The sequence below is a fragment of the Setaria italica genome, chromosome IX, assembly GCF_000263155.2.
Source record: "Setaria italica strain Yugu1 chromosome IX, Setaria_italica_v2.0, whole genome shotgun sequence".
NCBI lineage: Eukaryota > Viridiplantae > Streptophyta > Magnoliopsida > Poales > Poaceae > Setaria > Setaria italica.
In genome coordinates, this window is record NC_028458.1 from 30,362,355 (window position 1) to 30,434,443 (window position 72,089).

General features: G+C 47.3%; 1 protein-coding gene across 1 annotated transcript; it reads left to right on the forward strand.

Annotated features, from left to right (window-relative positions):
* Positions 1–22,066: 22,066 nt before the first annotated feature.
* LOC101752565 (alanine--tRNA ligase) lies at positions 22,067–35,558 on the forward strand. Its single transcript, XM_004983292.4, has 22 exons — positions 22,067–22,615; positions 23,412–23,552; positions 23,749–23,895; positions 24,026–24,178; positions 24,288–24,423; positions 26,400–26,496; positions 26,917–27,037; positions 27,448–27,516; positions 28,514–28,564; positions 28,658–28,753; positions 28,982–29,083; positions 29,202–29,324; positions 33,090–33,233; positions 33,313–33,384; positions 33,463–33,538; positions 33,614–33,756; positions 33,835–33,943; positions 34,019–34,206; positions 34,478–34,567; positions 34,679–34,861; positions 34,961–35,134; positions 35,236–35,558. Exons 1-22 carry the CDS (start codon positions 22,085–22,087, stop codon positions 35,305–35,307), a joined length of 3,018 nt encoding a protein of 1,005 aa, XP_004983349.1. The 5' UTR covers positions 22,067–22,084; the 3' UTR covers positions 35,308–35,558.
* Positions 35,559–72,089: the final 36,531 nt, after the last annotated feature.

Consider the following 72,089-nt stretch of genomic DNA (forward strand, 5'->3'; position numbering starts at 1 on the left):
ATGCAAGATCGGATCTCCGAGCTGGAAGGAGAAGTTGCCGACCTCGTGGACGGCATGATAGAGCTCTCGGAGAAGATGGAGGTGGAGATGGAGTTGGCAGTCGCCAATGCCCACCTGGAGGAGCACCAAGCTGAGCTTGAAGATATGCATGCCCTCAACATGCAGCTTGAAGCTCAGGAGGACCCTGAGGAAGACGAGGGAGCGTCCAGCATGGACATAGAAGAGGATGGCGCCCCTTCTCCGACTCATAGTGTCCAGTGGTAGCTTAAGGGTTCTCAGGGAACCTTCTTTCTTTGGTTGTACTCCTCGGTAGCCTAGTTTTTGGAAAGCTGTAATAGGTTAGCCTTGAGTTGAGTACTCCCTGTGTTGAAACATCGTTGTGTATAAAGTCAACCGGTGCATAGTTTTATCTTTTCGTATGGTGTGGATGCTAGGGTTGAGTAAGTTGCGCCGTAACCCTATGTTGTTTTCGGGGAGCCTGTTCAGTTGGCCGACCCTAGTTTGCGGGCCAGAGTGCGCCGACCCTTGAGGCAGTTACCGCCTCGTCCGACCCTTTGCGAGTACGGACCGTATCCGACCCCTTGGTTTGAGAGGATCAGATCCTAGGAGCCTGTATGTGGTATGTGTGCCTGAAGTGAAGTGCCAGGGCAAGTAGAGGTTATCTATGCTGAGAATGGGAGGAATGTGCTTCCTCTATAAGGACGTGTGATGCACCATTGGCAAGAGTCGCATTAAAGGATTTAATTCATACGTTCCCATTTGTTGGAGTACACCTGAGGTTATGAAATTGATGGGGTGTTAACTCTTGCAGATGGCGCACCGCACCAGGTCTGGATCTGTGCCCAGTGGTAGCGATCAGCGACAGGATCTCCCCCCACCCCCACCACCATCGCCATTGGAGGCAATCTTAGCAACTCAAACCGAGCTGCTCAGGCATCTGGTGCAAGGACAACAACAGCCGCATGGTGGAAGGGCACAGCCGCCGCCGCCGCATATAGCAAGATATGAGGACTTTCTGGGGACACAGCCCCCGCTGTTCCAAAAGACACAAGAACCGCTCGACGCTGATGCATGGGTTCGTACGATCGAATCCAAGTTCGAGCTCCTCACCGCTCCATGCCCCGACAACAACAAGGCGCGGTTCGCAGCTCAGCAGCTGCGTGGTTCTGCACGGCTTTGGAGGGACCACTACCATGCCATGCTGCCTGCTGGCCACGTGGTCAGCTGGAACGAGTTCAAGACGGCGTTTAAAGTGCATCACATTCCCGAAGGTCTCCTGGAGCGCAAGCTCAACGAGTTTCTGGCCCTCACCCAAGGAACTCGGGATGTGCTGCACTACGCCCACGCGTTCAATGACCTATGCCGTTATGCTGGCTATCATGCGGACACCGATGAGAAGAAGCGGGACAGATTCCGCCGAGGACTGAGCTTGGAGCTCAGGGAAAGGCTGAACCCCATCAGGGTGGACACCTATAACGAGTTGGTCAACCTGGCCATCTCCCAGGAGGACTGCATGCAAGCTCTCAAGGCCGACCAAAAGAGGAAAGCCTCTGTGGCTTTTCCGAGCCCGCCAACCCGAAGGTTCCGGATGATCCCTCCACAAGCCCCTGGCCGACCCCAACAGTCAGGGAAATGGATCGCCCGACCCCCGCCGGCCGCAATGCCTCGTTTCCCAGGCTTCCAACCGCAAGTACCCCGGCCGACCCTGCCAACGCCACCTCGCCCGGCAGCCAGTAACAGATGTTTTACCTGCGGCAATGAGGGGCATTTTGCAAAGCACTGCCCCAGGAACAAGAACCAGCAGCAAGGCCAGAACCCCGTGGCAGCCAGAGGAAGAAGGCCCAAGGTGCAAGTCCGACAAGGCCGACTCAACTACACCAGCTTGACCGAACTTCCCGAAGGTGCGTCAGTAATGATAGGTACTTTCCTTGTTTTAAATCAAGCTGTTGTTGTGTTGTTTGATTCGGGAGCCTCTCATAGCTTTATCGGGAATAAGGCAAGGGAAAGATGTGGGCTAAGTGTCGGTCACACTAAGGAACCCTATGTGATCGCCACTCCTGGAGGAAGGATAACGTCGGATCAGGTCGTTATTCTTGTACCTCTCCAGCTAGGCCCCACCCTCTTCAAGGAAAACCTTATCATCCTTGACCTTGAAGGCCTAGATGTTATCCTTGGCATGGATTGGATGGCCCGACATCATGTTGTTTTAGATACATCAGCCCGATCTCTTTACATCAGCTCGCCCTCTCATGGTAGTTCTACCCTATCTTTAACCCATCCTGAGTCTTCGACTCCTTGTGCTTACCCTCTCTTGGGAGCCCGTTTAGAAGACCTCCCTGTTATCAGTGAGTACCCAGATGTGTTTCCAGAAGATTTGCCGGGTATGCCGCCTGATCGAGAAGTTGAGTTTTCCATAGAGTTGGTTCCTAGCACAGCCTCGATATCTAAGAGACCCTATCGGATGCCACCCGCTGAGTTGGCCGTGTTGAAGACCCAGTTGCATGATCTGTTGGAAAAGGGCTTCATTCGACCCAGTACATCATCTTGGGGTTGCCCCGCCCTGTTTGTGAAGAAGAAAGATGGCAGTTTACGGATGTGTGTGGATTACCGACCCCTCAATGCGGTAACAGTCAAGAACAAGTACCCACTGCCACGCATTGATGTCTTGTTCGATCAGTTAGCCGGAGCAAAAGTGTTCTCCAAGATCGATCTTCGATCTGGTTATCACCAAATCAAGATTCGACCTTGCGACATACCCAAGACAGCTTTCTCTACCAGATATGGACTGTATGAGTACCTAGTCATGTCCTTTGGACTCACCAATGCACCCGCTTACTTCATGTACCTTATGAACTCGGTGTTTATGCCCGAGCTGGACAAGTTTGTAGTGGTGTTCATTGATGATATCCTAGTGTACTCGAAGAATGAGGAGGAGCATGCCAACCATCTTCATATAGTTCTCCAATGGCTGAGAGATCACCAGCTTTATGCAAAGTTCTTCAAGTGTGAGTTTTGGTTAGATAGTGTCAAGTTTTTGGGACACACTATCTCCAGGGACGGTATTGCCGTGGACCCCAGTAAGGTGCAAGAAGTCATGGAATGGAAGTCTCCTACCTCGGTACACCAGATCAGGAGTTTCCTTGGACTGGCAGGTTACTATCGGCGTTTTATACTGGATTTCTCCAAGATAGCTAAGCCGATGACCGAGTTGCTGAAGAAAGAGGTCAAGTTTGTGTGGGACACCAAGTGTGAAGAAGCTTTCAAGACCCTGAAGCACTTTCTAACCACCGCCCCAGTTTTGGCTCAACCCGACCCCTCTAGGCCGTATGACGTATACTGTGACGCCTCTGGCACTGGACTCGGATGTGTTCTTATGCAAGACAGCCGAGTCATTGCCTATGCCTCACGTGCGTTACGACCTCATGAGCTGAACTACCCGACACATGACCTTGAGTTGGCAGCAATGATACATGCCTTGAAGATATGGAGGCACTACTTAATGGGAGCTCACTGCAACATCTACACCGACCACAAGAGCCTCAAGTATATCTTCACTCAAGCCGACCTCAACATGCGTCAGAGAAGATGGCTGGAGTTGATAAAGGATTATGAGTTGGAAGTGCACTATCATCCTGGCAAGGCCAATGTGGTAGCCGATGCCCTCAGTCGCAAACCCCATTTCAACTGCTTGTTGTCACCAGCCTTCACCAACACTCTGTGTCACGAGATGGAAAAAATTAAGTCTGGAGATTGTTCCCCATGGAACCCTTGATCACATCATACTTAACTCAGTTTTGGAGGACCAAATTCGGTCAGCACAAGTGGAGGATAAGGATGTAAAACGGATCAGCAGCAAGATCTCAGCAAAGGAGGAAGGATATAAGCAATTCCGTCAGGACGAAACGGGAGGTGTGTATTATGGAAACCGACTAGTAGTGCCCGCCGACCCCGAGTTGAGGAAGCAGATCTTTCCAAGTTCTCAATCCACCCTGGCAGCAACAAGATGTACCATGATCTCCGTCAGACCTTTTGGTGGAGTGGGATGAAACCGGAGATAGCTCGTTATGTTTCAGAATGTAACACCTGCCAACGTGTCAAGGTCAGTCACTTGAAGGTAGCAGGAACCCTGCAGCCGCTACCTATTCCCTCTTGGAAATGGGAAGACATCAGCATGGACTTCATAGTTGGATTACCCATTACAACTCAACGGTATGATTCCATCTGGGTTATAGTGGACCGTCTGACCAAGACAGCACATTTCTTTCCTGTTCGTACCACCTATACAGTCAAGCAATATGCAGAGTTATACCTCGACCGTATTGTTTCCCTACATGGTGTACCCAAGACTATCATCTCAGATAGAGGAGTTCAGTTTGTGGCACGTTTTTGGGAGCAATTACAAGCATCTATGGGCACCAAGCTCATCCGAAGCTCAACATATCATCCCCAAACCGATGGCCAAACTGAGAGAATAAATCAGATCCTCGAAGACATGCTAAGAGCTTGTGTTATCCACTACGATAAAAGCTGGGACAAGTGCCTGCCCTTAGCAGAGTTCTCCTACAACAACAGCTATCAGGCCAGTTTGAAGATGGCACCGTTTGAGGCCTTGTACGGCCGGAGATGCAGGACACCCTTGAACTGGTCCCAACCAGGAGAGGGACAGGTTTATGGCCCTGACTTAGTGGCAGAAGCCGAAGAACAAGTGAAGGTAATTCAGGCAAATCTCAAAGCTGCCCAATCTCGACAGAAGAGTTACTCCGACCAGCGGAGAAGACCCCTGCAGTTCGACCTTGGTGATCATGTGTACCTTCGAGTCTCCCCGACCAAAGGAGTGCAACGGTTTGGAATAAAAGGCAAGTTAGCTCCACGCTATGTTGGCCCTTATGAGATTTTGGAGAGATGTGGACCCATTGCTTACCGGATCCAACTCCCCTAATAGCTATCAGCCATACATGATGTTTTCCATGTGTCTCAACTGAAGAAATGTGTCCGAGTTCCAGCGGAGATCTTAGAACAAGAACAGCTTCAAGTAGAACCTGACCTGACCTACGCCGAGTACCCAGATCGAGTTCTTGACCAAAAGGAAAGGCACACCCGACGCCAAGTGGTAAAGATGTACAAGATCCTTTGGAGAAACCACACCGAAGATGAAGCAACATGGGAAACGGAAGAGTATCTGAACAAGCGTTTCCCAGGTTTTCTGTCCCATCAAGGAGGTAAGAACAGCACACCCTTGATCCTTGAATCTCAGGACAAGATTCTTTTTAAGGGGGGTAGGCTGTAACGACCGACCCCTAACCTTTCCCAGTTAGGTTTGATCTCAGCCTTAACCTTAGTCAGCTGTTTGGTTGACCGCACCTAAGTGCTCAGTCTTCCGCGAGTCCGACCCCTGGATCCGACCCCTTCCTGCTTCGCTTCTCTCCCGACCCCAGCGAGTTCAACCCGCCATCGGATCCTGCTGATCTTCCTCACCCGTCCGATCTATCCCCCGGTGGACCCGCGAGATCTTCTTCCAAATCCCCCGCGCCAGCCGCACTCGAGTTGCATGGCCGCCTCAGAGTCTTCCTGCCGCGTGGCTCGTCTTCTCCGACGCCATCGCCCAGTTTTGTCTCTGGCAAGCAACAGAGTGGGTTCCCGCGCCCCTTTTCCCCAATGGCAGTGGAAGCCCTCTGCACCCCTTTCTGCAGAGCCTCGCCTCCCGCGCCCATCATCACGATACCAGATCCCGACCCCGGAGATCGATGTCGCCCGTCTTTTCCGTCCTTTCAGCAACAGTTGCGCCGCCCGGTCGTCGCTACACGACGATTCCCCCACCGCCAACCCCGACCGCGGCCGCGACAGTTCCTTTCCCCGCTCTGTCAGAAGCCGCCCGACAATCTGTTGTTCCGCGCTCTACCCCGCGCCCGCGTCCGCCTGTCTTCTCACCTGTGTGCCCTCGATTCTAGCGCCGTTTAACCGGTCGCTTCCATCACCTCTTCCGCACGACGACGCCCGCTTTCCGCCAAATCCCAACCACCGGTCTACCAGCGCCTACGCCGCCCTGACGGTATAGCGCAATGATCGCTGGCGTTACCCCCGGAGTTCTGCAGCACCACCCTGGTTGCTCAATCGCCGCCACGGCAGAGCACTCCATTGCTTCTCCCCGGCCTTCGCGCCGCTCCCCTTCTCTCTCTCCGCGACGTTTCCGTTCCTCTGCTCCAGCAGCTATAAAAGGAATGCCCCCGTCACCGGAGTTCCCTCCGCCTTTGTTGCCTTTAGCCTTCTCTAGCTCCCTGCTCAAGCTCCTAGCGCCACCCACCCAGTTCTTGAGAAGTTCCTCTCCCAGTTCCTTCTCAGTTCCTCCAAGTCACCCAGCAGCTTGCTCCTTTGTGCTGCGTAGAGCTCTCTTGTGATCTGCAAGAAGCAGCGCCGCCACCGGAGCATTGCCGGTCTTAGCCCTTGCTCAAAGCTTTAGTCCCTCCGCCCAAGTCTGCCTCTTCCCGACCCCAAGCTTTCCTTTCAGGAAGAATGTGAGTTGCCGACCCTAAGTCCGCCTCGCCCGACCCCTCCTATCCGCCCGACCCCGGTTCCGTCTCGTCCGACCCTGTCTGTTCCGCCGACCCTTATCCGCCTCGCCCGAGGGCTTGGCTGTGATCTTTTCTTCAACTCGAGGGTGTAAGTGTAAAACTTGGGAACCCTATAGCGCTTGCGTCTAAGGATCCCAGTTATCACATCCTCTAGTTCAAGGATCAGACCACTAGTTCCTTCCTACCCTTACCTCTTGATCATCATCAGCTCTCTCGAACCACCATAACCTCCTGCTCATTGTCGCAAGTTTCTGGCCTCAGGCGAGCCAGTGTTGCTGTTGAAATAAACGTTTAAGCTAACCCTTGCATTGCATTCGTGTAGAGCTGCACCTCGCCGACGGCTTCTACGAGTTGCACCCGGCGCCCGACGAAGAAGCTGTAGCCGAGTTCCTGCCCGCAGAAGCCGAAGTCGCCCCAGAAGTCGAGCAGTTTCCGTCCCCTTTGCTTGCAGGCAAGCCCCGGTTGCATGAGAATCCTACGTGTTTTGCCAAACTTGCGCATGCCTTCCGTATAGCATGTTTGTGCATTTACGTTTAGGAGTTGTGTGAAACCCTAGATGCACGACCTAGTTAACCCTTGATATGAGCACTAGTTGTTGGACCGAGTAGTTGCATTGCTTAAATAGGAGACGGTAAAAGCCGAGTAATCTCCTGTCACTCGCGAGTTGTAGGAGTTGCATGATTTACTCTCCTGTTACAACTATAAGGACGATGGGCGGGGCAGGGTTTGGTAACTTTTTGGTGGTCGGATGGTCGCCCCGTCTGTCTATGAAAACTTGCTAAGGCCCGACAGTGGTGGTGTTCATGATCAAGTGTTTGAAAGTACTAGCCTCATACTTAGTATGGGATGAGGAAGCCTAGTACCTGATTGAACCTAGACGTGAGCGGTCGCCCCATTGTTCTTGGAACGGAGTTTCCCCTGCTGGTTGTCACACGTGGTGGCAAAACGTGGTCACAGGACGGCAGAGGCCGGGTCTGTGGAACCTTGCACCAAAGTAAATGGGCCCGACACGGGTTAGGGGATTGATGGGGAAGGCCGACACAGGAAGCGACCTCCGGGTGCGCGGATGTCGTGAAGCTAGGTTCACCATGCATGGTTAAAGAACTCGAATCGATTCGTCTGCCTCTCACAGTCTGAGATTTCTTGATCGCTATGTCACCCTGAGTAAATGAGGAATCTGATGATGGCAATGTTTGTTGTTATATCTACACATCTTGTTTGGCTCTATGTTTGCTTAGAACAGGTTGCACAACCTAGATAGGTAAATGAACCTAGAACCGGAGCTAAAACTTGAAATTAGGTTACTAGTGCTTTTGGCAAACAAACCCCTCAGCCAAAAAGTTCGCATGTCTAGAAGGAGGAGTAGTCCTTACTCCGGTCGGTTAAGTCTTGTTGAGCTTAGTAGCTCAGCCTTGTTGTGGCTTCTGTTTTCATGTGAAGTTGCCGCGTCCGACCCCTTTTTGGTTGGTGCTTGGCCGCCCCAGCTCCCGCCAGGCTGGACGGTCGAGTGGGACCCTTCCTCGGACGGCGAGGAGAGGACTTAGTGATGTTCTGGCTGGCCCCGCCCAGACATCCGAACCCGACGAAGTCTTCCGCTAGTGTTTTATCTGTTGTTCTTTGTTATAAAACTCTGATGTAAATTTTTATGGCCGAACCAATTGAGTAAGACCTGCTTAACTCAGTGGACTCGTTGTATTCTCTGTAACCGCTCACCTTCGTGTGGGTTTGCTAGACTCGATCCTGTTAAGTGGTTAAATCGGATGAAATCCGACGGCACCCCGTGTTAGCTCGGTTTAAGCAGAAGTGTCGCATGTTAGGCGACTTAACCTTGCTTAATCAAGCTAATCCGAGGTGGTTCCGCCACAAGATGTCTCCGCCAAATAAACCACACTAGCAGCCGTGTCTTTAGCTATCGCGACTACATCATCAGAAGTAGTCTCGACAGCGTCGTACACTGCATCTGCAGCATCCTCAATATCTTCACCCACGTCATCAACAATCTGCAAAAACAAATGTCAAAACAAGTGAATTCGACTACTCAAGGAAGCTATATACTCATACTTCAGCACATTGCTCTTCTGCAAAGGTAATTATCGGTGGTGGAGCTTTGAAAGTCTCCAAGTGCTTGCTGACTGATCGCTTATGCACTACATTCCGTCTTTTCTTGGGCATTGGAGCCTGGATCTCTTCATCACTAACATCCTCTGCTGGACGCTTCAAGGTGTCGGTTGCAAATTTATACCCTTTGAGAACTCGATACTACACAGAAACATGATCAGACAACTCGGAGTCAGATGATGCAATGTCTGAATCACCAAGTGGCTTAGAGTCCCCATCATCCTCCTTCTCCTCTGAGGGATCATCAGGAAAGTGCACATAGTACATAGGTTTAGCATTTTTTGCGCCATCAGCATCAGGGGGAGGAGGAGGAGAAAAGTATAAAAGGACATCTTCCTGCTTAAGGAATTACTAGTTGGCAAACATAACGACTACTAATTCTAGGTACTCAAAAGGAAAGCAAATTACCTCTCTAGGCCTATGCCACTTGTCAAACTCCTGGATGGATTCATCGACTTTGGGCACTCCTTAGAAATTCTTGAAGAATTTGCCCAACAATTCCTCAACCACATCATCAGATATTTCCTCAACTGACATCTGTGACGGATCATAAAAACCTGAGTACTCATAACCCCAAGTCCGGCACAGCTGCAACGGTTGCACTCTCCTCTTCAAGAAACTGGCTGCCACGTTTATCCCAGTCAGCCCTGTCTTCTTCAACGTTGCAATCTTTTGCAACAAATCGGCCACCTAATGACTATCTTCATTGCTGGGCTTTTCAAGCCACTTGCTCGAGTACTTCGGGCGGTACCCGGTGATCACTAGCATTGTAGGCTCATGGTTCTCGATGTGAAACCACTTCTCTTTCCAGGCGTCATGGGATGGCACAGTCTCATACTCCAAATACACAACGGAGTCCCTCAGCTAAAATCCTGCACCTTCGAGTACTGTCATCCTATCTTGACTAGGCTGAGGCTTGCAGCGGAAAAGTTTGCGAAACATTGAAAATGGGGTTGTATCCCCAAATATGCTTCACAGAGATGCACAAAGATTGCAATGTGCAATATCCCCTTGGGATTCAGATGAACAATCTGAATGTTGTAAAAGTTGAGGATACCTCTGAAGAACTTTGATGTAGGAACAACAAGTCCTCTCATCACAAAATGAGCCCAAATCACTGTCTCTTTCAAATGGGCCTCGAAGTTCTAGGCATTGGCATAGACGGACCTCCAATTTACGATGGCCTCCTCCTGCAACAATTTTGCATCCACCAACTCTTGGATTGCTTCTTTCTTCATGGTGGACATCTTCCAAGCGGATGCCTGATTTGGTGGAGCGGTCTAATTAGTAGGCCCACATTTGGGTGGAGGAAGCTGTGGCTCATTCCCCTTCTTGGAATCCTTCATCGATCCTTCCGCGGCCTTTCCCTTGGACTTGTCGGTCTTCTTCCCCATCTTCTTCACACGCATCACCTCGGGATGCATAAGGAGGGAGGAGAAAGCTACTATGACACTTAAGGTTGCTTACTTTGGCTGATGGCGGCGGCGGCGGCGCAAGTGGTGGCGTTAGGGTTATCAAGATGGAGAATAACAGATGCAAAAGGGAGGCGTAACCTATGGAGGTGACCTGCCTTATCTTTTATAACAATGCAATGGATCTAAAACAGCTCTGAGATTCAGGGAACGCAGCCAGTAATTTTGCAACAGTCTGATACTCTCAAGATTTATCGCGAGATTGAAGTCCAACAGTCATATTGATCATGGTTGACCCCTTCATCGCCTAGACGTAGCTGATCAAGTGCTCGGGGACTGCATACACCTCGCCCATTGGATAAATTTTTCTTTTTCTTCAGGGATTAAGGAAATATGAAGCAAATTCAGTTTGACCCTCAGCCTAATTCTTCGATTCAACCTAAGGCTCGGGGGCTACGCCATATGGAGTGTGATTGTGGTGGAACACCTCGGATTAACTTAGCTAAAGCATGGTTAAGTCGCCTAACATGCGAAGCTCATGCTTTAATCAAGTTAACTCGACGGTCCGTCGGATTTCATCCGATTTAACCACTTAAACAGGACTGAGTTAGCATAGCTCACACGAAGGTGAGTGGTTCCAGAGAATACAACAGATCAATTACTTAGTCCAACAATTCATTACACACCGGTTCGAAATAAGAGTTTTACAAGGTTCAAAAATGACAGAAGATAAAGTATAGCGGAAGCTAGCGCCGGGGTTGGATGTCCCTGGTGAGGTCAAACAGGACATCAGTGATCCCGCTCCTCGCCATCCGAGGAGAGATCCCACTCGACCGTCCATCCAGGAGGAAGCTGGGGCGGCCAAGTGCCAACAGCGGCAAACTCAGAAGCTTCAACTTCACTTGAAAAGAGATGCCACAAACAAGGTTGAGCTTCTAAGCTCAACAAGACTTAACCGACCGGTGGGAAAACTACTCCACCACTTCTAGACATGCAAGGCTCTTTGACTGAGGGGTTTTGTTTGCCAAAAGCAACTATGTTAGGTCCTTACTTTCAAAGTTTTAGCTCAAATTCTAAGTTCATTAACCAGTCTATCGTGGCAACTTATACTAAACAAGCATAGTTTCCTACAACAAAGTGTAGAACAAGCATCGGGTTCATCTCATCATCATGTTCCATCTTTACTCAGTGTAGCATAGCGATCAAGCAGTCTCAAACTGTGAGAGGCAGACGAATCGATTCAAGTTCCTTAATCATGCATGGCGAACCTAACCTCACGACATCCGCGCACCACCGAGGGTCGCTTCCTATGTCAGCCGTCCCCATCAATTCCCTGACCCATGTTGGGCCCACCTCTCTTGGTGCAAGGTTCCACAGACCCGGCCTCTGCCGTTTCGTGACCACACTTGCCACCACATGCGGCCGCAGGGGAAACTCTGTTCCAGAGATAGTGGATCGAACCGCTCACATCCAGGTTCAATCAGGTACTAGGCTTCCCCATCCCATAAGGGTATGAGATTAGTACTTTCAAACACTTGATCACGAACACCACCACTGTCGGACCTTAAACAGATTCAAGTAAACAGACGGGGCGATCAACCGACCACCAAAAGAGTACACCAAACCCTGCCCCATCCATCGTCCTTATAGTGGTAACCAGAAGGAGAACAACCAACTCCTGTAACTCGCGAGTGACAGGAAACCACTCGACTTCTGCCGAGCCCTATTAAGCATTGCAACTACTCGGACTCAACAGACTAGTGTTCAGATCAAGGGAACTAAGTCATGCATCTATGGTTTCAAACAACTCCTATAACGTAAATGCACATACATATGAAGGAAGGCATGTGCAAGTTTAGAAAGTTAGGTTCATGCTCCGGGGCTTGCCTTCGAGCGGGGTGGAGGTGAACTGGTCCTCGGCGGGTTCTGCTTCAGCTCCTGCGGTCGGCGGCTCAGTTACTGCTCCGTCTTCTGGCGCCGGATGCAGTTCGTATGTGCCGTCGGCGAGATGTAGCTCTACACGGAAGTGCAAATGCAGGGTTAAAACAATTAGATTGTTATTTCAACAACACTTGCACGTTTTAGCTCAGACACTTGTAGCAAAGCTACAGGAAAGGTGGAGGAGTCCAACTTCAGTTGGTGGGGAACAGGATAGAAGGGTCGGATTGGGAGAAACTTATGATCTGACCCTTAGGACTTTAAGGAATAACTGTGCCAGGGTCCTCAAACTTATCATAGAGAAGTCCCCAAAATTTTACACAGATACCCTCGGGTCAAAGAAAAAGATACAGCCGAGCCCTCGGGCGAGGCGGATAAGGGTCGGCGAAATAGACAGGGTCGGGCGTGACGGAAAAGGGGTTGGGCGAACCGGGAAGGGGTCAGCAGCTTACCTTTAGGCCTACTGGTGAAGTCTTGGGGTCGGGAAGGAACAGACTTAGGCGGAAGGACTAAGGCGCTAAGGCTTGGGCGGCGGCGAGGTTCAACGGTGCTCCGGTGGGGGGGCCTTCTTGTGGACAACAAGCAAGCTCAGCACCGTGCGGAGGAAACAGGCGGCTGGTGGGTTGGGAGAAGTGGGTTTGAGCGGAGAGGGGAACTTTCTCAGGAGCTTAAGCAGCAGTGTTCAAGTGCGAGCAGAGTATGGTGCGGCGAAGCAGCGATGGTGAAGGAAACTCCGGTAGGGGCTCTGGTACTCCATTTTATAGCTGCATGGAAGAGAGAGAGAGAGAGAGAGAGAGAGAGAGAGAGAGAGAGTTTGAGCAGCGCGAAGATCGGGAAGAAAATGATGGAGTGCTCTACCTTAGCGGCGATTGAGCGGCAATGGGCGGCGAAACAGAGCTTTGGGGACAGGGTCTTTGGTCATTGGGCACTGGAGACAAGCCGACGCAGGCGCGGTTTTACCGGGATTAAGAGTTGGCGAAGGCGAGCAGGGTCTGGTCGCATCAAGCAGCGGATTGTGGATAGCGACTTGACTGGCGTGTGGCAGGAAGGAAGGCACTGCAAGCGAGGTCACAGCCGTTGAGGTGACAGGGCGAGCGGCGGCACGAGCGAGCGCAAAATAGCGGCTTGCCGGGGCACATTACTGGCGAGGCGGAAAAAGGAGCTGTCTCTGCCGGAGCTGTGGCTGGCGAGGGCGGCATCGTCGTGGAGCGCGCTCGTGGGCGGCGCGACTGTGGAGAGGCGGAAAAGCCGGAAGACATCGGAGCGCACGGCCGGGGATCCGGGCGAGGTGATGGGTGTGGGATGCGAGGCGGTCTGGCGCGGCAGCGGTAAAACCTCTGCCATGGCAGTGACAGGGCGCATTGGCGCGGCTGGCGAGGGTGCGAGCGAGATGAGGCGAGGCAGAAAGGGTTGCAGGGGCTTCCGCGCGTGATTGGGAGGGAGGCGCGCTGATCTATCTTGTCGCGGCCGGCAACTGGGCGAGGCGGCGTGCGTCGGAGAGATCGAGCCACGCGGTGGGGAAGCTCTGCAGTGGGGCGCACGCTGCTCTGGCGCGTTTGACTCGAGAGAACCGGGGGATCTAGTTGTGGGTCCACCTTCCAGACTCTGGCTCTCCCACAGCTCTAAGATTTGGAGGAACACCGGTTTTTGGGACTTAGAGAAGAGCTGCCGTTTGCCGGTTGGGGGGGGGGGTTTAGGGGTCGGACCGCTGGAAACTGCGATTGGGATTAGTCTTGAGATTAACTCGGCTGGTTAACCAAGGTCGTTACAGTGATTTTCATCACACTTCCATATAAAGACTTGAAGACAAACTACTCAAAAGCAACATCAGAATAGGGTAGGAGTACCTTCCAGCCGCATGTCAATACTTCAGTACTCAAAGGCTAGCCGCGACAAGAGTACTCAACAAGCACCAAAGACTAGTCGAGCAACGCCTGCAAAGTACTCGGGACTACTTCATTCAACTATAAAGTACTCGGGGGCTCGTTGGTCATACATCCCCAGGCCCACGAGGAGCCTTGTATGGACTCACACAAAGGACGTACTCAATCACGTATCAGGACATGAAGACTACTACACAGGGAACGTAGACTACATGGACTCCTGAAGAACTAGTCGGAAGGTAGTAGGACTACTCTGCCGACTTAGAGTAGGACTCTCTAGTCACATCTGACTAGTACTCTTGTACAAAAGACTACCCTATAACCTTGCTCTCTTGATATATAAGGGCGGGCAATGACCCCCTCCAAACAAGTTGAATCGAGTACAATCATACAACACACAGGACGTAGGGTATTACACAATCTAGCGGCCTGAACCTATCTAAATCGTGTTTCATGCATCACCATTGACTCCTTGATTTCGGCGACACCCACTAACCAAAACACTATCTTTTGTACTCCCTTGATAGGTTGCCGGGTTAAAACACCAACACTATCACCCAACTCACGGTTTGTATTCACAAGTCCGCATAATAATCTATCGGGTTATTCAACTCGTTGGATAGCAACAATTTGCACAAAGCAAGCCTGTGCACACAATCTTGAGCTAATCAGCTCCTTGGATAAATCTGTCCATCAATGGCCTTCGCAAAAAGAAGTGACCAAGCAACTTGGGAGTTATCCATTCTACCCAAGACCATAACTAGACAATTCTGTCTAATTGCGGCTTGTAAGAACAAGTTTGCAGTTCCAGTTCTTCGGAGCTCAACACATGAACAACTTAGAGAGGTTGCAAAGGTAGGCTCCCATTTGTGAAGTCTTGAAGAGTACTCGCCTGAAGAGTTCGACAGAAAGGAGTTACATCCTAAAGGTACTCTATATAGTGTATCTGAAGAGGCTCACAGGAGTAGCCTTGTGCGCAGACACTCATGACTACCACACAAGCAAATATTAGGGTAGTTCATGAGATGCACTAAACCGCAAAAAATTCACACAAGTCAACACGCAAGCAAAAATTGTGACAAGACTTCAAAATAATTTACATTTTATACACATAAGTTGTTTATATTACAAAAGTTGTGGTTTGCAGATTACTCAATGTCTATTTGACCGGCTACTTCTTGAGCAATAGGAGCCATCTCCTCTAGATGCTGCTAGAACTACTCATCAGAGCAGTCCTCGGTAATGCCTTTTGCCACAGGAGCCAAGTTAGCTTGTGGGTAGAATGACTTCACCATCGCCAGCAGCTGCTTGGAGACGGACTCCGCCATCTTCTTGACATAGCTGGTGATCTTGTCGGGTACTTCCTTGAGTATTTCTACCAAGGGACGAGGTTCTACACCTTCCTCTGGGGGGCTCCACCATGTTAGCAACGGGCATAGCGGCTTTTGTTAACTCCTTGAGAGCAAGATCTTTGGCCGCCAACTCAACCTCCTGCGCTTGGAGTTTCTTCATCAAATTCAACAAGTTGGAACACCCCATCAACGCACAACTTCTTCTACTTCTCGAGCTTGTGCTCCAGGGTTTCATGGTCAACTTGCCGTACTCATCCGTGACTCGGTAGTATGCATTGTGCCAGTCCATGGTGCGACCCTAGAGATCCGTATTTTCCATGGTGAGCTCTACAAGAATAAAGGCAAAGAACAAGTCAGTATCGCCAAAGGACAAACAAGTACTCGGACACAACAGAGGATAACAACCTACCCTCATTTCGGTTCCTCAATCCTTTGTTGAGCTTCTACCAGTGATCTTTCTTCTCTGTGGCTTTCTGCACAGCATTCTGGTACTAGGTGGCTTGGCCGTCGTACCTCATCAACAACCGGGAGGAGTACTGTTGCTCTTCGGCTAGTTTTTGTTCCAACGACTCGGCCCGCAGGATGGTCTCCCCATACCCTTGGATATACTTCAACTTCTCGCGGGAGCGCTAGATCAGTTTCTACAACACAGAGCAAAGTACTCATACAAGCACCGAGTACCAATTTCAAGACAAAGATCACAACCAAAGTAAAACTTACTTGTGTATACTCGCCTACTTGGCGATACATATCCATCAGCGTGGCCAGGAGGTCAGCTATAAGTTGAACCTTCTCTAGGTCCACCACGAGAGGAAGAAGAGTGTCATCATACTCCATGTGCTCCCCGGTGTCCGGCGCACTAAAAGAGACCAGCACCTGGCTAGTTGATGGATCGGCCTCTGAAGGCAAAGAGGAGGTTGCCGCATGAATCATCGATGGCCCCACCTCGGACGGCGGGACAATTACCGACACGTGCAATGCCCCAACAGCCTCCACATCAGCCTCTAGCTTGGGGGCTACACGTGTAGCCTCAACTTCTCTAGTGGCCGCCACCTCCACCTCAGCCTCGGGCACCAGCTCGGCCTCTGGATATAGCATCAGGGCCACCAACTCTGTTACCACCGTGGAAGCACTCTCCATGATAGGCTCAGCCTTTGGCAGCACGGGGGCTAGCACTGCAGCAACGTTAAGTGATGCCAACACGTCGTGCATAAGAGCTGCGACAAGAGATACCGCACCTGTAATAATTTCGGGCGCGAGCTGCTCCTCCGGTAGTGGAATTGCACGCTCCAAGATGAGCTCGGGGGCTGAGCAGCTACTGCCATCAGCACCAGACTTCGAACTCGAGCCTTCAGCTTCCACACTGGCAGATTTCCTTGGCCGTCTCAAGTCCCTCTGGGTTGGACGGTTGAATGGGACCCATCCTCGGTCGGCCAGGATCGCAGTGCTTGATATCATGGCAGCCTTCACCATGGTATTTGTATCGATGTTAGACTTATCGTTGTTTTTCCGCTGCTTTTGAACTCTGAAACTTTACCTTTATACTTTTGAACTTCTGAGTTGTAATAACTGAATGTGGGACCTGTAACGAAATATCTGGATTGTTGTAATCTTTGGACTCATCTTCGTGCGAGTATGCTTTGTTTCGATCCGAGACAAGTGGTTTTATTGGGTGAAACCTGACGGACTACCATTTTAACTTGATTAAAGTGTCATTTCGCATATGAGGTGACGTTGAGTACACTTTAGCCGGGTTAATCTGGGCGGCTCGGGCGCCACAGCGAGTTGGGTGGTAATACCGGGAGGAGCTGAATAGCTCAACAAACTTGCTTTTGCAAACCACAACCAAGTAGAGACTAGTCATTTTACGACGGCAAATAACTCTGCTTAATTAAATTGTAATTGTACAAATGAGGTTGATGGCCGATTTACATGAATATGTAAACTATGGGTAAAATCGACACAAGTGCTCGATGTTCCACGAGTTGTTGACCTCTTCATCAGAGAGAGTTTGTAGCCTATACGACCTAGGTCCAGTGACCTTAGAGACGATGAAAAGACCCTCCCATGGCGAATTTAGCTAGTGCAGCCCCTTGGTATCTTGAATACGCTTGAGGACCATATCGCATGTGTTGAACGAACATTCTTTGACGTTGCAATCATGATAGTGGCGAATTCCTTCAAGGTATCTTGCTGATAGGATAAGTGTTGCACAGTGAGCTTCTTCGAGGTTGTGTAAGTCTAGACACTTAGTTTCTTCTACCGCACCCTCCTCGTATTGTTCGACTACTAGAGATTTCCACATGACGTCAGCAGGAAGGATGGCTTCTGATCCATAGACCAGGGTGAGAATCCTGTAGGCTTGCACGGCTGGGTGCAAAGCCCCCAGAGGACGTTGGGTAGCTCCTTGAGCCACTTGCCTCCTTTGGCGTTGCCAATGTCATGTAGTCTTTTCTTTAGAGCCTCCAGTATCACCCTGTAACGACCTTGGTCAAATCATCCGAGTTAATCCTAATCCGAGTCCCTAATCCCACTAACTCAGCTTCCCTGAGCTTTAATGCTCAACCCCAGTTTCCAGTCCCGACCCCTGGAAACCCAACTAGAAACACCGGTTCCTTCTAAATCTCAAACGACGGTGTTCCTTTCAATCTTGGAGCTGTGGGACAACCGAGACTGACCGGTGGACCCGCAAATCTTTTCCTCGGATCTCCCGAGGCAGACACACTCGAGCAGCATGCGCTGCTTCAGAGCTTCTCCGCCGCGTGGCTTGAGCTCTTCGACGCCCGCCGCTTCGCCCAGTCGCCGGCCGCGACAGGATGGATTCCCGCGCCCTCCTCCCCAATCGCAGCGGAAGCCCCTCTGCAACCCTTTCTGCAGTGCCTCGTCTCGCTCGCGCCCTCGTCGGCCGCGCCTTGGTGCTCCGTCACCGCTGTGGCAGAGCTTTGCCGCCTGCTGCGTCAAACCGCCTCGCGGCTCGCGCCCATCATCTCGCCGGATCCCCGGCTGCAAGGCTCGATGCCTTCCGGCTTTTCCGCCGCCTCTCCACAGTCGCGCCGCCCACGAACTCGCTATACGACGATTCCTCCATCGCCAACCCCGACTCCGGCCGCGACAGCTCCTTTTCTGCCTTGCCAGAACTGTGCCTCGGCAGACCGCTGTTCCGCGCTCGCCCGCGCAGCCGCAGCTCGCCTGTCTTTTCACCTGTTGAAACCTCGCTTGTAGCACCGTCCTCCCTGTCACACCAATCAGATCCGCTGCTCGACGACGCTTGCCTCCGCCAAATCTCAACCCCGGCAAAACCGCGCCTGCGCCGCCTTGTCTCCAGTGCCCAATGGCCGAAGACTCTATCTCCAAGGTTTTGTTCCGCCGCCCATCGCCGCTCAATCGTCACCATGGCAGCGCACTCCATTCTTTTTTCTTCCGGTCTTCATGCTGCCCGAAATCTCTCTCTTCTGCGCCGCTATAAAAGGGAATGCCAGAGTTCCACCGGAGTTCCTTCGCCTTTGCTGTGTCACCGCCCTACCCTGAGCACACTTGAGCAATCCGACTGAAACTCTTGAGAAGTTCCCTTCTCCGCTCAAACCCGCTTCTCCCCAATCCACCCAGCCGTCTGATCCTCCGCGCTGTGCTAGAGCTTCCTTGTTGCCCACAAGAAGCTCCGCCGCCACCGGAGCACCGTCAACCTCGCCGCCGCCCAAGCCTTAGTGCTTAAGACCTTCCGCCCAAGTCTGTTCCTTCCCGACCCCAAAGTTTCACCTATAAACCGAAGGTAAGCTGCCGACCCCTTTTCGGTTCGCCCGACCCCTTTTCCGTCTCACCCGACCCTGTCTGTCTGCCGACCCTTTTTTCGCCTCGCCCGAGGACTCGGCTGTATCCTTTTCCTTGACCCGAGGGTATCTGTGTAAAAAATCGGGATTCTCTACGTTAAGTCTGAGGGCCCCCAGCACAGCTATTCCTCTAGTTCAAGGGTCAGATCATAAGTTTCTTCCCATCCGACCCGTTTATCTTGCTCTCCACCAGCTAAAGCAAACTTCCCCACCTTTTCTGTAGCCTTGCTACAAGTGTCCGAGCTTAACGGCAAGTGTTGTTGAAATAACCGTCTAAACACTAACTCCTGCATTGCATTCGTGTAGAGCTAAATCTCGCTGACGGCGTCTACGAGCTACACCCGGTGCCAGAAGACGGAGCTGTAGCTGAGCTATCAGTCCCAGAAGCCGAAGCCGTCCCAGCTGAAGACCAGTCCTCCTCCCCTCCGCTTGAAGGCAAGCCCCGGAGCATGAACCCCAAATTTCTAAACTTGCGCATGCCTTCTTTCTCATGTTTGTGCATTTACGTATAGGAGTTGTTTGCAACCTTAGATGCATGACATAGTTCCTTTGATCTGAACACTAGTTTGTTGGGCCGAGTAGTTGCTATACTTAAAAAGGGTATCGGTAAAAGACGAGTGATTTCCTGTCACTCGCGAGTTATAGGAATTGGTTGTTTTCCTTCTGTTACAACTATAAGGACGATGGACGGGGCAGGGTTTTGGTTAACTCTCTGTCTATGGAATCTGTTAAGGCCCGACAGTGTTGGTGTTCGTGATCAAGTGTTTGAAAGTACTAATCTCATACCTAGTATGGGATGGGGAAGTCTAGTACCTGATTGAACTAGGGCGTGGCTTATACCCCTGCTATCCCTGGAACGAGGTTCCCATGGTGCATCATGTGGGTGCAAGTGCGGTCATAGTACGGTAGAGGCCAGGACTGTGGAGCATTGCATGCTAAGGGAAGTTTGGACCTGACACGTGCCTGGGAATCGATGGGGATGGCCGACACAGGAAGCGACCCTTGTGGTACGCGGATGTCGTGAGATTAGGTTCGCCATGCATGGTTAAGAAATTCGAATCGATTCGTCTGCCTCTCACAGTTTGAGACTGCTTGATCGCTATGCTACACTGAGTAATGAAAGAGTCTGATGATGACATGGTCTTGATGAGTAGCTTATATACATAAAGTTGGATCTATTTTTGCTTAGAGTAAGATGCAAATGTAGACTGGTTAATGAACTTAGAATCTGAGCTAAAATATTGAAATTAAAGACCCACTGTAGTCGCTTTTAGTAACAAACCCCTCAGCCAAAGAGCCTTGCATGTCTAGACATTGGTGGAGTAGTTCTCCACCGGTCGGTTAAGTCTTGTTGAGCTTAGCAGCTCAGCCTTGTTTGTGGCTCTCTTTCAGGTGAAGTCGAAGCTCCTGAGTTTGCTCCTGTTGGCTCTTGGCCGCCCCAGCTCCCTCCGGGTTGGACGGTCGAGTGAGATCCCTCCTCGAACGGCGGGGAATGGGATCATTGATGTCCTGGCTGGCCTCACCAGGGACGTCCGACCCCGACGAGTAGCTTCCGCTTGTTTTTACCTTCTGTTTGTTTTTCTTTCGAACTTGTTAAACTCTGATTTACAACCAAGTGTTAACAACTTGTTAATCTAATGGTGGACCGGTTGTATTCTCTGGAACCACTCACCTTTGTGTGAGTTTTGCTAACTCGATCCTGTTAAGTGGTTAAATCGGATGAAATCCGATGGCACTTCGAGTTAACTTGACTAAGGCATGAGTGTCACGTGTCAGGCGACTTAATCATGCCTTAATCAAGATAATCCAAGATGAAACTCTATTAAGAGGACTTGAGTTTCATCTATACACATTCATCAACTCCTATTGATCACTTATATGGAACATTTAAATGAGATGCTAACATCTGAATTCGTGAAGCGGAACTTTGCATTGAGAAACCTAGTTTCATACATCAACTCAATCATCAATACATGACATGGCACTCTTGGAAATCACGCAACGAAACCTTGCATTGAGAACGACCTAAGTTAATTACTCTTATATTACTAATAACTCAACATGTTTATTACTTAGGATAGTGGACAAATCAAACTAATAAAAACAGTTTCATACTTACCGATTAAACTAAACTAACAAATTATGTCCTCTAAATCTAATACTACGTACACATGCTAAATTAACGGGTCATAAGGCCGGTCTCAGTGCACAATTTTATTGCACTGATATCAAGATGGGAATTAGGTAACTGTAGCAGTTGAGTGTCATGGGGATGAAACTCTTCTCACATATGATGAAACTCCCACTTCTCTCTCATCATAAAGATCTTCTCAAGTCAGCAAATTTGCTGATGTGGCATAAAATTTAATGTCCATGAAACTTTTCATGAAACTCCCACTGAGACCGGCCTAACAGTGCACCAAAGCGCGCCATATTTCTAGCAAATTTTTTAGAGTATATATTTCTGGTCTTTACACCAATAAAGATATACATAAAAATATTAAGCTGCACAAATATACTGCTCCATCCATCCCAAATTATAGGTCGTTTGGGTTTTCTAAATCCATATATTTCACTATGCATCTAGACATAATATATATCTAGGTGCATAGCAAACTTATGAATCAAGTCAAAATGATTTATAATTTGGAATGGAGGGAGTATCAAATTCCTTTAAAATAATATAAGTAAATTAAGTTATAAGAATTTTTTCTTAAATAAGAGAGTATAGTTTCGGTTACAAACATTAATAAACTCCACAAACATCTGTACAGCCGTTTGGAGAAAAAGACCATTCCATTTTGCAAATAGGCACTAGGCACTAGGCACTAGTAAAACTTGTGCACATCTATCGGGGATACCCAGCTAGTTGAATCTTGGCTGCCAAGCATTTGTTTAGGAAACACTTGGCCATTCAGTAAAACTGCACAGTTTTATTAATGTAAAATTCTCCGTTATCCTCGTGCCCGGCATGTCGACCGGTAGATGCTGCCCGTGCTAACCCTAACCCTCTCACGCGCGTGCCGCCTGCTCCGCCTCTCCTCCCCCCACCCCGAGGCCAGGGTTTTGCCCGCCGCCGCAATCCGCCTATCCTTCCCCTTCTCCTCCGCATCCACCACCACCGCCCGGATGGCGTCGCCGTCGCCGTCGCCGGAGTGGCCGGCCAATCGGGTCCGCAAGACGTTCGTCGACTACTTCGAGTCTAAGTCGCACACCCGTTGGCCGTCGAGCCCCGTGGTCCCCGTCGACGACCCCACGCTGCTGTTCGCCAACGCCGGGATGAACCAGTTCAAGCCGGTCTTCCTCGGCACGGCTGCCCCGGACTCGCCGCTGGGCCGGCTGCGCCGCGCCTGCAACACCCAGAAGTGCATCCGCGCCGGGGGTAAGCACAACGACCTCGACGATGTGGGGAAGGACACCTACCACCACACCTTCTTTGAGATGCTCGGGAACTGGTCCTTCGGCGACTACTTCAAGGAGGAGGCCATCGGCTGGGCCTGGGAGCTCCTCACCAAGGTACAGAACCATTCTGCTACCCCTGCTCTTCTCTCTTTCCTCTGTATATTCTGCAAATCTGATTGGGGGGGGGGGTTGATTGGATATGCTATTGGGTTGACTTCGCATAAGATTGTTAGAGGTTGCAGATTCACGAGCTGCTTGGTGAGGAAAATTGTGGCTTATGCGCCGATCTGGATCTTTTGGGTTTTTAGATGATTTCCTAGATATTTGTAACATAATGATTATGTGGTGATTGAGTTCTCTAATGGCGAAAGATTCAATTATTTTGGTCGACATGTGAGAAATTTAGCAAGGCAATATATTGATTTACCAATTTCTAGTTTTCCTGTAGGATTCCGTTGTTTCGAGTTTGAGTTCTGTCTCCACCCCTGATTTTTGTAGTGCAGGAAAGATCCTGCATTCAATGATCCTGAGCTAATGACTTCAATTTTGAAATTGGAAGGAAGAGCATGCTCAAAATGTGTTAAACTATTAACGTTTGAGGATTGATTTTATTTCAAAGAAATGACAGTGATGGTCTTGAATACTGATTGGGAAATGAAATGGCAATTCAAATGACTCTCATCCATGGTTATTCTAGACAATCTAGTTACTAGAACACATTTACTCGAACCATTTTTGTCCGAGACCTTTATATTGTGTTTTCTAACGTAGTCTTTTGATTTAAATTAACAAGATAAGAAAAAACGATGAGGAAATTTGTATGTTTATGAATGCCAAGTGGTTTGTGGTTTATAGAAGTATCAGCAACCTTCATGTATTGCCTACTGATTACTATGTCTTGAATTCACAGGTTTACAAATTGCCTACTGACAGAATTTATGCCACATACTTTGGTGGTGATGAGAAATCTGGTCTTGCTGCTGATAATGAGTCGAAGAACATATGGTTGAAATATCTACCGAAAGAAAAGGTTTTGCCTTTTGGGTGCAAGGTATGTGCATTTTCCTGGTTTGTTGGTAAAATCACTTGTTAATGTAAGAGAACTTGTTAGTTTTGTTTTATTTTTCTTTATTTCAAATGGTCCAGTTTTTCCATGTCACCTGTCTATTTGATTACACCTTATGGTCTGCGTATCCTTATTTTCTTATTTGATTGTGATAAACAGTTTACATGCATTTCTTGAACAGGACAACTTTTGGGAGATGGGTGACACTGGTCCTTGTGGACCCTGTACTGAAATTCATTTTGATCGTATTGGCAACCGTGATGCAGCTTCATTAGTGAACAATGATGATCCTACATGTATTGAAATATGGAACCTTGTGTTCATTCAGGTCAATATACTGTTTTTTATACCTTATGTGTACACAGTTAAAATAGTACAGAGACATTTATTATGCTGTTTTTCACATTTCATCTTTCCTTATTTATTCATTATATATATTCACACGGTGCTATTTTCAGTTTAATAGGGAGGCAGATGGTAGTTTAAGAACTTTGCCAGCAAAACATGTGGACACTGGGATGGGCTTTGAGCGATTAACTTCTATCCTTCAGAATAAAATGAGCAACTATGACACAGATGTATTCATGCCATTATTTGATGCTATCCACAAGGTATGTTTGCTACATGAACACTTGCATTTGCTTTTGTGCTTATGCACATCTAAATAGTTAATGACCACATGATATATATTGATAATTTGGTATGCATATAAAAATGCAGTTAGCCGGTGATGGGATTCAACCTTACTCTGGTAAAGTAGGATCTGATGATGTCGGCAAAGTTGATATGGCTTACAGAGTTGTTGCAGATCATATAAGAACTCTTTCTTTCGCTATCACTGATGGTTCTCAACCTGGTAAGTGCATCCTGTTTTTATTGATTCAGCTTTTTGGTTTGTGATAATGAATGAATGATAATTATGCTTGCCATCTGGACTAGTAACATGAAAATTACAAGACTACTGGCTTGAGCTTCCTGCATTGCATTCTTAATCTGCTGCAGCCTGCAGAACCATCGTATGGATTTCTATCTGATACTTGTGCTCAGGGTTCATTATCTTGTGCAGTTCAGTTTAGGTTGGTAAAACTGAAAGTTAATACGTCTCCATGTTTCTGTTGCACCTGTAAGTTGCTTTGAGGCAAAATAAAGGTGTTACAATGGGTTGAAATTCAAGTCTATAAACAGATTTAGCTCGATATGTCTAAAATTAGGAAACCAAAATAAGTAACTGCCTGGTCTTTTTTTGGATGTACCTGTTAATTTTCTGTCTGACGGATAAACAATGTCTTTTGATGGATAAACAATGTCTTTTACAATTGTTTGGGAGATTGACTCGAGATTAAATCTTGCTGATCTGAGAAAAACTTTGTTCATCATGATCAGTTAATTACATCTTTCCTGCTCATATGTTAAGTCATTCTAGCTCAATTCACAGGCTTTGCATCACACTTACTAATTTAACATGGTATATATGTTTTTAAACGAAGGGTAATGTTGGGATGGGTAGATCATATATTCCTGGAAATGTTTGACTGCAAGTGCAAGTACACCGAATTAATATATTGGCTCATATTATGCCTCTGTTTGTGATGGAATTGACCACTTGAAGTTGGACGCACAAATGCAAAGTCTGCACATTGCAAGTGCTTAGGGTGTGTTTGGTTCCAAGGACCATGAGGGATGGGATGGGTCGATCCCTTTTTCTAGCGTGTTTGGTTCCGGGACAAGTGGGACGGGTCTCCCTGAGGGGGAATCCGCGAGAATTGAGCGGACAGACCCGTCCCACTTGGATGGCGTCGCGCTCCGTCTCATGTGCGAGCCAACATAGGCATATTGTAGCGGGAGCAGTCGCCAAGGTGGTGAGCTCCGGCGTCGCGTGCTCCAGCTGGGAGCGAATTGGGGCGCTGAGCTCCGGTGCGCGAGTGGAGGCGCCATGGCCGAGCGAGCCGAGCTTGGATCTCGGCGGCGGCGGAGCGAATCGAGTCGGCGGTGGTGGTGGCCTTGAAAGGTGGAGGCGGCCACAGGCGTGTGTGCGTGGGCAAGCTCCACCAGCCACCGCGGGAGGTGCAAGCTCCGATGAGCTTTGATGTAGATGCTGGAGCAGCAGCAGGGATGGGAGTTGCGTTGGCATGAGACAAGGCAGGCCAAAACTGCTACCTCCTCAATCTCCTTCCTCCTCGATTCAGCCCGTCTCTCCATTGATTCATGAAGGTGAGTAATCAAATTGATTCGCAAGACATCAACGAAGATGTGGTTGTAAGTGATTGAGCTGGGATTCAACAATCATAATGAATTTCATCCAAGGGTGGCCGACAGTTTTCATGGGAGGAAAGAGAAAACAAGAGGGAACGGAGGAAGGAGATGGGAGCAGTGAGGCTGACACTTGGGTCCTGCTGGAAGGGTGGATAACGCTGTTAGAGTTCCATCCATCCTATTCGACCCAGTCCCTTCTACCAAACATAATTCTAGGATCGATCCATCCTCCTCAACCAAACATCAGATGGGACGATTCCATCCCCAAAAAATAGGACGGGATCATCCCATCCCACGTCGTCCCCAAACCAAACACATGCTTAGTTTTCAAGTACACAATACTTGATTTTATGATGAAAGTTTGAGCGTACTCAATATGCTGTGCGATATCTGTTTATTGGTGTTTCTTGTTGGATGTATCCACCGTCTAGGTCAACCTAATTAATACCGAAGATGTTGCACACCTAAAAATGATCTGAATGCAACCTTGTAACTATTTCTCCTTTTCTTATATCTGTTTTGCATCATGGGCCTCATTTTGTACTGCAGAATGGTTCATGATATGACTTTTTTTTTTAGGTAATGAGGGAAGAGAATATGTTCTGAGGCGTATACTCAGACGGGCTGTTCACTTTGGTCACCAGAAGTTGAAGACAAAGCCAAAGTTTTTTAGCTCGTAAGGACAAGCACTTGATTTTGTAAAAGACTTTCCATTGCTATTTAGCGGGCATACTAAGAACATATCGTGTTACACTTGAGAGTTGAGATGAATAGCAAATTAAAGTAAAATGAGTTTGGCATTAATTCTATGATGTTGGCTATATGAGTTCCTCCTTTTTTATATATATGATAGTTAAATACACATTACGTTATACTTCAAATTACAGTGTTGTAGCTATGTTAGCTGTGGTATGTATCATGGTAATGCAACATATCATGGCACAGCTGCTATTTGTTGATCATTTGGATTACAGGCTAAATTATTAATACTAGACCAATAGGCAATAACTCTGCTTAGATTTAAAGAACAAAACATTTGTGTCGATTGCAATTATGACATGTGTTTTATCACTTAAGTCATATTTTTCTTGGACAGCCTTGTTAATGTTTTTGTCCAAGTGATGGGTGATGTGTTTCCTGAGGTAAAAGAGAACGAAAAGAAGATCCAGGATATAATTAGAGATGAAGAAGAAAGCTTTGAGAACACTCTAGCAAAGGTAATTTTTGTTTCCAGAAGGATTTGCTCAACTATAGCATTTGTTTAGTCAAGTTTTCCACATCATTCTTTTGCATTGGATGAATCTTTGCTCGCGGCCGATTAATGGCATCATATTGAGGGTAGTTATATAAGATAAATTCACTTTGTGTGTGTGTGTGTGTGTTTGGGGGGGGGTCTATTTGCGGTTCTATCCTTTTCTTCTTTAATATAATGATAAACAGCTCTCCTACATGTTCGAGAAAAAATATGTTCTATTTGTTTTGTATGTCTGTATAAAAGTAGAGAACAAAAGCTTACAACTAAAAAAAATATCTGGTTTATTATTTCTTTGCAAGTGCCAACTTCTATTCTATTTTAACAACCTTTCCTTGGCCCTGTTAACATTTGTGATGTCGGTTGTGTTCGCAGGGGTATGAGAAATTTAAGAAAGCCGCAGATGCTGTTAAGGAGAATGGGGGGACAGTGCTTAGTGGTCAGGCAAGTGTTTTGAATTTTTGAATTCCATTGCATTACTTAATTATTTTCCCTGGAAGATGTTGGTTTTTGAATTTTGCTGCATTACTTATTTCTGTTTTCTCTGGACTGTAGAAGATATTTGTTTCTTGTTCTTAAGTTATGTGGAAGTTCGGTAAGGATCTGAGGTCAGAGGGTAGGACACTTTTTGCACTATCTTGCTACATTAGATGGTACTAAACTGTTGGGCCAACTAATGCAAAGGTGTTGATAAGTGACTGTAGCTGCACCCCAAGGGCAGGACTAGAGATCAGAGTCTGATTGTCTGAGTATATTGATATTGTTCTTGCTTGATGTTAGTGGAAAGAGATACATCTTCAATTTATATAAATGGCATGACCTGATCCTTAAGAAATCTATCTCTAGAATAAACTAAGTAACTCTCAAATTTTATATCTATAAATGACAAACCATTCCCAAGTCTCATAGGGGAAATAAATGTTTCTTGTTGCCGATGATGAAGCCTTCCTCTTAAGCCCTGTTGTGGGCCACTGTTAGTTTGGCAGATAGAGAGTAGCCACTTATGTAGTCTAAGCCATCTAAATAAGTTATTTCCTACTTGTGCTGGAAACGAATTTCAGTGTGGCTCATTGAAGTCCTTTTCCTTTACCTTCACTGTGCTGAGACTAGAAAGGAAGCCATCTTATGTTATATACTTGTCGTCAGATAAGAACTAGTTTATTCGTTTCTCCTGAATCATTAGCCCTCACTTTTCTTGGACCTTATAAACTCGTAAAAAATCCTATACTACAAACTGAACTTGATTTTATGTTCTGTACAAAAATTAATACTTTCTCCTTTTCTTACTTTAAAAGTGATCTTACAGTTCACCCCATAACACTCGTCCCTTAGATGATATAGTATCATAAACCTTAAATTGGCAGCCTTAGTGAATTAAGAATTATGCAAGTATACATTCTTTTCTTTTTGGTATGCTGAACTAATTAATTTCTTCCTTCAGGATGCATTTATCCTGTGGGATACGTATGGTTATCCGATTGATTTGACTGAGGTTAGTTTCACATTTTAGCTTATTCATGTTTTGATCATAGAATCTTTATTAACTGTTTATCTTGTGTTGTTATTATTATTTTCCGTTGCATAGGTCATGGCGATCGACTATGGTCTGGCTGTCGACAAAGAGGGTTTCAGTGCTTCTATGGAAGAAGCAAGGCAAAAAGCTAGGAATGCTCGCAACAAGGTTAATTTTCTTTTCTAAGGAGTGTAGAAATTGATCCTGAAAAGTTTTTTTTTGGTGCTATGCCATCTAAATTTTTTTATTTTTTTTACCCGATGACCATTTTTTCCTAAATATATCAAATATACTGTTGGTGTTTCATTTGATTGGGCAACTTTATTTTTTATTTATCTTATTTAATTCACACAACACCTTGTTTTTTGTTTGTATGTCACATGTTTCTTTTGTCAGGCTGGAGGGAATTCTATTGTTATGGATGCCAATGCTACAGCACAGCTGCGCAACCAGGGGTTTGCCAGCACAGATGATAGCCCAAAGTTTATGTGGCCCAAGGTTAGATGCCACCTTAAATATTGTTGTTATTGTTGCACTTCTACTTTTCGCTGTTCCTGATTCAGTTGGTGGCTGTTATTTATTGCTGTGTTCTATATTTACCATTGAGATTTTGCAGGAACATGGAAGTGTGGTCAAGGCCATCTATACTGGCTCAGCATACATAGCTACTGCATCTGGTGATGTGGACTTTGGCCTTGTGTTGGAAAGTACAAGCTTCTATGCAGAACAGGGTGGTCAGGTATGACTTTTGGATAGTGCAGTATTTGATATAGATCAGATCGTGTATCTGGTGTTGCTTTTGCCATTAATCCCATTAACTTACAATAACTCTAGGAGTTAGGATGATGTGGTCCATCATGAGTCCATCCCATGAATTTTAGTGCGATGACTCCACCCCTCATGATTATACTAATTGTAATCACCCATTCCATTCCACAAACCAAACAAAAAATGTGAGGAGTGAGAAGATGACGGACCACCCCTCCTTGACCCAAATGTACCCTTAAGAAAACCAGTTACAGGATTTCTACATGCTGCATCTATGTATATGATATAAAATCTGTAAGTCTGTTCCAGACATAAGTTTTGTTTGTCTTCCCCTTGTTTAGATTAGTTCCTATCTGTTAGACTGTTTCTTTCTATCTTTTAAGACTGTTTCTTTCTATCTGTTAGACTTATTTTTTCATCTGGCTGGCAAATTTAAATCAAATTTGAAGTCACATTTTCAGGCAGTTTTGGTTAGGGGGATTTGTGTTTCTAACCCTATTCTCAATGCTAATTGTGATTTTACCCCTTAGGGTTTGTGAATCTGCCCCTGATTTTTCTTAACAAAGGTTCATTTACCCCTGGTTCCAATGCTCTAGTTAGGTGGGACCAATTAAATGGATTAAGAAAAAAAGACAACACTGAAAAATAGACTAAAATACCGAAATACCCTTGGTACCTTATCCTCTCCCTCAGCCAACTCTTTACTCTCTGTGCCTCACACCCGTTACCTCCCTCTCCCCCCTCTCCCCCCCCCTCTCTCTCTCTCTCCGGATGGCGGCGCACGGGGCTACGTGGGGCGGAGGCAAGGTGGCAGCAGTTTGGGGGCCACAGCGCGGCGGCGCATGGGATTGGTCTACAGTGCGGAGGCTGTGGCGGTGGCGCGCGGAACCCAGCCCAGCGCGTTGGTGGCTGCGCTTGAGGATGCCATTGATGACATTTGGAGGGACTCGTCCAGTCGGTTGTTGGAGTAGAGTGGGCACCGGCTGGGACGACGATGGTGATATGGCTGGCGACTCCTCCAGCTGTTTCCGAAAGGACACATGAAACAAGGGTCAAACATAAAGGGCATATATGTCTTCTTACTACTGATTTAACACCGTTAACTCATCTTAGCGGAACGTTTTCAAAAAGTGAGGGTAAAAAACGCACAAAGCCCCTTTTGGTTATTACCAATTTAGTCAGCTAGCAGCGGTGCACTGTTAGAGCAACTGAGCAATAGCCCCTACTCCAGGCCCCTACTTTACTGAATAGGGACTGCCCCAACTTTCTGGGGCTTTAGATTTAACCCACAACTCCAGCAATAGCCATAACTTTAGAGGCCCTAATTTGATATGACACTGTTAAGTGTATAAAGGCCCTTCTATTATAGGCCCATGGCCCATGAGGCTCTCCCTCTATATATGGATATCTCCACTGATGGACATGGCTCTCTGCTCTCTCTCTCAATTCTTCACGATACGTAACATCAAATCAGAGCGGGATTTCAGGTAATTTACACCTGCAATCCATTTTTTTCGCCGGCAGCCCGTCGCCGTCGTCGTCTGCTGGATTCGGCTTGTCAAGCCCATCCGTCAAGCGGCCGCCCTTAGTCTGCTTGTCATGAAGGACTCGTCCGCGTGAGTTTGTCCACCTGTCGCGGAGGATTCATTTGCGTGGTTCGTTCGCCGCCTGTCGTGGTCCGCGCCTGTGCTTCAGCCTGTTGTGGAGAACCCGTCTGCACCTGTCCTTCCGCGCGTCGCGGAGGACTCATCTGCTTCTCCAGTTGCTGCCGGTCGCGGCTCCTATCGTCGTCCGCCCGTGGGCTCCTCTTCATCTCCGCCCACGGCTCCTTTGCTCGCTGCAGAGGTCTGATTTGGCTGTCCGCCAAACCATCAGGCCACCGCCCGTCTGCTCCGCATCTGCTACTGGTGTGCTGCTGTCTGCCATTCACGCCTGCTGCTCTGCATCTGCTGTCTGCAATTGTCCTGCTTGCCTACTCAGTCACGGTGGTAACTGTTCTTCCTGCAATCTGCTGTTGTTGGTTGCATCCTAGTCATTTTCAACATGTTGCATGGTTCACACACAATTTTCTACTCCTATTAGAGTTTTTCGTTCTGACTCTGGTGGTGAGTATCTGTCTGATGCTTTTCTCCAGTTTTTGTCCTCTGAGGGTACTGCTTAGCTCTCCTAACCTGGTGCTCATGCACAAAATGGTGTTGCTGAACGCAAACATCGCCATCTGATAGAGACAGCTCGCACACTTCTGATTTCCTCTTTTGTTCCATCTCATTTTTGCGGTGAAGCTGTCTCTACTGCATATCTCATAAATAGACAACCCTCATCCAAACTGTCTGACAAATGTCCTGGCGAGGTACTTTTTGGTACCCCTCCCAGCTATGATCATCTCCGAGTTTTTGGATGTACATGCTATGTTTTGCTTGCTCCGCGTGAACGTACTAAGTTGACTGCGCAATCTGTTGAGTGTGTTTTTCTGGGGTATAGTCCTAAGCATAAAGGTTATCGCTGCTATGATCCTTCTTCTCGTCGCATACGTATCTATCGTTATGTGACCTTTGTTGAGGACCGTCCTTTCTTTTATAACCCCTCTCCACAACCCTCATATTCTCCCAGAGTCCACATCTTTTTTGTCTTCCTCCTATTTCATCCACGGGTGATGTCACTTCCTTCCGCGTCCATTCCTGATCCTTCTATTTCCATCACACCTCCTCTCTGAGACACCTACACCTCCTCCACCATCTTGACATGCGCCGCCTCCATCTCCACCACCTCCACCTCACCCTTTTTCAAAACCACCTGTCACGTTTCTTCAATCGTTGTCCCAAAACCCCCATTGAGTTTCCTTCTAGTTCTACCACCTCAGCCAGTCCTGACGTGCCCGCTGTTGATGCTTCTAATAATGATATTGATGAGTCACATATTGTTTTTGATGAGTTACAGGCTGGTCCACGATTTAATCTACGAGAGGCGGTGCTAGGATGGGGTGGTGTGAGGAGCTCAGGCGTTGGAGAATGGAGGCGGGCACGTGCAGGGAAAAACAGAAACCGTTGAAGTAGACCCGTGGGAGAAGGGGATCAGGAGAGGAAAGTAGGGGCGTCCCTAGAGTAAGGACCCAAGTAGGGGCCTTGCTGGAGTGCAGCCCCTACTTAACCTACTTTTAAGTAGGGGCTTGAATAGGGTCCCTGGTGGAGTTGCTCCTAGGACTTGCTCTGATTCACCAAGCTGTTGTGCTGATAAAAAATGTTCTGAGAGTCTTTCTTTTCACTTTCTGTTATGTCATTCAACCATCTGAGATTAGAAGCACATTATTTGTAGTTTCAGTGTGTTTTCCAATTTTCAAACTCCTGTGTCCTTGCAAACAAAATTTCTTAACATATTTTTTCAAGTTTCATTAAACATTATGTCACCATCTGAAACATGAAAAATCTTTTTACTTGTTTCTTGCATTGAAGGTAATAGTTAAAAGCATACTGTTAGGAGCCATGGTAAGCAAAACCTTGAAGATAATAGTAAATGACTCTTATAAATAAAAAGATTCCTCAGCGCGCACAACAGAATAACCAGACGTCCCCTAAGTCAATGTCTTATTTAATCTCCTCTGAGATTAGAAACATAATATGGTGTGGGAATGTTGAAGCGCCTCTATGTATCCCCAAGTTATGTGTTTGTTTGCATGTAATTGTTTTATCTTACATTTGCTGATTTTCTTAAGAGTTAATGCGCATGCACCTTCTCGCAGATATATGACACTGGGATAATTGAAGGGTCTTTTGGAACTTTCAATGTGAACAATGTCCAAGTGTTTGCTGGCTATGTTTTGCATATTGGTTCATTTACAGAAGGTTCTAAAGCTTTATCTGTTGGTGATACTGTAATATGCAAGGTGAGTTTTTACTGACAGCCTTAAGCGAACTAGTTAATCTGTTATAATTCATTTTTGATACTGATGTTACCATTGATAGGTTGATTACGATCGGCGTACTCTAATTGCTCCAAATCACACATGTACACATATGCTGAACTTTGCTCTGAGGGTTGGTTTCTAGCCTGTCTAAAATGTATATAGCTTCTTCTTCTGTCTTTTTCACTCTTGATTATTGTTGTGTGTGCAGGAAGTACTTGGTGATCATGTTGACCAGAAAGGTTCAATAGTTCTACCAGAGAAGCTGAGATTTGATTTTTCTCATGGTATTACGGCTCTCTTCATACTGCTTTGACGTGTATTTTCAAAGCTTTGTCAACTGAATGCTTAGTTTGTAACAGGAAAACCGGTTCAGCCTGAAGATTTGAGAAAAATTGAGTCCATAGTGAACCAACAAATAAAGGACGAGCTGGATGTATATGCTAGTGAAATAAAATTAGCAGATGCAAAGCGCATAAATGGTCTACGAGCTGTGTTCGGTGAAGTAAGATTTCTTACTCGTATTGACATTTGATATAGGGCAAATGGCATGTCTTGTGACATATACATTTGGATTTTGTAGATTTACCCTGATCCAGTAAGAGTTGTCTCAGTTGGCCGGAAGGTGGAAGATCTGCTTGCAGATCCAGAGAACAAAGAGTGGTTATCCATATCAACTGAGCTGTGTGGAGGTATATTTACAACCCTCTGCCATGCACTTCAATATTTGTGATGAGGATATCTATAATTTTATGTGTATGTATCAGGTACACATATCTCGAACACAAGAGATGCCAAAGCATTTGCACTTTTATCCGAAGAGGGTATCGCAAAAGGTGTTAGGAGGATAACAGCTGTTACTGCTGGATGTGCTGCAGATGCTATGGAGTTAGCATCATCTATTGATTGTGATATCAGTGGAGCATCTCAGTTGGAGGGAGCCATGTTGGAGAAGGTATTAAGCTTTTGTTATTTGTGTTAGTTGTTTGTGCCCTGTATTGTGAGCTGCAGATTGTCTGATAAGTAGGATATTATAATATAAAGGCATAAATGTGATCTTTCTAAGGGAGGAAGAAATAACACATAAATTATTTTCTGATTTATATATCTCTTCCCTTGATAATATTCTCTCTGTAGCTGTACATGTGTTAAGATCAAATTGTACCATTGTACTTTGAAGACATATCCTTTGCAAGATTATTATCTAACTTGATATTGTTTGTCAGAAAATTGCTTCCATCAAGAATAAGCTTGATGCAGCTGCCATCCCTGCTGCCAGAAAAGCTGATCTAAGAGGCAAGGTTTCCAAGTTGGAGGTCTGTAAATGTTTCTTTTTTACATGTCAAATGTTTTTCTATCTCAATGGAAGAAAGAACAATTACTTATGATTTTTATGATGAGCTGATTGCGTCTGTTGCATGTCGCAGGATCAACTTAGGAAGGCCAAGAAGAAAATGGGTGAACAGAATATCCAAAAGGCTGTCAAGACTGCAATGGATGCAGCTGAAGCTGCTCTTTTCAAAAAGAAGCCCTTTTGTGTTACTCATGTTGATGTGGGTCTTGATACCACTGCTGTACGGGAAGCAGTTATCAAGGTCATGGACCAAAAGGTTAGCTTATGACTTCATTGTTCTTGTTTCTCTTGTTCCCTTATTTTAACGCTGTCAGATTTGAATATCCTGGTGAACTGTTGTATTCATCTTGCCCAGGGTTTGCCTATAATGCTATTCAGCAAAGATGAGGCATCGAACAAAGCTGTTATCTACGCTGGTGTGCCACCCAACACTCCCAATGGCTTCAAGGTGTTGGATTGGCTGACACCTTCAATTGCACCACTCAAGGGAAGAGGTGGTGGTGGCAAGAATGGTGTCGCCCAGGGCCAGGTGAGCATGCACACCATTCCAGTTTCTCTGAGTGCCAGAGTGCAAGTCAAGTACATGGATACCTAGAATAACCTGTGACTCTGTGATTGCTCATACTGCAGGGAAGTGATGCTTCTCAACTCAAGGAGGCAATGGAACTCGCGAACAACATTGCTGCAATGAAACTCAGCTGATGGGTGCGGCTGTTGGTCCAGTGCACTCCCCTTCCAAGCTTATGTGCGGCTGCTGTTGATCCAGTGCCCTTCACTTTTAAATGCCGTCTTTCACCTAACAGGAATTCCATAATGTTTGCTGTTTGAATTACATACCATACCATTCAAACCACAGGATGACATGTAACCAAACTATCTGCAGTATCTTATTGCTGCTGACGTATCAAGGTCTTTAATTATTAAGACATCTTCGTGTGGCATTATTTGCATAACTTGGTACCTGAACTTTTTTCTTCGGTACTCCAGTTATCTTATAATGTTTTAAACCAAGCATGGCAGAAGCACATGTTTAGATGATCCAATCGTGCTGGATGTATTGGACTTTTGGAAAAGTTCACCAGTGGATGGCATCCTGTTGAAGCACGCCATCACAACGGGAAGTAGAAAAATGTCAAAAAGCTTCAATTTCAAAAGAACTTTAAAAACAAAATGTCTAAGCGGAGTTATAATGTTGAAAAGGAAGCTTTAAGCGTCTTCAATGAATTCAAGCTTTCAAGAATTTATTTCAATGCTGCAATTAGCTGAGTTTCGACACAATGTTTCGGCAATGGTTGCCGCTATTGCAGTCACGATGACAAAATGCCTATGTACACAACAAAACGAAGATAAAAAAGTTTAATAAACCAACCATGAGCCAACCATGACGAAGCCAACGACAAACAATCCGGCGTCCGATCAAGAATCACTCAGCGACGGAAACTTCACATGACTACATTGGTGACAGAAACTACAAAATTAAGCAATAAAACCCTGCTACTGCCACAGCTGCTCAAGAAGTCTTGAACATGAACCAACCATGAACAAGAAGGCACCGGAACTCGCTTCCCAGTGGCACCGGCAGCCCTGCACCGTAATTGGCCTGGGCGCTGCCTTCCCTTCTTCGGTGCGGCAATGACCTCGATCTTCCTCTTCTCCTTGATGGTTGATGCCTCCTTGTAGCCCTTGTGGAGCCTTATCTTCGACCTTGCCAGTCTCACCTGGTCGAAGGCCGCCGGCGCTTCTTTGCGCTTGCACGCGCCCAAACCGCTCGGTTTTGGCAGCGCGGTCGGCGGCTTAATTATTAGCCTTGGTTAAGGACGTTGTGCTTGCACGCTTGGCAACGGCTCACCGTCGCTGGGGAGGCAGAGGACTGCTGCTTGGAGCCGTTCGGCCTTGAGTTCGAACCGGGCGTGGGTAGGGGTGGAGCTAGGAATTAGGGTTAGGGGAGGCCAAGCTAAGCCAAATTAAATTGAGAGATAGATTTTTGGGACAATGTCTATGACAGCAACAGTTAGAACTGGAAAAGTAGAAGATCTAATTACTAGAAAAAAACATTAATTGAAGGCTACATTACAGTGATTATCCTAAATAATTAGTGACTAGTCTAAATAATTGATGATTTAGTAATCTTTGTTATATGGATCATTAGGGGGCCATGGCCCCTGCCAGCCCCCCCTGGCTCCACCACCGTGTGGGATTCGGTGTCACCGTCCTGTGCTGGACCACGTGGTGCTGCTGCACGACAGCAGGGTGCTGTTCTGCCATTTTGATGACCAGCCGTATGCTTCTCTTCTTGATGGTCACCGAGCAGCGAGCGGTTGCACACGCTCAAACCTTTCGGGAACCACTCGATGATTCATTATTAGTACCGGTTGGGAAACACCTTTAGTACTGGTTCACCGAGCAGAATCGCTTATTCGCATTTAGTCCGGGTTGGTAACAACAATTGGTACTAAACTGTGCACCATGATCATGCTGTTGCGGGCGGCACTTTAGCACTGGAAAGTGTTACTAAATGGTTCTTTTTTTTCTTTTTTTCCCAATATTTCTTTTGTTTTCCTTTTATTTTAATTCGTATTCGTATCCCTTGTGTATACTAGTAATATTATGTAATATATATTGATCTAGTATAGTAAAGATAACATATATATTATATATATTTACAGTTCAAATATTACAAGTATCCGAATATACACTACACATCCGTATCCGAGTCCCGCCATGAATTATCCCACCTTGGACTGGTACTACAGCAATACCGTAAGCCACTAATTTGATCATTTTTCTCACTAGAGTAAGAAGCTCACATGAGATCCTCACAGTTATGTCGTGCACAGGATAGCGTTGGTTGTTGGCTGCAACCATGTCAGACGATTCATCGGGTTGGAGCTCCATGGAAGCGACGCTGCTACGATGCTAAGAGGCAGGGCTTATTATGTCCACATTAGCACCTGATGCAGCTGGTTGTTCTTGGGCTTGGCTAGGTGCTATCGCTGCTTGCAGTTGTCTGACTTCTTTGGTCATTCTTAAATTAGTCGAAGCTAATCGTTCTTATAGGACACAGAGCTTGTATTCTGCTGTGGCCTTGCTTCTTCTTCGACTTCTATAAGACTCGATATCTTCACTAAAGCCATACTTCCATGGAACTACGCCTATGCCTCAGACACGTCCAGGGTGTTCTGGATTCCCAAGTGCATAAGTCAGCTCGTCTTTCTCTCTGTCAGGCTTGAAAGTTTCTTGTTGTTTAGCATGTAGTGCTGCGTCGAACCTGTCGGTCTCTTCTCTTAATGAATCGCTAGTTTGTATTTATCTTCGATATTTAGTGTGTCGCCATGAGCATAGAAAAAAGTCTTTCTCGCAATGGCCCCTCGAGAGTTGCTGGCTCGATTCCTCTTGCAATTAGGTCTTCTTCCATTTTCTGCCATTTTGGAATCGCCGTCCTATAACCTCCTTGCCAAGATGATGAAAGTGTTTCTTTTTGCTTGCATTTTCTTTAGCTTGTTGAGTTCGCGCGCTATCTTCCGACAACTTGTACTACACGAATGCATCCCAATAAAAGGTCGTAGCTTCTGGTACTTGTTCTCTAAATCGGGTGTGAGGCCCTTGATATAGTTGTTGTTCAAGTTTTTCTTGAACGTCTGGAAAGCAATTGCCATCTTCTTAAAGGCCCATTCCTTCACTTTGGATTCAGTGCCTGCTGGAAATGTGAAGTTTAGTAGCAACTGTTCCCAACATATTTCCTTGCGCAGCTGTATCAATGGCTTTAGCTGCTTTCCATTTTGGAATTCTGATGGGGATGTTTTCCCTGACAACGTATCCACATTGATTGACAAATGTCGTCTTAGCACCGGAGGGGAGCAATTGGTTCGCCGTCTTCGGCCATGCTTGCATATCCATCATTTGAGTCTCCAACAATTATTCCAATAATTACATATCCAATTTACCTTATGGGTGATGTAGGCAAGGGTTTCCAAGGAGTCCAAATAACCTCTAGGTTTTTTCAGATTTGGCGAGCATCCAGAATAACTAGTGAATTAGTATTCTATTGTACCGCAATCGGTGCATTGATTTTTGCATCGTTAATGTTTCTTGCTGGTTGGTTCCATCATTATCACAAAGCTGCTCCCAAATTGGCGAATTTGTTTAGTATTTAGTAGCCCGATATAAAATAAATAAAAAAGAGGCCCTTTTTTTTTCGAAAAATTCTGATTTTGATACTGTTGATGCCGGATTTTGACATGTATGAAATCGGTGTCAAGGAGGAAAGGATTGGCCGATGCGGCAGGTTAAAAGGTCACGATTGGGAATCGGCCGATTAGTGCTACAGTTGGAGATCGGCCGATTGGCGCTACAGTATTCTGATGGATGGAGTTGATAAAGATCGGCCGATTGAATGGCTGGAGCAGTTGGGCCCATATGGGCTTAAAGTGGATCAGAAAGAGAAGACGAAGGGGTGCCCTCAGGAGTGCAATAACCAACTCCAATACGAGTTGTACTTGTAAATATTTGTTTTTGTTTAAAATTAGAGATAGATTCTAGTCGGTTAGGAAATTGGTTGTAACAGGCTATAAATAGCCATCTTTAGAGATCTGTAAATAACACATCAATCAATACAACAACATACTATTTTCTCGTACTTTACTTTCAAGTCGGCGACTTCGCCAATACTTTTCTTCTTTCACGAGTTCGTACGGGTTGGCAGGGCTGCATCGACACGATCTCAGACCGATTCTGTAAGTTCCATTTATCGAGTAATATCTAAGCTTTTCCTTCATGCGCATCGCTGTCGTTTCGTTTAGATTTATTCACCAGTTATCGATATTTACTAGAATTCTAGGTTTTACCTATTGTTCTAGTTTTATCACTATCCAGCTTGAGATTAGAACTTTCGGCTTGATTATCGTTATTTTCATCCACTATCCTTACGTAGCCAACTAGATCTATTTCAAGTATTGCTCCTGTAGTGTTATCTAGTTTACTGATGAGGACACCACGAGTACATCTACACCAGCAGCACCTCAGGCGCCTCCAGTTGCTCCTCCACCTCAGGCGCCTACAGTTGCTCATCCAGTTGGGCCAATCACTCGAGCCCGTGCGAGAGAATTAAACTTCATCATGCTGTTAAGGAACGAAGGCCCATCGGAATAAGAAGATGGCCCAACAGGGCAGCCCAGGTGGGGCGCCTAGGGTTGGGCGCGCGTGACCCCTTCGGACTCCAGGGGCTGCGCCCCCTTTATTTAGTCTGAGTCCTTTTTGTTTACGACTTGAGTTTTGTTTTACATCTAGCTTTAGCTACTCTTGAACACGTGCAAATACGTGCTGTCCTTGTGTGATTCAGAACTCCACCTTCGAGTGATATTTAGATTGCTCGCCTCTTTTTCTTGTTCGTTCTTCGATTGCGGACAGGAATCGATCTTCGTGATCAGGCTGATCTCGCACCGGCGAGGTTGGTAACCATCGGGAGTTGGTTCAGCGATTGCATTGGATCGTGAGGGTCTACTTCCACCAAGTCGAATTTATCTCCACTCACCGAAAGATCGGGCACTCCGACTCTATCAAGTGGTATCAGATTTCCAGGTTGATCGGTGAGTTTTACCGAGTGTTTTTCCCTTCCTACAGTCCACAAAAACCAAAAGAAATTTTTTCAGGTTAGATCCTTGTCCCAGCAACCGTTTAGCCTCGCACATTCTTTCAATAAGTGTCTTTGTTGAATTTGTGTGCCTACTCGTTCAATTGTTGCTGGTTATTTGTGTTTAATCTCTTGTTTCTCGTTTTTCCTCTAACCCTAGTTTTCGCCGCCGCCGTCGTTCCGCTGCTCGCCAACCCTACCACGCCACGCCCACCGCCCCCCTTCGCGACAACCGCGCCGCGCCATCCCACCCCTCCGATCGCCCCCTCCCCTATCCGAAAAAAAAGAAAGATAGAAAGCAATAAAAAAAAAGGAAAGTGCAAAAAAAAAGGAAAGAAGCAAAAAAAAAAGAGTCCAACAGGGAGAAGGAAGGTGATCCGGTTTTCTTTCGGTGGAAACTCCCTTTGCGCGCGCCGTGAACCCCCCTGGGTCACGACTCTCCGGGGCAACTCCGCACCCCCCACGCATACCGCACCCCCCCACGCATTCCGTGCCAGCTTTTCATATCCGTATCTCTCTTTCTTGGTACTTTTTTTTCTGAGGTCCGCCTTACTCTTTTTTTTACCGGAATACCCTTGTACTTTCGGAAAAAGTGTGTGCCACAATTTGCTGTTTGAGATCCTCTGTGTTCATATTATTAGTTTTGGGGCACCCTCTGTGAAAAAAAAACAGAAAAAAAACAAAAGAGGTGCGCCCTCTCCACCTTTGCCTCTGTTCTTTCGATTTCCCTTGTTACCAGCAACTCTTGTTACGTGTTTGGCACTATCTTTCAACTTTGCATTATTGTTTGATTGTGCTAATCCTTCATTTGAGTGCAGCCTTCCCAGAACTCCACATAGTTCTACGACGAGCATATTTTGTTTCTCCAGGCAGTCGCTCCTCCAATCTTTCGTGAGTTCCACCGGTTGGTTGCAGTTCGCCCCTGTGTGCGTGGTAAGAACGGATAAGAATTTGATAACAGCACTAGTGTGAGCGCCTTGTGAGCCGTTACACCCCTGTTTTGTCGTCGCTTGTGTTCTTGTATTTGCGCTAACCATGGCAGATGATGTCGACGCGGGGGCTAACCAGCTGCAGGGCATACGGGCACAAGTTGAAGGGCTTGTCACCGACATTCAGACGATTCATGAACGCCTGGACTCGACGATCTCCTCGACGACCGAGCGGTGTGATCAGCTCGACCTTGCACAGACGGCCGCTAAGGCCACACTCGACTCAGTTGTGGCAAGACTCGATGCATTGCACACAACAGTCGCAGAGTTGCAGCAGGGTTATGGTGGTGACTCGGACCAGGACGATGGCGACCGCCGAGGCCGTGCCCGCCGCATGCCACGCCGTCCCGGTAATGATTCCTTTTCCAAGATTAAATTTAAAATTCCACCTTTTAATGGCAAATATGATCCTGCTGCATATCTTGATTGGGAATTAAAAGTTGAACAGAAATTTTCATGCCATGATATTCTTGCTAATTCTCAAGTTAAAGCTGCTATTAGTGAATTTACTGATTTTGCTTTAATTTGGTGGCGTGAATATAAACACAAACATCCCAATACCATTCCAACCACTTGGGAGCAATTAAAAACTGCTATGCGCCATAGATTTGTGCCTTCTTATTATGCTCGAGATTTGCTTAATAAAATGCAACGTTTTCAGCAAGGTTCCAAATCTGTTGAGGAATATTTCCAGGAATTACAAATAGGCATGATTCGTTGTAGGTTATTGGAGGAAAATGATGCTGCTATGGCACGTTTTCATGGTGGTTTGAACCGCGAAATTCAGGATATACTTGATTATAAGGACTACACAGATATGACAACATTATTTGAATATGCTTGCAAAGCTGAACGTGAAGTGCAGGGACGCCGCTCGAAGACATATTCTAACTCTTTTGCAGGAAGAAGCTCGACATCCAACTCCGCACCCGCTCTCCCTGCGCCACCCACGCCCACCACTACACCGCGCGAGCGAACAGCCAAACCTGCAAGCGCTGCCCCTTCCACAGGCGCCGCCCCTCCCACAGGCCGTACACGGGATATTCAGTGTCATCGTTGCAAAGGATTTGGCCACGTGATTCGGGACTGTCCGAACAAGCGCACTTTGCTTCTTCGTGATGATGGTGAGTATTCTTCCGCTAGTGATTCTGAAGATACTCGACATGCGATGCTTGCCACTGACCATGCAGCTATGGAGGTACATGTCAACCCGGGCGACACCGATAGGTATGAAAGTCTTGTTGTGCAGCGTGTTCTTAGTACACAGGTCGCCCCGTCCGAGAAGAATCAGCGACACACTCTTTTCCATACCAAGGGTGTTGTGCAGGAGCGGTCAATTCGCATCATCATCGACAGCGGCAGCTGCAATAATTTGGCGAGTACCACGCTGGTTGAAAAGTTGTCTTTACCCACTCATAAGCATCCACATCCATATCACATTCAATGGCTTAATGATGGTGGGAAAATTAGAATTACTCGATCAGTCCGTGTTCCTTTCTCCATGGGTGCTTATTCTGATTTTGTCGATTGTGATGTTATTCCCATGGAAGCATGCTCTCTGTTACTTGGGCGACCTTGGCAATATGATACTGATAGCTTGCATCATGGTCGTTCAAATCACTATTGTTTCATGTTTAAGGGTCAGAAAATAATTATACATCCAATGACACCTGAACAAATTCTTAAAGATGATCTTGCTAGAGCTGCTAAAACTGCTAAACAACTTGAACCATCGACATCTCTTAATTCTGAAATCAAGTTGAATGCTCCTGTTTTGCTTGCCACACGTGCTGATTTTGATGAGTTACGCGATGCTCCTTTGCCATGCTATGCCCTTATATGCTCTAGTGTGCTCGTTTCACTTGATGATGCACCATCTTTGGATATTCCCCCTGCGGTTGCTAACATTCTGCAGGAGTACGCTGATATCTTTCCAAAAGATTTGCCACCGAGACTTCCACCACTTCGTGGCATTGAGCACCAGATTGACCTCATTCCCGGCGCACAGCTTCCGAACCACGCACCGTACCGTACAAATCCGGATGAGACGAAGGAAATCCAGCGCCAGGTACAGGCGTTGCTTGACAAGGGTTATATTCGTGAGTCTCTTAGCCCTTGCTCCATTCCCGTGTTACTTGTTCCAAAGAAAGATGGCTCATGGCGTATGTGTGTAGACTGTCGTGCTATTAATAACATTACCATTCGCTACCGACACCCTATACCACGCCTTGATGATATGCTAGATGAGCTTAGTGGTGCCATTATTTTCACTAAGATTGATTTGCGTAGTGGCTACCATCAGATTCGCATGAAATTAGGTGATGAATGGAAAACGGCTTTTAAAACGAAATTTGGGTTATATGAATGGTTGGTTCTGCCGTTTGGTTTGACAAATGCTCCCAGCACATTTATGCGTTTGATGAATGAAGTTCTGAGGCCCTTCATAGGATTGTTTGTAGTTGTCTATTTTGATGATATCCTCATTTACAGCAAGTCTATGGAAGCGCATTTAGAACATTTGCGTGCTGTTTTTGATGCATTGCGTGCGGCCCATTTATTTGCTAACCTCGAAAAATGCATGTTTTGCACACAACGTGTCTCGTTTCTTGGCTATATTGTTACTCCACAAGGCATTGAGGTGGATAGCAGCAAGATTGATGCCATTCGGGAGTGGCCTACACCGATGACGCTCACACAAATTCGAAGCTTTCTTGGCCTTGCAGGTTTCTACCGCCGGTTTGTTCGTGATTTTAGCTCCATTGCAGCGCCTCTACATGAGCTTACAAAGAAGGATGTTCCCTTTGCTTGGAGTGATTCGCAAGAGGTTGCGTTCAGCACCTTGAAAGATAAGTTAACCAATGCTCCTCTCTTGCAGTTGCCTGATTTTACTAAAGTGTTTGAGCTTGAATGCGATGCTAGCGGTATTGGGCTAGGTGCTGTTTTGTTACAAGAAGAAAAACCGGTTGCTTACTTTAGCGAGAAATTAAGTGGTGCTAGCTTGAATTAGTCTACTTATGATAAGGAGCTTTATGCTTTAGTGCGCACTTTGCATACTTGGCAGCACTACCTTTGGCATCGCAAGTTTATAATTCATTCTGATCATGAGGCTTTAAAACATATTCGTACCCAAACAAACCTGAACTGTCGTCATGCTAAATGGGTAGAATTCATTGAGTCTTTCCCTTACATTATTAAACACAAGAGCGGGAAGGAAAATGTCATTGCTGATGCTTTGTCTCGTCGCTATACCATGCTGTCACAGTTAGATTTTAAAATCTTTGGCTTGCAAACTGTGAAGGATCAATATGTGCATGATGCTGATTTTAAAGATGCTTTCGCCCACTGTATTCATGGCAAACCATGGGGCAAATTTCACATACAGGACGGGTTCCTATTTCGCGCTAACAAGCTGTGTGTTCCAGCTAGCTTGGTTCGTCGTTTGTTGTTACAGGAAGCGCATGGAGGCGGTCTCATGGGGCACTTTGGCGTCTACAAGACGCGTGAAGTGCCACTGCCCACTTCTTTTGGCCCCGGATGCGCGCTGATGTTGAGCGCCTTGTTGCACACTGCACTACTTGCCAGAAAGCTAAGTCACGATTGAACAACCATGGTTTGTACATGCCTTTGCCTATTCCTACTTCCCCTTGGCTTGATCTTTCTATGGACTTTGTTTTGGGATTGCCTAGAACTAAGAAGGGGAGGGACAGTATTTTTGTGGTTGTTGATCGTTTCTCCAAAATGGCTCATTTTATACCTTGTCATAAGACTGATGATGCTAGCAATGTTGCTGAATTGTTCTTTCGCGAGATTATTCGTTTGCACGGTATTCCAAATACAATAGTCTCTGATCGTGATGCTAAGTTTCTCAGTCATTTTTGGAGATCACTGTGGAATAAAATGGGAACTAAATTGCTGTTTAGCACCACTTGTCACCCTCAGACTGATGGACAAACTGAGGTGGTTAATCGAACCTTGTCCACTATGCTTAGGGCTGTTTTAGATAAACACTTGAAACGTTGGGAAGATTGCTTGCCTCATGTTAAGTTTGCTTATAATCATGCAACGCATTCTTCTACAAAGATGTGTCCTTTTCAAGTTGTTTATGGTTATATTCCTCGGGCGCCTATTGATTTGTTTGCACTTGATGCCGAGGACGCCCCACACATAGATGCCGCTGCACATGTTGATCAAATGATTAGCTTGCATGAGCACACTCAACAAAACATTGCTGCTGCTAATGCTAAATATCAGGTTGCGGGTAGTAAAGGGAGAAAACATGTTACTTTTGCACTGGGTGATCTGGTTTGGTTGCATTTGAGAAAGGATCGTTTTCCTACCTTACGTCGTTCTAAATTGATGCCACGTGCTGCTGGTCCTTTTAAAGTGCTAACCAAGATTAATGATAATGCTTATATCCTTGACCTGCCTGTGGAGTTTGGTGTTTCCACGAGTTTTAATGTTGCAGATTTGAAACCGTATGTGGGCGAAGATGAGGAGTTGCCGTCGAGGACGACTTCAGTTCAAGAAGGGGAGGATGATGAGGACACCACGGGTACATCTACACCAGCAGCACCTCAGGCGCCTCCAGTTGCTCCTCCACCTCAGGCGCCTACAGTTGCTCATCCAGTTGGGCCAATCACTCGAGCCCGTGCGAGAGAATTAAACTTCATCATGCTGTTAAGGAACGAAGGCCCATCGGAATAAGAAGATGGCCCAACAGGGCAGCCCAGGTGGGGCGCCTAGGGTTGGGCACGCGTGACCCCTTCGGACTCCAGGGGCTGCGCCCCCTTTATTTAGTCCGAGTCCTTTTTGTTTACGACTTGAGTTTTGTTTACATCTAGCTTTAGCTACTCTTGAACACGCGCAAATACGCGATGTCCTTATGTGATTCAGAACTCCACCTTCGAGTGATATTTAGATTGCTCGCCTCTTTTTCTTGTTCGTTCTTCGATTATGGACAGGAATCGATCTTCGTGATCAGGCTGATCTCGCACCGGCGAGGTTGGTAACCATCGGGAGTTGGTTCAGCGATTGCATTGGTGCTTCGGGTTCGCTCGTCGTAGTCGGATCGTGAGGGTCTACTTCCACCAAGTCGAATTTATCTCCACTCACCGAAAGATCGGGCACTCCGACTCTATCAATATGTGTTGTCACTTTAATGTATTTAATGGTCTGCGTACCAATCTGTGATGATCCAAGCAACTGTGTAATCTTTATTACTAGCTATTAGATGCAATAGCATGTTCTAGTTCTTGGAGGACTCATCACCAGGAGGATGGCGCACATGGAACATGGAGATGGAGATGATCATGGTGAACAGGTTCTATGGAGATGGAGATCACCATAAGAGAACGGGCCATACTGTGTCACAACTATGTGCATGTTATTCTTTATGTTTAACTTCCTGCATGATGTGATCTTAGAAGTAGAACGATCCCTCACAAAGTTTAAGTTAGTATGCCCTCCCAACTAAAACTTGCACCATCCCATGTCTTGTACAATTGGTGGTGGGTCTATGAAATTATGGTGCCACTAGTTTTCCTTGACTAGACGGGTTTGTGTAGGACACTTACACGCATAAGGGTTGGTTTACTTAACAAGGTTATCTTAACGGTTAAGGACCTTGGGGCATAAAGCTTGGGCACCGAGACATGGAGATGTCACCCAACAACAGGAGTCATATGTGATATGATTAGCAAGAAGTTGCTTACCGATCTACCTTGTTTGCTAGCGGTGATGCTAAAGCTCACTAGTAGACTTGTTAGTTGTGGATCCTGAATCACTAAGGATCAATAGAGGGATATTGACTTTAGTGGGAGTAGATTCTGTTAAATAGTTTAATGTGATTTGTTCTATCATGGATACGTTTGTCTTAGTGTATTTTGCATTACTTTTGTTGTAGATTAAATGACACCTAGCAGCACCACACCATTTTGTTTGTGTTCGGTCCTTGAGAAGGACAAGTTGAATGGAACAAACTACTCGGATTGGATTCGTAACCTGAGAATTGTTCTCAGGGCTGAGAAAATGGAAGATGTTCTAGAAAACCCATTACCAGAAGAACCTGCTGATGATGCACCTGCTGTTGTTAAGAATGCTTACAAAAAAGCATGTGATGCTAACCTCGAAGTAAGCTGCCTTATGCTTGCTTGCATGGAACCCGAGCTACAGATGCAGTTTGAAACAAACCATGAGGTGCACGATATGATCGTGGCGCTTAGAGACATGTTCCGAACACAGGCCAGGACTGAAAGGTTCAATGTGTCTAAGGCCTTTGTGGAGAGCAAGCTAGCAGAAGGCGCAGCATTAGACCACACGTAATCAAGATGGTTGGTTACACTCAACGGTTGAAGGAGCTAGGCTTCCCACTTGGCCAAGAGTTGGCCACTGATTTCATTCTTTCATCTCTTCCATCTAGCTATGGGAACTTCATCTCGAACTACCATATGCATGGGATGGAGAAGGGTCTGAATGAATTGTGTGGCATGCTTAAAACAACAGAGGCTGACATTAAGAAAAGTGCTAGTAGCAGCCATGTGATGGCTATACAGAACAAGCCTAGCTTTAAGAAGAAGGGCAATTCTTGGAAGAAGAAGGGCAAGGCTGCCAAGCCAAACCCAGCGCCCAAGGTTAAAGCTGGACCTGGACCTACTCCAGACAAACAGTGCTTTTATTATCACGAACTTGGTCACTGGAAGAGAACTTGCAAGCAGTACCTAGCTTCATTGAAGAATGGCGGAAGTAAGAGTACCTCCACCTGAGGTACGCTTGTTGTTAATGTTATAGACAACATATTTCTCGCTGATACAATTATTAATTCTTGGGTATTTGATACCGGATCGGTTGCTCATATTTGCAATTCGATGCAGGGAATGATAAGAAGTAGAAGCGTTGAAAAGGGAGAAGTTGATTTCCGCATGGGCAATAATGCAAGAGTTGCTGCGTTGACGGTCGGGACGATGCAACTCCACCTCCCGTCAGGATTTATTATGGAATTGAATAATTGTTATTTTGTTCCTAGTTTAAGTCGAAACATTATGTCTCCTTCATGTTTGATGAAGGATGGTTTTTTATTTGCGAGTGAAAACAATGGTTGTGTGATCTCTAAGAATGATATGTTTATGGCTTTTGCACCCATTTTGAATGGATTGTTTGTTTTAAATCTTGATGGTTCACCTATCTGTAACATAAATGCTAAAAGGCCTCGGCCTAATGATTTGAGTACTACCTACATGTGGCATTGTCTTTTGGGTCATATAAGTGAGAAACGCATGAAGAAGCTCCATACTGATGGAACATTCGTTTTGATGAAGTGGTCAAAGGGTTTGACTTCACCAAGAATGAAGAAGAGTCTTGTGTTTACAAGAAGGTTAGTGGGAGCTCTGTAGTATTTCTAATCTTATATGTGGATGACATATTGCTGATTGGAAATAACATTCCTATGCTTGAGTCCGTAAAGACTTTACTGAAAAATAGTTTTTCGATGAAGGACTTAGGGGAAGTGGCATATATTCTGGGCATTAAGATCTATAGAGATAGATCAAGAAGGCTTATAGGATTAAGCCAAGATACTTACATTGATAAAGTGTTGAAGCGGTTCAGCATGGAAGAGGCGAAGAAAGGGTTCTTGCCTATGTCACATGGCATACATCTCAGCAAGACTCAGTGTCCTTCGACTGCTGATGAGCGGGATCGCATGAGTAGAGTGCCATATGCCTCGGCCATTGGATATATCATGTATGCAATGATAAGTACTCGTCCAGATGTTTCATATGCGCTAAGTATGATAAGCAGACACCAGTCTGATCCGGGTGAGAGTCACTGGACAGCGGTGAAAAAACATTCTTAAGTACTTGAGAAGGACTAAAGATATGTTCCTCGTCTATAGAGGTGAGGAGGAGCTTGTTGTAACAGGTTACACCGATGCTAGTTTCCAAACCGACAGAGATGATTCAAAGTCACAATCAGGATTTGTGTTCACGCTAAATGGTGGTGCTGTTAATTGAAAGAGTTCCAAGCAGGAGACGGTGGTCGTTTCTACGACAGAAGCCGAGTACATCGCGGCTTCGGATGTCACGAAGGAAGGTGTTTGGATAAGGAATCTCCTTATTGAGCTTGGTGTGTTCCCAAATGCGTCCAACCCATTGAATATCCATTGTGATAACAATGGGGCAATTGTGCAAGCAAAGGAGCCAAGGAATCACCAGAAGAACAAACATGTTATGCGGCGATTTCATCTCATTAGAAACTTCGTTAATCGGGGTGAGATCAAGATATGCAAAATATAGATGGATTTGAATATTTCTGATTCGTTGACAAAGCCTCTCCCGCAGTCTAAGCATGATGCGCACATAAGAGCTATGTGTATTACATATATTCTAGTTTGACTCTAGTGCAAGTGGGAGACTGTTGGAGGTATGCCCTAGAGGCAATCATAGAGATGATGATATCTGATTGTATCCATGATTTGTATATTGTGTTCATTGAATATCCATTAAAGGCTACTTGAATTGATCTGCAGTTATGTGAATTGTATGTGGAACTCTTTACTTGTATGGTTATTCTAAAAGTTGTCCCTAGTCGGAGTTCATGTGTGGACACACATGAATATTAGACTAGTACATGTATTAGTTGATGACTATGTTTCTATGACGACTGACCCCAAATCTTTCGAGTTAATCTTAATCCGAGTCCCTAATCCCCGTCTCAGCTTCCCCGAGTTTAAGTACTCAACCTCCAGCCCCGGTTCCGACCCCTGAGATCCGACCCCTCTCCGCTGGTCCCCAGTTCCGACCCCGCCGACCCTAACTCACCCGCCGGATCCTTCTAAGTCTTCCCACAACGCCTCCCTTCAATCTGAGCAGTGGACCAACCGAGACTGACCGGTGGACCCACAAAATCTTTCCCCCAGATCTCCCGAGGCAGATGCACTCGAGTGGCATGCCCGCTCCAGAGTTCCTCCGCCGCGTGGCTCAACTTCTCCGACCCCCGCCGCTCCGTGCCGTCACCGGCCACGACCGGATGGATATCCGTGCCCCTTCCCCAATCGCAGCGGAAGCCCTCTGCGACCCTTTCTGCAGCACCTCGCAGCCCACGCCCATCATCACCTTGCTGGACCCCCGGCTGCGGAGCCTGATGCCTCTCGGCTTTTCCGCCGCCCCTCCACAGTCGCGCCGCCCCAGTCCGCACTACGCGACGATTCCTCCTCCGCCAACCCCGACCCCGGCCGCAACAGTTCCTTTTCCACCTTGTCAGAGCTGCGCCCGACAGTCTGTTGCTTCGCGCTCGCCTGCACGACCGCAGCTCGCCTGTCTTCTCACCTGTGCGCCCTCGCTTCTAGCGTCGTTCCCTCAGTCACGTCCATCAAATCCGCTGCACGACGATGTCCACCTCCGCCAAATCTCAACCACCGGCAAAACCGCTCCTGCGCCGCCCTATCTCTGGTGCCCAGTGGCCGACGGTGTCGTCCCCGAAGTCCTGCTCCGTCGCCCCGCTGCTCAATCTCCGCCCTGGCAGAGCACTCGATCGCTTCTTCCCGGTCTTCGTGCTGCTCCAGCTCTCTGTCTTCCGCTCAACTATAAAAGGGAATGCCAGAGCCCCGCCGGAGTCCCCTTCGCCATCGCTGCCTTGCTGCTGTTCCTCTGCTTCGTGCTCAAAGCGCTGCCGCCTAAGTCCCTGAGGAACTCTCCTCTCCTCTCCGCCCCGCCTTCCCCAATCCGCCCAACCGCTTGCTCCTCCGCGCTGCGCAAGAGCTTGCTTGTAGTCCACCAGAAGCCCTGCCGCCGCCGGAGCACTGCCGGACATCGTCGCCTGCCCAAGCCTTAGTGCTCCAGTTCCTCCGCCCAAGGCTGCTCTTTTTCGACCCCAAGCTTCACCTGTAAGACGAAGGTAAGCTGCCGACCCTTGTCCACCTCGTCCGACCCTTCTGTTCGTCCGGCCCTTTTCCGCCTCGTCCGACCCCTTCTATTCGTCCGACCGTTGTCCGCCTCATCCGACCCCTTCTATCCGCCCGACCCCTTTTCCGTCTCGCCCGACCCTGTCTGTTTCGCCAACCTTTTCTCCGCCTCACCCGAGGGCTCGGCTATATCTTTTTCCTTAACCCGAGGATATATGTGTAAAAAACGGGGACTTCTCTACGTTAAGTCTGAGGACCCCAGCACATCTATTCCTCTAGTCTAGGGTCAGATCATAAGCTTCTTCCTATCCGACCCTTTTGCCTTGTTCTTTTCCAACTCAAGTGAACTTCCTCACTTTTTCCGTAGCCTTGCTACAAAGTTTCTGGGCTAGAACTCGCAAGTGTTGCTGTTGAAATAATCGTCTAAATGCTAACCCCCTGCATTGCATTCGTGTAGAGCTGCATCTCGCGGACGGTTTCTACGAGCTGCACCCGGCGCCGGAAGACGAAGTTGCAACCGAGCTCCCGCTTCTAGAAGCCGAAGCCGCCCAAGCAGAAGAGCAACTTCCCTCCTCCTCGTTTGAAGGCAAGCCCCGGAGCATGAACCCAGTTTTTCCCAAACTTACACATGCCTTCTCCATCCTCTTTTGTGCATTTACGTATAGGTGTTGTTTGAAACCGTAGATTGCATGACTTAGTTCCCTTGAGTTGAACACTAGTCTGTTGGGTCCGAGTAGTTGCTATGCTTAATAAGGAGCGGTAAAAGCTGAGTGATCTCCTGTCACTCGCGAGTTGTAGGAGTTGATTGTTTTCCTTCTGTCACAACTATAAGGACGATGGACGGGGTAGGGTTTTGGTTAACTCTTTGGTGGTTGGCTGATCACCCCGTCTGTCTATGGAACTTGTTAAGGCCCGACAGTGGTGGTGTTCGTGATCAAGTGTTTGAAAAGTACTAACCTCATACTCAGTATGGGATGAGAAAGCCGAGTACCGGATTGAACCTAGACGTGAGCGGTCGCCCCATTGTCCTTGGAACGGAGTTCCCCTGCGGCCGCACGTGGTGGCAAGTGTGGTCACAGAACGGCAGAGGCCGGGTCTGTGGAACATTGCACCAAAGGAAATGGGCCCGACACGGGTTAGGGAATTGATGGGGAAGGCCGACACAGGAAGCGACCCTCGGTGGTGCGCGGATGTCGTGAGGTTAGGTTCACCATGCATGGTTAAAGAACTCGAATCGATTCGTCTGCCTCTCACAGCTTGAGACTACTTGATCGCTATGCTACCCTGAGTAACAAAGGAATATGATGATGACATGGTTTTGATGATGTTATATTACCCTTGGTTGGTTCTATGTTTGCTTAGAGTAAGTTGCTCACTTAGACCGGATAATGAACTTAGAACCTGAGCTAAAACTTTGAAAATAAGAATCTACATAGTGCTTTTGGCAAACAAAACTCCCCTCAGCCAAAGAGCCGACATGTCTAGAAGTGGTGGAGTAGCTTACTCCCGTCGGTTAAGTCTTGTTGAGCTTAGTAGCTCAGCCTTGTTGTGGCTTTTCTTTTTCAGGTGAAGTTGCTGCTCCCGAGTCCTCCCCTGTTGGCACTTGGCCGCCCCAACTCCCTCCGGGTTGGACGGTCGAGTGGGATCCCTCCTCGGACGGTGAGGAGAGGGATCACTAATGTCTTGGCAGGCCTCACCAAGGACGTCCGACCCCGACGAAGTAGCGTCCGCTCGTTTTTGCCTTCTGTCTGTTTCGTTTGAACCTGGTAAAACTCTGATGTTGTTTGATGTTGAACTAAAATGGTCAATTGGTTTAACTCGGTGGACTTGTTGTATTCTCTGGAACCACTCACCTTCATGTGGGTTTTGCTAAACTCGGTCCTGTCAAAGTGGTTAAATAAAAGGGAATCCGACGGCATCTCGAGTTAGCCCGATTAAGGCCGAGTGTCGCATGTTAGGCGACTTAACCGTGCTGTGATTTGGCTAATCCGAGGTGGATCCGCCACAGTTTCACAAGTCATGGATATGGAGATGTTAAACTAATAATGTAGGCACATGTGGAGACATGTGCTAGGACTGACCCAACGTGAGAAGTAGTTCTCTCTTTACACAACATGTACATTTGGTCCTTAGACCTGAGATTGTCGCATGTACTCAAGATGTGGATCGACTTACTTAGGGGCTATCAAACGCTACACCATGACAGGCTAGTTAAAAAGGTAGCTTTCGAGTTTGTCAAGAAGCATGTTGTGAGACATGGTCAATCAAGATGGGATTTGCCCCTCTCTGATTCAGAGTGATATTTCTGGGCCCCTCGAGTGATCAGATCTGAAAATGCATGGCCATGCTACGTACGGTTAAGAGTTAACCTACAAAGGGATTCCGAATCATAGGATCGAGAAAGAGTGGTCAGCTTGAAGCTAGACCAAATATCGTGAGGCAAAGGGAATAGCATGTACATAATGTTGTGATGGTTCGTCTGATATGATCTTCGTGTGTGTATAGGAGTTGGCACGTCTTGCTAGAGGCCGCTACCGACTATTAGGCCGAGTAGGAGTACTCGGGCCATGTCTATACGTATTCGAACCCATAGGGTCACACACTTAAGGGGCTGGAAGCCCAATTCAGATATGATCTGAGTTGGATCAGGTTTAGAAGTACTAATGGGCCTCAGACCCAGAGGCCCATCAGCAACCTCTATAAATAGAGGGGTGGGGCGCCCTAGGGTTTCATCCCTTTGGCCGAAACACATCTGCCGCGCCTCCCACGCCCTCACCCTATTGCAACTCGCGGACCTAGCAGTCCGGCTTGCCATGCTTCCTCCCTACACGTGTGGATACCTTGGAGGTGTTGCACCTGCAGCACTTGGACGAGCCGCTGACAAGCCACGACGAGTCGCGGCACGAGGAAGATCTTGCTGCACATGGATGAGCTGCTGAGGAGCTGCTCAATGTCAACGTGATCGACTATGTGTTCAACTACGCTGATCGACTTCGCTACCCCGACGTGATTCTACATCTTCCGCACCAGTGCGTCGAGTGGTAATCCCGTGATCCATATATGGCAGTTTTCCTGGTTTACGCGGTAGAAAAATTTTGATTTGCGCTAGCGTAGCCTACCTCGTATCCCAACAAGTATCTATCCTTTTTTCCATTATTGTCTATTGCATCTATACGGACGCCACTATTTTGTTTGGTACTCTTTTTGTCTTAGGCTCTCGTATAAATGTATACCCATTTATCTCTCATCCTTGGTATTGCAAGACTGAGACAGATGGTCCCCTAGCCAACCATTGAAGTTGTTCATGAATCAACTCGTTTGCCATGAGGCATCATTGAAGCCAAGTGGCAAAAGTATCTATTTGATGACATGTAATCCATGCCTTAGACTTCCCCAGGTTTTTAGACCGTACAATATTATTGTGCTCCTCCATATATGGAGCCACTAAGGATGAAATTTGTAGAACCGTGAAGTTTGCTTTGCGGACACTACAAGAAATCTTCCAGTCTATGATGAACCCAATAGTGTCATAAACATATTTTTTGCATCATAAAATGTGATTTATGATGCTCGAGTGATGAAAACCCTTCATCATAAATTGAGCATCATAAACCGCGACTAGTGATGTTCCTTATTTCGGTGCATCATTGTATCTATGATGCCTATGAAACATCAACAGAAACATCATAAATTAGCTCCTACTGTCGTGGCACAATGGATAGAATCTGATGTGGCATGACAATTGTGACAAATTATTTTGTCATAAAATGAATTTGGCTCATTTGTTGTTGAGTCGAGCCTAAATTTTTTCCCACAGGCCAATGTTGTTCCGATAGCCCAAAATTTATTCTGGTAGGCCATTTGTTGTTGGGTCAATCTCAAAAGGTGTGTATTTTTTTGCGGCCCTTTTAGTCCCAGTTATTAATGAAATACACTTTCAGCCCAATTATATGTAGGATAAGGACACTTAAGGCAGACATAAATTTAACTAATTAGGCCTGAGGAATAATTGATAGCATTTCAATTCTGATCTAGTTGGCAAAATAATAAACACAACACACATATTTATGTATACAAGAAAACAAATCATTGTTCCCCATCGAGACAACCACTACTATATTGTTCATGATAGATCACAAACTTTTACAAGATAACTGTCTCATAAAGAATAGAGATTAACAAAGCTACATCCACGTCATAAACTCAAGCCACAAAATAGAGCATTCCAAAAAATAGAGCATTAATCTTAACCTCTTGTAGAGGTTTGTTGACGAAGGAGTGCTTTAGTTTCTTGTGCTACCCTCTTCAAGTTCTCAATCTCTGCTGACTGCAATTTGAGAGTTGATTCTAAATGTTCGATCTTCTTCTTCTTCTTCTTCTTCTTCTTCTTCTTCTTCTTCTTCTTCTTCTTCTTCTTCTTCTTCTTCTTCTTCTTCTTCTTCTTCTTCAAGGTAGTTAACTTCTGCTGGTGAGCAAGAGCAAAAAATCATTGTCGAAGTTGTACCCTATCTTGTTTGTTGGTGTCAACTTGCTCCTTGACTACACTGCCGCATAAGGATTTGGTAGAGTTTCTTGAGCACTCTGCTGCCTTATGAGGTTCTCGTTTTGCAAGAAGCAGCATTGATTTGAGAACTTCCATCTAGCAATAGTGGTTCCAAAGTCAGATTGTGATCTTGTAATTGATTTAAACTAAGAAAAAAAGGAACATCAATAATCATCATGTGTTTAATTTGTTAGCCTGGAGCAAATAAATCCACAAGCGAACGGATACCGTTATAGCTTTCACCTCAGAGTACTCCAAAGGTATCGAATCCAAGGGAACGTGTGTGTACTAACTTGTAGTTTAGTCAGTCCAAGGACACACCAAGAGGTGGCGAGGGTTTGAGAGGATTCCTAAGGTAGCACTATAGGTGAGTTAAAGGTGGATCTCTTGGGTCAAATACTCGCTTTGGGCACTAGCTTACCCTGAATGAGTCAGGCACCTCCAGCCAGCGGCTCTTGTAAACTACGGACCCTTAGCCTAGACACCACGTCTACACTACTGATTACTACCGTAGTCTAACTACGTATGATATCTCATTGCAAACTATGACACTCTGTATAAATACAGAGTGACGAACCCACGGGTAAGGGAACTGATCTCACTCAAATATAAGTACTACTAATGTATACTATATCAAGGTCTAAGGGCATGCATGAGAGCATAAAAAACTATACTATGATAGCAAGGGTATATGGCTAGCATACGAGCATATAAGCCAAACATATAAACATAGCAAGGATATAAACATAAAAGGACCAAGTATAACACTATAAGAAGGAATCATGAATACTAACTTACTTTACTTAGAAGGAAGTCAGCATCCGTAGAGGTACAACTAGGAGGAGAGTGCCGACACCTCAGCACTCCTCCCGAACTACCCCTCACTCTCCCCCTACTCTAAGCACTAGCTAGGCAGTGCTTTGCCTTTGCCATGGAGCACTAATTCTACTCTTGAGTGGTGTGTTGAGAAGTGAGCCCCTCCTCTACTATTATAGTGTGGAGGTGCCTTGAGAGAGTGGAGCTGCTCCTAGCATCCCAAGGGAATATTCCCCTTCAACACCTCTCCTTGTGCCACCTAGTGCTATCTGAGGTAGTAACTTCATGGTGAAGCGGTCATAACTGCCTTAAAGATTCCACAAGGAGCCAACACATGGAAGATGGGCTCGAGGGGCCACAAAAGTGGTTCGGCCAAACTGAGGGTTCCGCCAATCCTTGGTTCGCTCCCCTTGCGCCGCCTTTCATCCGAGACACTGCCAGGTGGGTCCCCAAGTGGGTACAGGGTGATTGGCAGTAAGTTTCGGTGGTTTAACCCCTGATATAGACCCTCCAATCCGTGTGCTTGCCCTTGATTAGTTGAGAGTGTGTTTCCTTGCTCTTTGAGGTGTGTTTTCTCCCTTAATGGACCTACATACAAATAATCACCAACACTTGTGGAATTCGTTAGTAATCACTCCTACCACTACTATTGATGCTCGTCTTTTATTTGTTTATGTAGGAGTTGATGGTCTAGATTTGGTACTTAAGAGCCGTCAACAACACCCTCTCACTTAGCCTTTCCTCGTCCTCAAGTGAAGGAGAAAGGACTAAGGTGAAACATGACTTCCAAAGATATGAAGCGAGCATAAGAAATATTCCAAACCATACCTTGCACTTGTGAACTTTGAAGTGTCTATCATGCCATCTTGGATAGTTGAGGAAGAATCAAGTCACCTCTACTCTTTTTGTCAAGTAACTTGGGATTTTTCAATAAGTTTTCAAAAACAAACCTTTCTTAGCCCTCTTATGATTCTCTCGAATCACTCAATGTGTATGTATCCTCACCAAGGCATTGTACATTGCCTTTCTTCATCCTACTTCTAATGATGGCTTATATGTTGAGCTCAAGGTAGGGTATGACGGATAAGGCATACTTGTATCACATATATTGCAAAGTCAAAAATTGCATCCAAGGAGAAAAACAAGTCATACAATCAGATCAAGATGTCCACGTGTATGGATAGGGTGGATGGGGAATGGTGAATGAAATGGAAACTCCTTTTTGTATGATCTCTCCCCCTTTGTAATTTATTTTGAGACATGGATATCTTTCTCTCTTTTTTTCTTTTTTTCTTGGACCTTCACTTGTCCAACTTTTTTTGTTTCAGTACTTGGACCTTCATGTGTCCATATTTTTTTTCGATAGCCCATGTCTCTTTTGTAACAATAGCTGGAGAGAGAGACCAACACATATACTGGAGCATTTATTTTGTGGAATGGATGGATGAGATAATGCTAACTCCTCATAGAAGCATAGCAAGGGGGTTTATGGTATGCACATGAATCTTGATCGTGAAAGCATGAAAAGAATTCTTCCAAGGGTCACAACAATTTGACAAAGCTCAATGCAAAGGCAAGCAACATATGCATAGGGTTTTCAAGATATCTCATCATATGGCTTTGGTAGGACTTTGGCATATCAAAGACGAGCTTGCAAAGGCTTTTTAAATTTTTCAAATAAATTTTCGAAGCACTTAAACATCAAGAGCGAAGATCATATCATCAAACCATATCACGAACATCAACTACTTAGATGAGCAAGGTTTCCTAAAGATTTATGTTCACAAGCATCAAGATGATAAGCATGGAATAAAACATATGCAAGCCAACCATAGGAAACATGTAGAACAGGCAGAGCATGTTAATTCATTTTATTTTAAGTTTGATTTTAGTACATCAGAATTAAAATTCATTCAAACTCATGAATCAGGGAGAGAGAGGTAGAGTGCACATACCATCACTCTTGAAGAAGATGGACATTAAGGTGGAAAAGTGGTGATTTGGCCAAACCACGGGGGCAGCTGACTCCTTCTAGTGCCCTCGCCTTGTCCTTTGTCTTGTTACCACAGTCGATGTTGTGCGACACCTTTGTGGGAGATCTCAAGAGTATATGTCGATGATGAGCTTGTGAGGTCAACCCCACATTTGTGCTTGTACCTGGTGCTTTATTCAAACAAATAGGTGGAAACAAAAAGGGAGACTTGCTGGTTTGAGAACTAGAGAGTCTTAATTTATTCGAACTCAAATATTTTTGGGATTTTTAATTTTATTTTCACCATGAGACCTAGCTCAAAGAAGGCTGAATTAAAGTTGATCAAATAAGCAAAAGAGGATATACTTACGGTGGTCGCTTGACGAGTAATATGTACCTCCCTTGTATGTTGTGCAACATGAATCCAATGCCTTGGTTTATCTTCCCATTTGAATCAAGCTCAACGACTTACCCATTTAGATTTGAAGGCTTTCCTACAGGAATTAGTCTACATATAGAACCAAGATCTATGAAAGTATCAACTCTAAGGTTCATCAATCAAACTCAACACCATGTCTATTTTGATTGAAGAAGACATTTTAACCTAAGCACCATGCTTAATTTAAAAGGCCTATGAATGCACGTTCGGAAACATACATTTAAACCATAGCAGACGAGCATAGATAAAGGAAGCATGAAAGCATGATTAAGCTATTTTCAAAAGGAGAGATAAACATGAGCATAAGACAGGTGAACTTGGGGCTACCTCCTAGAAAGGCTTTGTTTAAAGTCAAAAGTAGGACATACCTGAAGGTACCTACCATGGCGTTGGATGATGAAGAATTCTGAATAGCCGTCGTGGTAACTCCTCTCTCTTTTTTTTATTAGAGCGAGATGCAAGAACTAACACCATCTCTAAACCAAGATAAGATTTGGCACAAAAGGAACTTACTCAGCATACTCACATACCTCTCCCACACTTGGAGTTTGCATTGCTGGGGAACACAACTCAAGTGTGTGGAGTTCAAGCTTCCTTTCATAATCATTCCCTTACCAGGACTTACCAAGGTGTTGTAGTCAGTGTAGCTCCCATGTTCTTGGGTGTCACCTATCTGTCGTTCTTTTCAATCTCCACCTGAAATGGTTAGTGACCAAAAATACCCGAAGAAGAGTTTATCCTAAAGACATGTTCTTTCTTTTATTTACAAGGGAAAAATAAATGATAATCCGGACTTTCTCCAAGCAGTGCTTTGTTTATGGTCAGAAGCTCGACCATGGGAACTTACTCTTGTAGCTATCATTGGCGACGTCATTCCCTTCTCACCACCAATTGTTGATGTGTCATTGAAGCTTTAGCTGCAAGGTTAGTGCCACAGTGAATCCACGGAATTTGCAATATTTATGAAAAACATATGCATCTACAACAAAATTTCTAAACTTTTTGCAAGAGAGGACCTTAAGGTGGTTGTAGTCCTTGTACGTGCTCGGGGCACAAAGCGTGGCTGACTCTAGAGAGGCATTAAACGAGCATGGTTCTTGTGGTATTTCAAGAATGAAGCTCCCATGCTCATATAAGGAATCCTTTCCTTCGGACTCCAGAGTCGATGCCTCACAAAATTCCATGGCCCATGGATTCTCCATCTTAAGAGATTCATCATGGAAGATCAATATTGATTCTCGATCATGGTTGAAAACAACATGATATGGGCCAGCACTGCTGGGGCTCAAACTTGATCGAGGGTGATGGTGATCGTTCGTCTCCATAAAGGTGAATAGTTTCTTCCAAGTCGTACTCTTCAGGAGCGGCTGATTCTGTGACCTCAAAGAGAATGGGCTTGGATGATATGAACGGAGATGCAAGCATCATCTTCTCGAGTGGGTTTTGCTTGGGATGAGGCTTCACCTTAGGATTTTCTAAGCAAGAGGTATGGTGGTGGAAGCGGCTTCCCTAAGCTTTTCATTTAGGCTCCCTTGAGATGCACCATCTAGGTGGAGTTTTTCTAATGGGTAGCCTATGAGAATATAAACATCGAGGGTATCAAAGATGTGGAAGTCTATGTTGACCTTAATTTTGTCCATTGTGAGTAGTACGGCACTTGCAACCCCCCGACATTCAAGGATGTGTCCCAAGGGACAACTTTTGAGGAGCTTGTCGGATGGTCTTAGCGGAATATTGCCCAAAAGGGTGTACGCTATGTGCCATGGCATGATAATGGCCTCCATGATAAGGTTAAGATGGGTTTCCACGACAATTCCCCTTATAGAATAAGGAATGATCGTAGAGGGTGAACTAATCCAAATTGCTTTAGAAAAGTGTCTCACTCCGTTCGACCATTCCTTCTTTATGGCCTCCTTGAGAGGTGCTTTGTTAGGAGCATCGGGAGGAGAAGGACGTACCGTAGGCCTAGGGAAAGGTTCTATCAAGTGGTTTTTATGTGGAGAGATATGGATAGAAGAAGGTTCCTTTCCTGATTGGGCATCAAAGAAATTCGAGGTGTTTATATGGTTTCTAGATGGATCATCTTCGAATTGGAAAGGGAACTTCAAGGGTTGAATTTCTTCTCCTTCCGATGTTCCTGGTTCGGGTGAGGGTTCTATGGCTGAATCTAAGGATGTGGAAGGTGAAGGATCTAGAAAATCCTCATGGCTGGACCTAAGCTCTTCTCGGAGGGGTTCAGATTCGACTACAAAGGAGGTATTCTTGGTGATACGATCTAAGATTTTCCTACCTTCAGCTAGAATCTTATGAAGAGATGTCCCTCCAATGATGGCATTGAGATAATAGGCAGAATGCTTATCAAAACCCTTATAGAAGGTGTGAAGCAACAAGGGATCGATTATCAATAGGGTGTGATGCGATTTCACTAAAGCGAGAATCTAGCCCAAGCTGCGCCTATGGGTTCTTTCTTATTTTGCTTAAAGAATGCAATAGAGAATTTCTTTCTAAGGTGGTCCTAGCTACCGTTCACGATGCCTGCTCCCTTTAAGGGAGAAGGAGAACAACTTCCACTTGGGGATATCTTGTGTCGTGCCGGTGAAGGCAAAGTGCAAAAATAGCTGCTCGAACTCACGCAGATGGTGGTCTGGGTTTTCGCTACCTAACCCAGAGAAGGAAAGTTCCTGAACCTTAGCGCTTAAGTCAGGGCAGAGTTCATAGCTGGATGTAAGGATTGGTTGTGTCGAGGGTGGTGACTCTAAGAACTCACACCTAGGAGCAGAGAGGCTATGAAAGGATGGCTTCTCCATGGATAGAGGGGGTAAAGGTAGCAGAAACAAAACTAAAAAGATATGAGGACGACTAGGTAAGAAGAATGATACGTCATTCATTCCCCAGCAATGGTGCCAGAAAGCTTTGTTGGGGAATTGGCTTAAGATCACGGGCTAGAGGGATCATTTCCCGTCGGAATGCTTCCGGAGGCTCGGAGGTTCCTCTCCCCGCAGGGAGATTGTCCCATATTTTCCTTACCCTCCCGGGCCATGAAGGCTAGGAGGGCGGGAGGCCACGGAAGTGGGAGGAGAAAGGGGGCTCCGGAGCCCATGGGTGTCCCCCGAAGCTAGCGTGCAAGAGCTATCTGTCGACCCCTAGAGGAGCACGAAGGGAACGAGACGGCTAGCGGAGCCGTAGGAAGGGCGAAAGCCCCATCCAAGTTATTCAGGGCCATTCTAGAGACCTCCAGCTCCCTCGAAGACGTCGTTCCTCCAAGAGGGGAAAAGGAACGGGACGCCCAGCTAGGTCCCCGGACTAGACCCTCGGGAGGAGAACCATTACTTTAGGCGTCATCTAGAGAGAAAAGATGACCCCGGCGTCAGCCCTAGGTATAAGGACTGTCACGCCCACCCCTCATACGGAAAGGAGCACAAGGGTGCCATCCCCTAAGGCTATAAATAGAAGAGTTATGAGCAAAGTCAAGATACAATATTCTAGCTACTCAGTCCCCTAGAAGCTCTTCTAGATAGAGATCTTGTCCAAGAGCCACCCTGTATTGTTTGGGCATTTTGTAACCACCAACAGTTGGCACCGTCCATGGGGACAAGAGTGACTAATAAGCCACATGGCACTGCAGTGACAGAAGGGGAAGGGAGCCACGGACCTTCCAGTGGACCCCCTCCTCATGATGGTTGCTGACCCCTCCAGACAGTAGCCTCGACGAGTGGGGGAGCCACCAGGGCTGACCCGACAAGGATTGACCTAGGTAGCGAGGAGGGGTTGGCGGCGGTCAACGACAATGACCCAGAAGCTGAGGAAGACCCTCCAGCCGGGGAGGAGGAGACGGGAGACGCATTCGTACTTGACGCAACCGGCTCCCATAAGGAGCTGCTAACCCGAGAGGTGGAGGCCAAGGCTGATGATCTGCAGGCTTAGTTGGAGCAGGCACGGAAGGAGAATGAGCTAAGGGAGATGGCTAGTGGGGAAGCCATCGACAAGGAGGCCCAGGCTAGGGAGGAGGAATACCTGCATCGAAGGGCCGATGCTATGCGGATGGCCAGAGAGCTCGGGAAGGCGCTGGAGGCCCTTCAATCTGCCAAGACTCGCCGAGACGCATCAGGAAAGGGAAGCGTGGGTAAGCCAGAGCGTCCCCCCAGCCAGGTTATCTCCGACAACTACACCCGCTGGAGCACTCTCTATGACCCCAAATCTCCCTATCTCCTAGCCTCTAGTCCATCACCTGGCCGTGGGGGTTCAAGATGCCGTAGATCGTGCCCTACGATGGGAAGAATGACCCCAAGGCTTTCATCATGATCTTTGAAGCCACCATCCAGTCTATGGGGGAGATGCAGACATTATGGCCAAAAGGTTCATGATGGTCGTAATGGGTATTGCCTGCACCTGGTACACCACCCTTGAAGCCGGGAAGATCTTCTCCTGGGAGCAGCTGCGGGAGGTGATGCTGGAGAACTTCCAGGGGAACTACGACGACCCCGTCACCTTGGGCATCTCTTTGCCATCAAACAAGGAAGGACGAAGATGCTCAAGAGTTTTGTCAAGTGCTTCATCAACGTGAAGTGCTAGGCCAATGACCTAAGCGAAAGGACCATCATCAATGCTACCCAGGAGGGGCTACGCCATGGCTCCCTCCGGTCGTGCCTCTATCGATGCCCTCCTCAGATTGTGTCAGAGCTGACGCATAAGATGGAGGAGTACACACGCGCGGAGCATGACGAGCTTCACGAGGTGCAACAGAAGCTCCCCGCAGAGGTCCAGCCCAGGAGGCAAGAGAGAAGGCAACATGACACCCTTTCGGAGCATCCCTGGGAGAAGGATGACCAACACAAGCGGCGGCACCATGCCCACCGCCCCTACCGAGAAGTCCAAACGGTGGAGGCCTCTCGAGGAAGGGAAGAATCTTGAGGGGATCGGAAGAGGGAGAAGACCGTCAACACCCGGACACCCTTCTTCAGCTCCTGGAACGCTAGGCCCCATTCGGAGTCGAGCCAGGCCTATTACGGGGACTCCTCGAAGCCATACTACATCATCCACGAACATTGGGAAGGGCACACCACTCGAGCGTGCCCTTTTATCGATGCGTGCAAGGCAGAGCTGGCCGCGTATGCCCGGAAGGCCTCTATCCCTAGGAAACCAGTAATGCACACTGCCCAGCTCCCGCAGATAGGCTGGGTCGGGGCACCTCCGATGCTGACGCTACATCCTGCCCACCCTTGGCAGCCCACGACCGTGGACGGGATGCCGCCGCCACCACCACCACACCCAGGAAAGCCACATAACCCTCTACCAGCTCTAATGCATGAGGCGCCAGCCCAGGATGTGCAACACATCATGGGATCTCACTATGTGGTCATCCCCATCTCTGGGGGATCCATACAACCTCTGGAGTCCAAGCGTCAACAGCACGTGTACGTGCGGGAAGTCTAGCACGTGTACGTGCGGTGGCTGTAGGTTTTGCTTCCCGACTATGCCACCATCCTGATTACTTTCGGAGCAGAAGACTGCAACACGCCTTTTTACCCTCACGCTGATGCCATCATCATTTTGGTCAACATCATTGGGGTGGATGTCTAGCGCATTCTCATCGATGAAGGGAGCTCTGCGGACCTCCTCTTCACCTCGGCCTTCGATCAAATGGAGCTATCTTGCACCCAGATCACATGTGCTGGAATCCCTCTGCACGGTTTTGGGGGGAAGCAATTGAGGCCCTGCGCCGAATCCAGGTGCCGGCATCCTTCGGCCTCGATGAGTAACTCTGCACAGAGGACATCATCTTTGACATGGTGGTTGTGCCTTATCAGTATAATGCTAGATTCGAGTGATGAATCCTCAACACCTTCTACGCCATCCCGCATAACGGTTTCCTATGCATGAAGATGTCGTGGCCAAAGGGAACCAACAAGGTGCTCGGGGATCAGAAATTGTCTAGGCTCATTGAGATCTGGCGTGCCCCAGGGTAGTGAGAAGTCAATGAGCTGGCCCCAGTGCTACTAGAAGAAAGCGAGGAGCCCTCATCCACCTGCTATGTCCCAAGGGCCTGCCCTGAAGGGGAAATCAAAACTGTGTCACTCCAACCAGAGCAACTTGAGAGGATGATACAACTGCCCGCTAACCTCTCGGAGGAAGTGGAGGCGACCCTCCTCGATTTCCTCCGAGAAAATGAGGATGTTTTTGCTTGGACCCCCATCGATCTCCAAGGGATCGACCAGGACCTAATCTAGCACCACCTGAACGTCGATCCCAAGAAGAAGCCTTGCAAGCAGAAAGTATGGAAGATGTCAACAGAAAGGAAAGAGGCAGCCCACACGGAAGTAAGCAAGTTGCTTGATGCAAACATGATCCGGGAGGTCATCCACACGGAGTGGCTCGCCAACCCGATCTTGGTGAAGAAGAGCAACGGCAAGTGGTCAATGTGCATAGACTTCATCGACCTCAACATGGCCTACCCGAAGGATGATTTCCCCCTTTCCCGCATTGATCAGGTCGTGGACTCCACTTCCAGAAGCGAATGGCTCAGCTTCCTAGACGCCTACTCTAGGTATCATTAAGTGTGAATGGTGGAAGAAAACGAGCCCTGAACCAGCTTCATCACCCTGTGTGGGATGTACTGCTTTGTGCAAATGCCCTTCAGCCTTAGGAATGCTAGGGCAACTTTCGCACGGCTGGTCCATCTAGTTTTGGATGCCCGGGTTGGAAGGAACCTAGAAGCCTATGCCAATGACATTGTTGTCAAGAGCAAGGATGAGCAGGACCACCTCTCGGACCTGCACGAGACTTTCACAAACCTATGAAGGACTGGACTACGCCTCAACCCCGAAAAGTGCACATTCGGGGTACACTTCGGGAGGCTGCTGGGCTACCTTGTCTCCTAGAGGGGGATCGAGGCAAACCCCAACAAGATACATGCCATTCAGGAGATGGAGCCCCCAAACAACATGTGTGGAGCGCAGCGCCTAATAAGGCGGCTTGCGGCAATGAGCTGTTTCATCGCCAGATCGGCGGAGAGGAGCCTGCCTTTTTTCAAGGTGGTGAGGGGATCCAATCCATTCTGGTGGATGGAGAAGCAACAACAGGCCTTCTGCAAGCTCAAATAATACCTGGAGCACCCGAAAGTGCTGGCAAGTCTTTCCCCTGGCACCCCGCTCCTGCTCTACATTGCAGCAGCAGAAGTGGCCGTGAGCGCGGTCCTTATGGAGGAATGCTACCAGGATGGGAAAGAAGAACAGTTCCCGGTGTAGTACATCTTTCAAGCTCTGGCGGGGACCAAAAAGCTGCATTACACCAAGCTAAAGAAAATGGCGTATGCCATCATCATGGCCTCCCGCAAGTTGAAGCACTACTTCACCACCCACCCTATCACCATCCCGACATCCTACCCGCTACACGGCATCTTCGAAAATCAAGAGGCCATCGAGCGCATCAGCAAGTGGGTGGCAGAGATCGCTCTGTTCACACTCTCCTTCATCTCCCGGAGCATCATCAAGTCATAGGCTCTTGCCGATTTCATTGCTGATTGAACGCCGATGATGTCTGCCGGTGGTCTTCCGGTGGCGAAGCCAATCTGGATGGCGTATGTTGACAGCACGTGGGGCACCTCCAGCGCAAGGGCTGTAGCGATCTTGTCCTCCCCTTTGAGATAGGAGATCCGGTACGCCATCCGCCTTGATTTCCCCTGCACCAACAACATGGCGGAATACGAGGCGCTCATCCTCGTACTACAGAAATCGGTAGCCTTGGGAGCGTGATGGCTCCTCATCAAGAGTGACTCCCAAGTCATCACACTCCAGGTGGAGAAGGAAAATATCGGCCTAGGAGCTCGAGCTGGCGGAATATCTCTGGTTGGTAACCTGGATCAAAATTTTCAAGGCTTCACCATCACGTACATCCCCCAGGTGGAGAATGAATTCGCCGATGCCTTGGCCAAGGCAGTTGCTCACGGAATTCCGCTCCCTACGGAGGTTTTCTACCATGTCTCCAGTACCCCCGCGGTCACCACTGAATTAGCCGACACTTCTTGGGAAGTGGCTATCATCTACAGTGAAGACTGGTGCTCCCGTATCATCACGTTCCTCGAAGAGCGGTACACCCCCAAGAATCATATGGAGGTGCATATCTGGAACAGTGGTGCTGCAATTACCAGCTCATGGATGGAACCCTCTACAAGGCTGGTGTGTGCGACTCTATCCTGCAATGCATCCCAAGGGAGGAGGGACTTCAAATGCTGGAAGAAATGCATGTCGGGCCTTTCGGGGTGCACTCGGCGTCCAGGGCCCTCGTTGGAAGGTCTTCCGACAGGGATTCTACTAGCCCACGGTGCTCTAGAACACCCAAGAAATCATCAGGCATTATGACACCTGCCAAAGAATGAGCAAGATGAGCTGCCTCCCCACAATGCTACTCCAAGCCTTGGCTCCAGTTTAGCTGCTCGTGCGTTGGGGTATCAACATCGTGGGGCCACTCTCCACTGCGCTGGGAAGCTTCCGCTTCACCATGGTAGCCGTGGACTACTTGTCCAAGTAGGTGGAGGCAAAACCTGCAATGCAATCAAGTCCGCCAACATCATCAAATTCTTCTAGAAGAACATCGTCTGCCATTTCGGGGTTTAACGGGAGATCACAGTGGACAATGGAAAGCAGTTTGATTCTGAACAATTCTGAAATTACTGTGAAGACCTGGGCATGAAGGTCTACTTCACCTCAGTGTACCATCGGCAATCCAATGGAGAATGCGAATGCGTTAATGATAGAAGCATCACGATGATGAGCAAGCGCATCTTTGGTAAACCCAAAGGAATATGGGCCGACGAGCTCCAAAAAATCTTGTTTGCTCATCGCATCTCCGTGTTGCGCCCCACCGGCTTCACCCCTTTTCGGCTTCTATTCAAAGAGGAGTCCATGACCCTCGAAGAACCATCGAGGGGCTCGCTCCGGGTCACACACCAAGCCGAGGAAGGAGAGGAGGCAGTCGCCAAGGAACTACTGGAGGAGACATGAATCCAAGCTGTGGCCAACCTCGAGAAGTACCAGGCCGAGATGAGGGCCTAGCGTGACAAGAAGATGCAAAGCCACGTGTTCGTCGAAGGAAACTTGGTCCTACGATGTTCGGGGAATTCTAACACCTTAGGCAAGTTCGAAAGCAAGTGGGAAGGGCCTTTAATCATCACCACAAGTAATTGCCCAGGAAGTTATCACCTGGCTTCCCCAGATGGGGAGGAAGACCCCCACTCATGGAATGCAGACCTCCTCATTTGGTACTACCCCTGAGCCTAGGCAGGATAGGCTGGGCCTGCACACGGCCCGTCCCCGACCAGAGGGTAAGCACCACCATGAGCTTTTGTTTTCTCTCTTTGCAGCCATAATTTGTTTTCGATCTATTTTTTCCTCTTATTCTCCGTTCACAAGCCAACCGCTTGGGTAGCACAGCGGATCTTCCGTTGTTTAGCTGCCAATGGCATCGTCTGGCTATTGCCAAGGGGCAAGGCATCATCATGTTGTAAGGGCCACCATCTCGATCATCGTATCAATGAAGTGGTTTTGGTCTCTTCCAGAAGCGATGCTTTCCAACGAGTCACAATGGGCGGATAAGGGCTGAGGCCCTTGAGCGCTGGCATTGCACCGCACGCCCAATCCTCTCTAGAAGCAATGCCTTCCAATGAGTCGCATTAGGCAGCTAAGGGCTGAGGCCCTTGAGCGCTGGCATAGTACCACACACCCGCTCATTTCCGGAAGCGATGCCTTCCAATGAGTCACATTGGACGGCTAAGGGCTGAGGCCCTCGACCACCGGTGTAGCAATGCATGCCCGCTCTCTTCCGGAAGTGATGCTTTCCGATGAGTTGTAATGGGTGGCTAAGGGCCAAGGCCCTCGAGCGCCGGCGTCGCACCGCACACCCAGTCCTCTCTGGAAGCGATGCCTTCCAACAAGTCGCGTTGGGCGGCTAAGGGCTGAGGTTCACAAGCGCTGGCGTAGCACCACCCGCCCGCTCCTCTCCAGAAGTGATGCATTCCAATGAGTCACAATGGGTGGCTAAGGGCTGAGGCCCTTGAGCGCCGGCATCACACTGCTCGCCCACTTCTTTCTGGAAGCAATGCCTTCCGACGAGTCGCATTGGGCGGCTAAGGGCTGAGGCCTTCGAGCACTGGCGTAGCACTGCATACCTGCTATCTTGCAAAAGCAATGCTTTCCGATGAGTCACAATGGGCGGCTAAGGGCTGAGGCCCTTGAGGACCGGCATCGCATCGCATGCCTGCTCCTTTCTGGAAGCGATGCTTTCTGCCGAGTTGCATTGGGCAGCTAAGGCAGAGGCCCTCGAGCGCCAGCATACCACCACACACTCGCTCCTTTTTGGAGGCAATGCTTTTCGATGAGTCGCACCGGGTGGGTAAGGGCAGAGGCCCTCAAGCGTTGGCATACCACTGCACGCCTACTCATTTCCAAAAGTGATGCTTTTCGACGAATTGCACTAGGTGATAAGGGCTGAGGCCCTTGAGCACCAACATAGCACTGCACCCTCGTCCCTTGGGGAAGCGACATTTTCACCTATCCCTGTGCTACCACACGTCTATTTCGACCAAAAGTGCTACTTTTCGGGGTAGCATGGCTTGCCTTCAACCGGAGGCGTTGCCCTTCCGGGAAACCGGCCACGCTTACACATGGTCCCCATTTCGGGGATCGATTACTCCAATATTGCATACAATAACAATTCAAGAACCACATCACATGAGAGACCACCTAGCCTAGATCACGACGGTTGAGGTAATATAAAAAACTGCGACGGGCCCAACTGCGCGCGCACCCTGGAGCAAGGTATGGACCGCCCGCCGAAATATCGTCGGTGGGAGGGGCAATGGGACAACCGCGATGAGGACTCCCCGATAGCAACGCAATTCAAGATCAATCGAGAAAGCCTCCTAGGCGGCTCGCTGGGACACCACCGCATCTACGACTTCCAAAGGATCTCCGCTCCCCAAAACCTCCTCCGCAGCCAAGCGCCTAGCGAGGGCAGCATCCAATTCCACTTGTGGGTTTGCCTCACAAGCATCTTGCTCAAACCAGCCCCCAAACGATGATGACAGGCCAGATGGCTCGAAAACTGCTTGTTTCCCTTTCTCTGCTATCGAGAAGCAACTAGGGTGACGACTCCTCGAGGTAGTTGGATGCCGTGTCTCCTGGATAAATACACAGTTAATGATCATTTAAGAAGCTAGGAAACCCTCCCGGCTCCCTACTGGCTCTAAGGGAGGGGAAACGGGGACTACACCCCAACTCTTGGCTCCCTGCCATGGCACAACATAGCCCCAGAAGCGACCTAGGAAGATTTTTGAAAAGGAAGAAACATAAACTAATATTTTATGTAATCTCGGCAAAAACTATTACACCTCCGAATTGGAAGGATGGCTGACAGGGAAGCCGTCCTCCTCTATGGAGGAGGACAAAGATGCACTCCCGACGCCCCCACGAGCAGGGATTTCCCGAGTGGTGCCCCCCCTTGATGGACAGGTGGCGGGAGGCACAGAAGAATCTAAGCCCCCAAAGGGGGGGCAATTAGGGAAGCAAATTGGGCTTCAGTCAATCAGATAGGCAACCACACTCCTCGATGAAGTTGGAAAAATCCCCCTCAAGCCTTTGGCAGCCAAGCGTAGGCCTTTGCCTCTCCAATCAGTTCGACCAATCCCAAAGGAAAGACCTCAAACAAGGACCCTACCGAAAAGAACGGCTTCTGGGAAAATCTCCGGAAGAGTCATTGCAGGAACTCCGGAGCGGATGGGAAACCCCTATTTTGAACGGGGCTCCCCGCGGGGAGGAAGACTTCTCATAGCGGGAGCCTTCCTACTATGTCTCATAGGCTGAAAAGGGAAAGAGGGAGGGAGTCCCCGATAAGGGATAACGAGATCCTGACAGGACGCAAACACCTTCTTCATGAATCAAAAGAGGTCCATTACATCCCGAAAGGCGTCTTTACAAGTGAAAAGGCACACAGAGCAAAAGAAAACTAGCAAAAGAAGGGAGGATAACAAAAGATGGCCCTGGGGCAGCCAAACCTCGAGGGGCTGGCTAGGGAAGAGTTCAAACCTGGGGATTGCTCTAAAGGCTCTCATTCCCCGCCGCGCCCTCGACTCTACCAGGGCTCTCCCCCACGTTGGTCATCGAGACGGCGTGAGCCTCGGTGACCACCAGGGTGCGAGCCAGCCCGAGGCTGTGCTCCATCCAATAATCCCCATGTGGCAGAACCACCCAAATTAACTTGGCTAAAGTGTACTCAACGTCGGCTCAAATGCGACTGGTCACTTTAATTGAATTAAAATGGTAGTCTATCGGGTTTCACCCGATAAAACCACTTGTCTCAGATTGAAATAAAGCATAATCGCACGAAGACAAGTCCAGAGATTACAACAATCCAGATAAATTATTACAGGTCCCAAATTCAGTTATTACAACTCAAAGAGTTCAAAAGCATAAAGTAGTGTTCAGAGTTTAAAACAGCAGAAATAAACAATACAACTAACGTTGATACAAAATACCATGGTGAAGCCTGCCATGATATCAAACACCATGATCCTCGCTGACCGAGGATGGGTCCCACTCAATCGTCCATCCCGAAGGGATCTGAGATGGCCAAGTCACACTAACAACCAAGTCATCAACATCAACATTACCTGAAAATATAGCCACAAGTAAGGCTGAGTATACTAATAGTCAACAACACTTACCTGTCAGGTGGTATCTAATCCACCGACTCGTAGACATGCAAGGCTTTTTGGCTGAGGGGTTTGTTTTTGCCAAAACCTGCTAAAGTAGATCCTTGCTTTCAAGTTTTAGCATCCGATTCTAGTTGATTAACCATTCTAGGTAAGCACCTATTCTAAACAAACATGGTGAGCAAGCAATTAATCCAAGTATCGGTATTAATCATCATCCTTTGTTCCACTTCTAACTCAGTGCAACATAGTGATCAAGCAGTCTCAAACTATGAGAGGCAAATGATTCGAATCGAGTTTCTTAACCTTGCAAGGTGAACCTAAACCCACGACATATGCGTACCACACCGGGTCCACACACGTCAACCATCCCCATCAATCCCTAGCACGTGTCCAGGTCCCACTTCCCTTGGAATACAATGCCCCAACGGTCCCAGAACGATGCCGTACCGAGGCTGCACTTGTACCCACATGAGGCATCATGGGAACCTAGTTCCA

What these genes read in the sequence shown, in the direction of transcription:
- LOC101752565 (XM_004983292.4), top strand. Translation starts at nt 22,085, where the DNA reads ATGCTGCCCGTGCTAACCCTAACCCTCTCACGCGCGTGCCGCCTGCTC. An exon ending in TTTTGCCTTTTGGGTGCAAG is followed by an intron (nt 23,553 to 23,748) that starts GTATGTGCATTT and finishes TTTCTTGAACAG; the next exon opens with GACAACTTTTGGGAGATGGG. An exon ending in TACGAGCTGTGTTCGGTGAA is followed by an intron (nt 33,757 to 33,834) that starts GTAAGATTTCTT and finishes TGGATTTTGTAG; the next exon opens with ATTTACCCTGATCCAGTAAG.